Here is a 71,419-nt window from a genome sequence, read left to right as displayed (position 1 = left end):
AGACTTCCTCGTTCTGGGCACACTGCCACTTTCTTCTTCGGAAGCTGAGTGCACTCTTTCCCAGGAACACCACCACTGCAGTGCACACCAGGATCTCCCAGCGAAACCCAGAGACTCGTGGCACATGTGGCCAACGTTCGTCTATCACCAACCCAGCAGCCCACAGCTGCTCCAGGACAGCCCACAGCGGCTCCAGAACTGTGTGGGGAGGCATTTGGATGGCCCCCAGCTGGCTCCAAAGAGCCTTGTGGCTTGGTCTCCGATCACCAGTGTCTTCTGGGCCACTAGGAAGTGCTTGGAACCCCTACGAGGGTTCCGTCTCCAACGCAAACCAGTGCCTGGCAACAGGAGCTGAAGGGAGGAGGGGTGGGGGAGGTGCACCTGAGTCTCCAAGGCACATCAGTGCCTGCAACCGGAGCTGACAGCAGGTGGGGTAGGGGAGGGGAATCGCTCTATTGTACACCTGAAACAAAGACAACCCTATCGATCAATTTCTCGGAAGTACAATTTCAACATTAAAAAAAATATATTTAAAAAGCAAACTAGGTATCCAAAGGAGAAAACGAACAAATATCCAAACACTGAGAAAGTAACCTTCTAGATGATCAAAGATCAAAGATCAAATCTCAATGCCTTGAAGTGAAGGAAAATGAACATACAACTTATGAAAATGTGTGGGACACAGCACAATCAATGGACAGCACCATGTAGAGCAATCACTGCCTATGTTAGAAAGGAGGAGGAGCATCTGGGAGGCTCAGTCAGTTAGTCCAACTCTTGATTTTGACTCGGGTCATGATGAAACTCGAGGTTGTGAGACTGAACCTGCATTGTGCTGGTGCTGGGCATGGAGGCTGTTTAATAATCTCTCTCTCTCTCTCTCTCTCTCTCTCTGTACCCCTTCCCTGTCTCTCTCTCTCTCTCTCTCTCTGTCTCAAAACAATAAGCTCTCCACGTCAGAACCTAGAAAAAGATGAGAAAATAAAACTAAAGAAGAAAACCAAAGGAATCCTTCCACCCAGTTTCAAGATCTACAGCTATAGTAATCAAAAATGTGTGGTGTTGGTGAAGGGATAGACAAATGGAACAGTATAAAGATAGATAAGTGGAACAGGATCAAACCCAGAAAGAGACCAACCACCAACATGTCAATGGGATTCTGACAAAGGGGAAAAGCAATTCAATGGAGGAGTGACAGCGTTTTGAAGAAATGGTGCTAGAGCAAGTGGACTTCCAGAGACAAAGAAGAAGAAGGAGAAGAAGAAGAGGGAGGGGCAGAGAGGAGGAGGAGGTGGAGGTGGAGGACGAGGAGGACGAGGACCACAATCGAAGGCTCATCCTCTGTACAAAACTGAACTCGTGGCGCCTGGGTGACTCAGTCGCTGAGGCAGCCAGCTCTTAATTTCGGCTCTTGTCATGCTCTCAGGGTCCCGGGACAAAATCAGGCTCCAAGCTCACTGGGGAGTCTGCTTAAGGACGCTCTTTTCGCTTCTCCCTCCACCCCACGCCCCACTCATGCGCATGCTCACTCTCTCAAAAAGAAAAAAAAAATTTGTTAAATTAACTCAAAATTAATCATCGCCTTCAACGTAAAATGATAAATCTTCTAGGGAAAAAAATGTCCAGAATGGACAGCTAGGGAAAGAATCCTCCGACTGGACATCAAATCATGTTCCGTTCAAGAAGAGTTGATTCATTAGACATGATCCAACAATCAGAATTGGAAGTCTGTAATGTGTGAAACACCTTGTGAAGAAGACCCAAAAGGGAAGCTACAAACTGGGAGAAAATAGGTGCAAACCACATACCTGATAAAGGACTCCTGTCGGAAGGAGAGAACCTCAAAAGTTGACCCCCAAAGAAGCAAGCCATCCAGTCTGAAAAGAACAAAAACAAAAAAAATGGGCAAAAGACCGAAACACTTTACCAAAGAGTATACAGATGGAAATCCCATAAAAAGTTACCATCGGGGCAATTCAAATTCAAACTCCAATGAGCTCTCACTGCACACCTATCAGCATGATGCAAACCAAATGCACCCGAGAGGGAGAGAGAGACCCCACTCCCCAATGCAAGGCAGGATGTGGAACGACTGGATCGCTCCTGCATCGCTGTTGGGAATGGAAGATGATAGAGCTCCCTCTTGAAAACAGTTCACAGTTCCTTTTCTTTTTCAAGGCCTGGATTTAAATTCCAGGGAACAAGCAGTAGAATATGCTTTTCGGGTGCACAGTAGAGTGACCCAACCCTCCACACAGTTTCTCTGAAAACTAGACTTGCAACCACCCTAGGACCCCAGTCATTGCACTCTTGGCATTTCTCTGAGAGAAATCCAAACTTACGTTTGCTCAAAAACCTGTACAGGAACGGATCTGTGTCCTGATGGAAGCAGTGGGGCTGCCAAGGGGGTACAAGTGACTGCAGTGGTTGGATATTGACACTGGACAGCCTTGTAAGAGATGTTCTCATCTTGCTTCTTTGAAGGCCCCTTCCCATTCATGGTGGTCCTGGGGACAAGGAGAAAAGGAATGTCAACGATTTCAAGAAGTTGAAAGGATTTCAAGAAGTTGAAACCAAGCATTAGAACACCATCTCTTCTACATGAATTCATTCTCATATTCACCCCCAGGCTCCCAAAGCAGACAGGAGGGGTCTGGTCCAACAGGGGTTGCGGGCAGTGGCCCTTCCACAGGCCATCTCCCCTCCAGTCTAGAAGTCCAACGACCAGGTCCCAGGCTTTCAACTCATCTCATTCTCTAGGGGCCTTCTCTAGGGGCCCCAGGGAACATCTGGGCTCTTTCTCTGCCTTCTAGGAGGCTCTGTGGGGCTGGGTCGAGTGCTCTCAGCCGACTTGGACCACACTGCCAGGTGTCTCCCCCTGCATTTGCCACCCTTCGACACAGGAGGATCAAGTGGGAGGATGTCCTCTCAGAGAGATCCATGGCGATCAGACTAGATGTCCTCTCTCTTCCATTGTTTACCCTCATCTCTCAGGCGTTTCTACCATCTCTTGATTTCCCTGGAATTTCAACCCCAGGAGAGGGGGGGTGGGTCAGAAGCCCAACATTTGGCTTCCCACTCCTGTCTTTCTTGAAGGTTTTCCCCGAACCAATGGGCCTAAAACAACATTCATAACCTGATATGGTTTCTGTGGGCCAGCCATCCAGGTGCAACTAGCCAGGTCCCTGTGGCTCAGGATCTCTCACAAGGCTGCAGTCCAGAGGGCCTCTGGATCTTCAGTCATCTGCGGGCTTGTTGGGGGTAAGTCTGCTTTTGAGCTCACTCAGCTGGCTGTGAGCAGCCAGAGGCCCTCCATTGCTGGAAGCAAGAAATAGTCATTCCTTGCCCCATGGGCCTCTCCAGCATAAAGCTCCCAAGGAGCAGCTGGCTTCCCTGGGAACAGATGAGGGAGGGAGGGACGGAGGGCGGGCAAGCCCAAGAGGAGACCAGTCTCTTTGTAAACTCACCTCCGAAGGGACATCCTATCACTTTGGCCACATTCTGTCCTTTACAAGGGAGTCAGTAGTTCTGACTCGAAGCAAGAGGTAGACTATGGAACACAAAACGATGTGTACCCAAGATGGGAATCGTTGGAGACCCTTAAAGGCTGCCCTCCCTACTTGGCTGGGACTTGACCTCAGCTAGCCACCACTATAATCTCTGCATCCTTATATTATTATATATTATGTTAGATTATATTATATGCACTATTATCTTTGCATAGAATCATCACATCCTAGGACGTGAACGAGGGGAACATTTTACCAAGCCCTTCTGGGATCCTTCAGCAGCTTGCCTAGAAGTTCCTTGCCCAAGGGTGCCTGTCAGTTCAGTGTCTGGCTCCTGATTTCGGTTCAGGGCTGATCACGTGATCTGGGAAATCCAGACCAGCGTCTGGTTCAGCACTTGTGTCCGAAGCCTGACGAGGAATCTCTCTAACTCGGCCCCTCCCCCGCCTGCATGTGTGTGCGTTCCTTTGTGAGTGTGTGTGTGTATGTGTGCGCCGTCACCCTTTCTGTCTCTCCGAAGAAGAAGAAGAAGAAGAAGAAGAAGAAGAAGAAGAAGAAGAAGAAGAAGAAGAAGAAGAAGAAGAAGAAGAAGAAGAAGAACAGTAGTAGGCATTGTAGTAGAAGTTATTGGCACAGCAGGTGATCATTAGACAACCCTGGTTTGGAACAGGAGCTCTGAAATTCACTAGCTGTGTGATCTTGGGGCAAGTTGTTTCCCCTGTCTGAACCTCAGTCAGACATGACACACTGGGTTATTGGGACGATTAAGGGATCGATACAAGACACTTCAAACCGTCCCTTGCTTGGCATAGAATCCCTTAATCAAATCCATTCTCAGTAGCAGTAGTCTCAGCCATTGGATATTTTTATTTTTATTTGTGTTACGCTGAACACTGAAAAATATTCTCTCACACTCATACGGCTCCAGGGAATATGGAGCATCAGGCTAAAGGATGGGGTGGATCTCAAGTCAAAGGAGCCATGGGTATGGCTGAAGGGGTCAGCACAGGAGCTTCTGTGCTCTGGTTGTGAGTGTTGGTGGCTGCTGGGCAAGGGAATCAGACCTGCAGGGGACCCGAGAACTTGGAGTCTGGCCAGTGCACCCTTGCTCCCTTCTTGGGCTTCCTGGGTTTCAGGGGAGCCTTTGGCCCTTGAGGGTATTTGGAGGCTGTGCCCGGAACAGCAGGAGCAGGAGCAGGAGGCCCCCCGGAGACAGGCTGGACCTTGGGCCCAGAGTTGGCCAGCTTCTGCCTGAGGCAATGGTTTTGGGCCTGGAGCCTTTGGAACTCCCTCTCTGCCCACAGGACAGCCTTCTGGCTCTCCTCACTCCTCTTCTCCACCAGGAGGCGCTCCCGCTCATGCAAGGAGGCGATTTGCTGCCATTCTCGGTGCAGGTCGGCGGCCATGTTCCTATAGAGGCCCAAGTGCCAGTGGGCAGCATCCGCCTTCCTGCGCACCTTGGCAAGCTCGTTCTTCACTTGCAGGCAGCGTGCCTTCTCCTCCATCATCTTCCTCTCCAGGTGTCTGAGGTGCTCTTCGCACAGCTTCGGCTCTGCCTCAAGCTTCAGGCGCAACTTCGGAATCTCACCGTCCAGGAGGGTGTTCCGAAGGTGAACAGGTCCTTGCTCAGCTTGGTGGCTTGTTGGGTTTCTTGGGAGCTCTTCATTCCTCTGACGTGCCTTCTTCAGTGCCCTGGACGGCTTGAATTGGTTCACGGGGCTCCCGCCTGAGGGCACGTGGTCAGGGGAGGAGGAGCCAGTCTCCACCTGCCTCCTTGAGCCCCCACCTTCCAGATGATCTCCAAGCAGCTCTAGCACATGCATCCCCTTCAGGAGGATCTGGCTGAGGGTGTGCTGTTGGCTCTGGCCCTCAGCGCTGGCCTGCCGCCGCACTCCTCCTTCAGGAAGCTCTGGCCTGCCTGCCTGCCCTGCCTCGTCCTGCACTCTCTGTCCACAGCTGCCAATCTCCTGAACCAGCGGGTCTGCACTTGCCTGCAGATCACGGCTGTCCTTGAAGCCTTCTGGTGTTTTCCTCACCAGGGCTTCTCCATCTTCCCGGGCTGCTCCACAGATGGGATTTTCATGAGGCAGCTGGTGAGGGCTCTTCAACAGCCTTTCCCGAACTCCCTTCAGCAGTTGCGTGGTGTTTCCCACTGACCAATACCCGGCATCTTGATTCAGGGCAGCCAGAGCAAGAAGCTGGAACGGGAGAGGACTGGCCTTCGGCTCGGATGATGCGACAGCTCCACGGGCTTGTGCGTCCGGTTCGGTCTTCTCCATGCCTTTTCCAGAGACTTCCTCGTTCTGGGCACACTGCCACTTTCTTCTTCGGAAGCTGAGTGCACTCTTTCCCAGGAACACCACCACTGCAGTGCACACCAGGATCTCCCAGCGAAACCCAGAGACTCGTGGCACATGTGGCCAACGTTCGTCTATCACCAACCCAGCAGCCCACAGCTGCTCCAGGACAGCCCACAGCGGCTCCAGAACTGTGTGGGGAGGCATTTGGATGGCCCCCAGCTGGCTCCAAAGAGCCTTGTGGCTTGGTCTCCGATCACCAGTGTCTTCTGGGCCACTAGGAAGTGCTTGGAACCCCTACGAGGGTTCCGTCTCCAACGCAAACCAGTGCCTGGCAACAGGAGCTGAAGGGAGGAGGGGTGGGGGAGGTGCACCTGAGTCTCCAAGGCACATCAGTGCCTGCAACCGGAGCTGACAGCAGGTGGGGTAGGGGAGGGGAATCGCTCTATTGTACACCTGAAACAAAGACAACCCTATCGATCAATTTCTCGGAAGTACAATTTCAACATTAAAAAAAATATATTTAAAAAGCAAACTAGGTATCCAAAGGAGAAAACGAACAAATATCCAAACACTGAGAAAGTAACCTTCTAGATGATCAAAGATCAAAGATCAAATCTCAATGCCTTGAAGTGAAGGAAAATGAACATACAACTTATGAAAATGTGTGGGACACAGCACAATCAATGGACAGCACCATGTAGAGCAATCACTGCCTATGTTAGAAAGGAGGAGGAGCATCTGGGAGGCTCAGTCAGTTAGTCCAACTCTTGATTTTGACTCGGGTCATGATGAAACTCGAGGTTGTGAGACTGAACCTGCATTGTGCTGGTGCTGGGCATGGAGGCTGTTTAATAATCTCTCTCTCTCTCTCTCTCTCTCTCTCTGTACCCCTTCCCTGTCTCTCTCTCTCTCTCTCTCTCTGTCTCAAAACAATAAGCTCTCCACGTCAGAACCTAGAAAAAGATGAGAAAATAAAACTAAAGAAGAAAACCAAAGGAATCCTTCCACCCAGTTTCAAGATCTACAGCTATAGTAATCAAAAATGTGTGGTGTTGGTGAAGGGATAGACAAATGGAACAGTATAAAGATAGATAAGTGGAACAGGATCAAACCCAGAAAGAGACCAACCACCAACATGTCAATGGGATTCTGACAAAGGGGAAAAGCAATTCAATGGAGGAGTGACAGCGTTTTGAAGAAATGGTGCTAGAGCAAGTGGACTTCCAGAGACAAAGAAGAAGAAGGAGAAGAAGAAGAGGGAGGGGCAGAGAGGAGGAGGAGGTGGAGGTGGAGGACGAGGAGGACGAGGACCACAATCGAAGGCTCATCCTCTGTACAAAACTGAACTCGTGGCGCCTGGGTGACTCAGTCGCTGAGGCAGCCAGCTCTTAATTTCGGCTCTTGTCATGCTCTCAGGGTCCCGGGACAAAATCAGGCTCCAAGCTCACTGGGGAGTCTGCTTAAGGACGCTCTTTTCGCTTCTCCCTCCACCCCACGCCCCACTCATGCGCATGCTCACTCTCTCAAAAAGAAAAAAAAAATTTGTTAAATTAACTCAAAATTAATCACCGCCTTCAACGTAAAATGATAAATCTTCTAGGGAAAAAAATGTCCAGAATGGACAGCTAGGGAAAGAATCCTCCGACTGGACATCAAATCATGTTCCGTTCAAGAAGAGTTGATTCATTAGACATGATCCAACAATCAGAATTGGAAGTCTGTAATGTGTGAAACACCTTGTGAAGAAGACCCAAAAGGGAAGCTACAAACTGGGAGAAAATAGGTGCAAACCACATACCTGATAAAGGACTCCTGTCGGAAGGAGAGAACCTCAAAAGTTGACCCCCAAAGAAGCAAGCCATCCAGTCTGAAAAGAACAAAAACAAAAAAAATGGGCAAAAGACCGAAACACTTTACCAAAGAGTATACAGATGGAAATCCCATAAAAAGTTACCATCGGGGCAATTCAAATTCAAACTCCAATGAGCTCTCACTGCACACCTATCAGCATGATGCAAACCAAATGCACCCGAGAGGGAGAGAGAGACCCCACTCCCCAATGCAAGGCAGGATGTGGAACGACTGGATCGCTCCTGCATCGCTGTTGGGAATGGAAGATGATAGAGCTCCCTCTTGAAAACAGTTCACAGTTCCTTTTCTTTTTCAAGGCCTGGATTTAAATTCCAGGGAACAAGCAGTAGAATATGCTTTTCGGGTGCACAGTAGAGTGACCCAACCCTCCACACAGTTTCTCTGAAAACTAGACTTGCAACCACCCTAGGACCCCAGTCATTGCACTCTTGGCATTTCTCTGAGAGAAATCCAAACTTACGTTTGCTCAAAAACCTGTACAGGAACGGATCTGTGTCCTGATGGAAGCAGTGGGGCTGCCAAGGGGGTACAAGTGACTGCAGTGGTTGGATATTGACACTGGACAGCCTTGTAAGAGATGTTCTCATCTTGCTTCTTTGAAGGCCCCTTCCCATTCATGGTGGTCCTGGGGACAAGGAGAAAAGGAATGTCAACGATTTCAAGAAGTTGAAAGGATTTCAAGAAGTTGAAACCAAGCATTAGAACACCATCTCTTCTACATGAATTCATTCTCATATTCACCCCCAGGCTCCCAAAGCAGACAGGAGGGGTCTGGTCCAACAGGGGTTGCGGGCAGTGGCCCTTCCACAGGCCATCTCCCCTCCAGTCTAGAAGTCCAACGACCAGGTCCCAGGCTTTCAACTCATCTCATTCTCTAGGGGCCTTCTCTAGGGGCCCCAGGGAACATCTGGGCTCTTTCTCTGCCTTCTAGGAGGCTCTGTGGGGCTGGGTCGAGTGCTCTCAGCCGACTTGGACCACACTGCCAGGTGTCTCCCCCTGCATTTGCCACCCTTCGACACAGGAGGATCAAGTGGGAGGATGTCCTCTCAGAGAGATCCATGGCGATCAGACTAGATGTCCTCTCTCTTCCATTGTTTACCCTCATCTCTCAGGCGTTTCTACCATCTCTTGATTTCCCTGGAATTTCAACCCCAGGAGAGGGGGGGTGGGTCAGAAGCCCAACATTTGGCTTCCCACTCCTGTCTTTCTTGAAGGTTTTCCCCGAACCAATGGGCCTAAAACAACATTCATAACCTGATATGGTTTCTGTGGGCCAGCCATCCAGGTGCAACTAGCCAGGTCCCTGTGGCTCAGGATCTCTCACAAGGCTGCAGTCCAGAGGGCCTCTGGATCTTCAGTCATCTGCGGGCTTGTTGGGGGTAAGTCTGCTTTTGAGCTCACTCAGCTGGCTGTGAGCAGCCAGAGGCCCTCCATTGCTGGAAGCAAGAAATAGTCATTCCTTGCCCCATGGGCCTCTCCAGCATAAAGCTCCCAAGGAGCAGCTGGCTTCCCTGGGAACAGATGAGGGAGGGAGGGACGGAGGGCGGGCAAGCCCAAGAGGAGACCAGTCTCTTTGTAAACTCACCTCCGAAGGGACATCCTATCACTTTGGCCACATTCTGTCCTTTACAAGGGAGTCAGTAGTTCTGACTCGAAGCAAGAGGTAGACTATGGAACACAAAACGATGTGTACCCAAGATGGGAATCGTTGGAGACCCTTAAAGGCTGCCCTCCCTACTTGGCTGGGACTTGACCTCAGCTAGCCACCACTATAATCTCTGCATCCTTATATTATTATATATTATGTTAGATTATATTATATGCACTATTATCTTTGCATAGAATCATCACATCCTAGGACGTGAACGAGGGGAACATTTTACCAAGCCCTTCTGGGATCCTTCAGCAGCTTGCCTAGAAGTTCCTTGCCCAAGGGTGCCTGTCAGTTCAGTGTCTGGCTCCTGATTTCGGTTCAGGGCTGATCACGTGATCTGGGAAATCCAGACCAGCGTCTGGTTCAGCACTTGTGTCCGAAGCCTGACGAGGAATCTCTCTAACTCGGCCCCTCCCCCGCCTGCATGTGTGTGCGTTCCTTTGTGAGTGTGTGTGTGTATGTGTGCGCCGTCACCCTTTCTGTCTCTCCGAAGAAGAAGAAGAAGAAGAAGAAGAAGAAGAAGAAGAAGAAGAAGAAGAAGAAGAAGAAGAAGAAGAAGAAGAAGAAGAACAGTAGTAGGCATTGTAGTAGAAGTTATTGGCACAGCAGGTGATCATTAGACAACCCTGGTTTGGAACAGGAGCTCTGAAATTCACTAGCTGTGTGATCTTGGGGCAAGTTGTTTCCCCTGTCTGAACCTCAGTCAGACATGACACACTGGGTTATTGGGACGATTAAGGGATCGATACAAGACACTTCAAACCGTCCCTTGCTTGGCATAGAATCCCTTAATCAAATCCATTCTCAGTAGCAGTAGTCTCAGCCATTGGATATTTTTATTTTTATTTGTGTTACGCTGAACACTGAAAAATATTCTCTCACACTCATACGGCTCCAGGGAATATGGAGCATCAGGCTAAAGGATGGGGTGGATCTCAAGTCAAAGGAGCCATGGGTATGGCTGAAGGGGTCAGCACAGGAGCTTCTGTGCTCTGGTTGTGAGTGTTGGTGGCTGCTGGGCAAGGGAATCAGACCTGCAGGGGACCCGAGAACTTGGAGTCTGGCCAGTGCACCCTTGCTCCCTTCTTGGGCTTCCTGGGTTTCAGGGGAGCCTTTGGCCCTTGAGGGTATTTGGAGGCTGTGCCCGGAACAGCAGGAGCAGGAGCAGGAGGCCCCCCGGAGACAGGCTGGACCTTGGGCCCAGAGTTGGCCAGCTTCTGCCTGAGGCAATGGTTTTGGGCCTGGAGCCTTTGGAACTCCCTCTCTGCCCACAGGACAGCCTTCTGGCTCTCCTCACTCCTCTTCTCCACCAGGAGGCGCTCCCGCTCATGCAAGGAGGCGATTTGCTGCCATTCTCGGTGCAGGTCGGCGGCCATGTTCCTATAGAGGCCCAAGTGCCAGTGGGCAGCATCCGCCTTCCTGCGCACCTTGGCAAGCTCGTTCTTCACTTGCAGGCAGCGTGCCTTCTCCTCCATCATCTTCCTCTCCAGGTGTCTGAGGTGCTCTTCGCACAGCTTCGGCTCTGCCTCAAGCTTCAGGCGCAACTTCGGAATCTCACCGTCCAGGAGGGTGTTCCGAAGGTGAACAGGTCCTTGCTCAGCTTGGTGGCTTGTTGGGTTTCTTGGGAGCTCTTCATTCCTCTGACGTGCCTTCTTCAGTGCCCTGGACGGCTTGAATTGGTTCACGGGGCTCCCGCCTGAGGGCACGTGGTCAGGGGAGGAGGAGCCAGTCTCCACCTGCCTCCTTGAGCCCCCACCTTCCAGATGATCTCCAAGCAGCTCTAGCACATGCATCCCCTTCAGGAGGATCTGGCTGAGGGTGTGCTGTTGGCTCTGGCCCTCAGCGCTGGCCTGCCGCCGCACTCCTCCTTCAGGAAGCTCTGGCCTGCCTGCCTGCCCTGCCTCGTCCTGCACTCTCTGTCCACAGCTGCCAATCTCCTGAACCAGCGGGTCTGCACTTGCCTGCAGATCACGGCTGTCCTTGAAGCCTTCTGGTGTTTTCCTCACCAGGGCTTCTCCATCTTCCCGGGCTGCTCCACAGATGGGATTTTCATGAGGCAGCTGGTGAGGGCTCTTCAACAGCCTTTCCCGAACTCCCTTCAGCAGTTGCGTGGTGTTTCCCACTGACCAATACCCGGCATCTTGATTCAGGGCAGCCAGAGCAAGAAGCTGGAACGGGAGAGGACTGGCCTTCGGCTCGGATGATGCGACAGCTCCACGGGCTTGTGCGTCCGGTTCGGTCTTCTCCATGCCTTTTCCAGAGACTTCCTCGTTCTGGGCACACTGCCACTTTCTTCTTCGGAAGCTGAGTGCACTCTTTCCCAGGAACACCACCACTGCAGTGCACACCAGGATCTCCCAGCGAAACCCAGAGACTCGTGGCACATGTGGCCAACGTTCGTCTATCACCAACCCAGCAGCCCACAGCTGCTCCAGGACAGCCCACAGCGGCTCCAGAACTGTGTGGGGAGGCATTTGGATGGCCACCAGCTGGCTCCAAAGAGCCTTGTGGCTTGGTCTCCGATCACCAGTGTCTTCTGGGCCACTAGGAAGTGCTTGGAACCCCTACGAGGGTTCCGTCTCCAAAGCAAACCAGTGCCTGGCAACAGGAGCTGAAGGGAGGAGGGGTGGGGGAGGTGCACCTGAGTCTCCAAGGCACATCAGTGCCTGCAACCCGAGCTGACAGCAGGTGGGGTAGGGGAGGGGAATCGCTCTATTGTACACCTGAAACAAAGACAACCCTATCGATCAATTTCTCGGAAGTACAATTTCAACATTAAAAAAAATATATTTAAAAAGCAAACTAGGTATCCAAAGGAGAAAACGAACAAATATCCAAACACTGAGAAAGTAACCTTCTAGATGATCAAAGATCAAAGATCAAATCTCAATGCCTTGAAGTGAAGGAAAATGAACATACAACATATGAAAATGTGTGGGACACAGCACAATCAATGGACAGCACCATGTAGAGCAATCACTGCCTATGTTAGAAAGGAGGAGGAGCATCTGGGAGGCTCAGTCAGTTAGTCCAACTCTCGATTTTGACTCGGGTCATGATGAAACTCGAGGTTGTGAGACTGAACCTGCATTGTGCTGGTGCTGGGCATGGAGGCTGTTTAATAATCTCTCTCTCTCTCTCTCTCTCTCTCTCTGTACCCCTTCCCTGTCTCTCTCTCTCTCTCTCTCTCTGTCTCAAAACAATAAGCTCTCCACGTCAGAACCTAGAAAAAGATGAGAAAATAAAACTAAAGAAGAAAACCAAAGGAATCCTTCCACCCAGTTTCAAGATCTACAGCTATAGTAATCCAAAATGTGTGGTGTTGGTGAAGGGATAGACAAATGGAACAGTATAAAGATAGATAAGTGGAACAGGATCAAACCCAGAAAGAGACCAACCACCAACATGTCAATGGGATTCTGACAAAGGGGAAAAGCAATTCAATGGAGGAGTGACAGCGTTTTGAAGAAATGGTGCTAGAGCAAGTGGACTTCCAGAGACAAAGAAGAAGAAGGAGAAGAAGAAGAGGGAGGGGCAGAGAGGAGGAGGAGGTGGAGGTGGAGGACGAGGAGGACGAGGACCACAATCGAAGGCTCATCCTCTGTACAAAACTGAACTCGTGGCGCCTGGGTGACTCAGTCGCTGAGGCAGCCAGCTCTTAATTTCGGCTCTTGTCATGCTCTCAGGGTCCCGGGACAAAATCAGGCTCCAAGCTCACTGGGGAGTCTGCTTAAGGACGCTCTTTTCGCTTCTCCCTCCACCCCACGCCCCACTCATGCGCATGCTCACTCTCTCAAAAAGAAAAAAAAATTTGTTAAATTAACTCAAAATTAATCACCGCCTTCTATGTAAAATGATAAATCTTCTAGGGAAAAAAATGTCCAGAATGGACAGCTAGGGAAAGAATCCTCCGACTGGACATCAAATCATGTTCCGTTCAAGAAGAGTTGATTCATTAGACATGATCCAACAATCAGAATTGGAAGTCTGTAATGTGTGAAACACCTTGTGAAGAAGACCCAAAAGGGGAGCTACAAACTGGGAGAAAATAGGTGCAAACCACATACCTGATAAAGGACTCCTGTCGGAAGGAGAGAACCTCAAAAGTGGACCCCCAAAGAAGCAAGCCATCCAGTCTGAAAAGAACAAAAACAAAAAAAAAAATGGGCAAAAGACCGAAACACTTTACCAAAGAGTATACAGATGGAAATCCCATAAAAAGTTACCATCGGGGCAATTCAAATTCAAACTCCAATGAGCTCTCACTGCACACCTATCAGCATGATGCAAACCAAATGCACCCGAGAGGGAGAGAGAGACCCCACTCCCCAATGCAAGGCAGGATGTGGAACGACTGGATCGCTCCTGCGTCGCTGTTGGGAATGGAAGATGATAGAGCTCCCTCTTGAAAACAGTTCACAGTTCCTTTTCTTTTTCAAGGCCTGGATTTAAATTCCAGGGAACAAGCAGTAGAATATGCTTTTCGGGTGCACAGTAGAGTGACCCAACCCTCCACACAGTTTCTCTGAAAACTAGACTTGCAACCACCCTAGGACCCCAGTCATTGCACTCTTGGCATTTCTCTGAGAGAAATCCAAACTTACGTTTGCTCAAAAACCTGTACAGGAACGGATCTGTGTCCTGATGGAAGCAGTGGGGCTGCCAAGGGGGTACAAGTGACTGCAGTGGTTGGATATTGACACTGGACAGCCTTGTAAGAGATGTTCTCATCTTGCTTCTTTGAAGGCCCCTTCCCATTCATGGTGGTCCTGGGGACAAGGAGAAAAGGAATGTCAACGATTTCAAGAAGTTGAAAGGATTTCAAGAAGTTGAAACCAAGCATTAGAACACCATCTCTTCTACATGAATTCATTCTCATATTCACCCCCAGGCTCCCAAAGCAAACAGGAGGGGTCTGGTCCAACAGGGGTTGCGGGCAGTGGCCCTTCCACAGGCCATCTCCCCTCCAGTCTAGAAGTCCAACAACCAGGTCCCAGGCTTTCAACTCATCTCATTCTCTAGGGGCCTTCTCTAGGGGCCCCAGGGAACATCTGGGCTCTTTCTCTGCCTTCTAGGAGGCTCTGTGGGGCTGGGTCGAGTGCTCTCAGCCGACTTGGACCACACTGCCAGGTGTCTCCCCCTGCATTTGCCACCCTTCGACACAGGAGGATCAAGTGGGAGGATGTCCTCTCAGAGAGATCCATGGCGATCAGACTAGATGTCCTCTCTCTTCCATTGTTTACCCTCATCTCTCAGGCGTTTCTACCATCTCTTGATTTCCCTGGAATTTCAACCCCAGGAGAGGGGGGGTGGGTCAGAAGCCCAACATTTGGCTTCCCACTCCTGTCTTTCTTGAAGGTTTTCCCTGAACCAATGGGCCTAAAACAACATTCATAACCTGATATGGTTTCTGTGGGCCAGCCATCCAGGTGCAACTAGCCAGGTCCCTGTGGCTCAGGATCTCTCACAAGGCTGCAGTCCAGAGGGCCTCTGGATCTTCAGTCATCTGCGGGCTTGTTGGGGGTAAGTCTGCTTTTGAGCTCACTCAGCTGGCTGTGAGCAGCCAGAGGCCCTCCATTGCTGGAAGCAAGAAATAGTCATTCCTTGCCCCATGGGCCTCTCCAGCATAAAGCTCCCAAGGAGCAGCTGGCTTCCCTGGGAACAGATGAGGGAGGGAGGGACGGAGGGCGGGCAAGCCCAAGAGGAGACCAGTCTCTTTGTAAACTCACCTCCGAAGGGACATCCTATCACTTTGGCCACATTCTGTCCTTTACAAGGGAGTCAGTAGTTCTGACTCGAAGCAAGAGGTAGACTATGGAACACAAAACGATGTGTACCCAAGATGGGAATCGTTGGAGACCCTTAAAGGCTGCCCTCCCTACTTGGCTGGGACTTGACCTCAGCTAGCCACCACTATAATCTCTGCATCCTTATATTATTATATATTATGTTAGATTATATTATATGCACTATTATCTTTGCATAGAATCATCACATCCTAGGACGTGAACGAGGGGAACATTTTACCAAGCCCTTCTGGGATCCTTCAGCAGCTTGCCTAGAAGTTCCTTGCCCAAGGGTGCCTGTCAGTTCAGTGTCTGGCTCCTGATTTCGGTTCAGGGCTGATCACGTGATCTGGGAAATCCAGACCAGCGTCTGGTTCAGCACTTGTGTCCGAAGCCTGACGAGGAATCTCTCTAACTCGGCCCCTCCCCCGCCTGCATGTGTGTGCGTTCCTTTGTGAGTGTGTGTGTGTATGTGTGCGCCGTCACCCTTTCTGTCTCTCCGAAGAAGAAGAAGAAGAAGAAGAAGAAGAAGAAGAAGAAGAAGAAGAAGAACAGTAGTAGGCATTGTAGTAGAAGTTATTGGCACAGCAGGTGATCATTAGACAACCCTGGTTTGGAACAGGAGCTCTGAAATTCACTAGCTGTGTGATCTTGGGGCAAGTTGTTTCCCCTGTCTGAACCTCAGTCAGACATGACACACTGGGTTATTGGGACGATTAAGGGATCGATACAAGACACTTCAAACCGTCCCTTGCTTGGCATAGAATCCCTTAATCAAATCCATTCTCAGTAGAAGTAGTCTCAGCCATTGGATATTTTTATTTTTATTTGTGTTACGCTGAACACTGAAAAATATTCTCTCACACTCATACGGCTCCAGGGAATATGGAGCATCAGGCTAAAGGATGGGGTGGATCTCAAGTCAAAGGAGCCATGGGTATGGCTGAAGGGGTCAGCACAGGAGCTTCTGTGCTCTGGTTGTGAGTGTTGGTGGCTGCTGGGCAAGGGAATCAGACCTGCAGGGGACCCGAGAACTTGGAGTCTGGCCAGTGCACCCTTGCTCCCTTCTTGGGCTTCCTGGGTTTCAGGGGAGCCTTTGGCCCTTGAGGGTATTTGGAGGCTGTGCCCGGAACAGCAGGAGCAGGAGCAGGAGGCCCCCCGGAGACAGGCTGGACCTTGGGCCCAGAGTTGGCCAGCTTCTGCCTGAGGCAATGGTTTTGGGCCTGGAGCCTTTGGAACTCCCTCTCTGCCCACAGGACAGCCTTCTGGCTCTCCTCACTCCTCTTCTCCACCAGGAGGCGCTCCCGCTCATGCAAGGAGGCGATTTGCTGCCATTCTCGGTGCAGGTCGGCGGCCATGTTCCTATAGAGGCCCAAGTGCCAGTGGGCAGCATCCGCCTTCCTGCGCACCTTGGCAAGCTCGTTCTTCACTTGCAGGCAGCGTGCCTTCTCCTCCATCATCTTCCTCTCCAGGTGTCTGAGGTGCTCTTCGCACAGCTTCGGCTCTGCCTCAAGCTTCAGGCGCAACTTCGGAATCTCACCGTCCAGGAGGGTGTTCCGAAGGTGAACAGGTCCTTGCTCAGCTTGGTGGCTTGTTGGGTTTCTTGGGAGCTCTTCATTCCTCTGACGTGCCTTCTTCAGTGCCCTGGACGGCTTGAATTGGTTCACGGGGCTCCCGCCTGAGGGCACGTGGTCAGGGGAGGAGGAGCCAGTCTCCATCTGCCTCCTTGAGCCCCCACCTTCCAGATGATCTCCAAGCAGCTCTAGCACATGCATCCCCTTCAGGAGGATCTGGCTGAGGGTGTGCTGTTGGCTCTGGCCCTCAGCGCTGGCCTGCCGCCGCACTCCTCCTTCAGGAAGCTCTGGCCTGCCTGCCTGCCCTGCCTCGTCCTGCACTCTCTGTCCACAGCTGCCAATCTCCTGAACCAGCGGGTCTGCACTTGCCTGCAGATCACGGCTGTCCTTGAAGCCTTCTGGTGTTTTCCTCACCAGGGCTTCTCCATCTTCCCGGGCTGCTCCACAGATGGGATTTTCATGAGGCAGCTGGTGAGGGCTCTTCAACAGCCTTTCCCGAACTCCCTTCAGCAGTTGCGTGGTGTTTCCCACTGACCAATACCCGGCATCTTGATTCAGGGCAGCCAGAGCAAGAAGCTGGAACGGGAGAGGACTGGCCTTCGGCTCGGATGATGCGACAGCTCCACGGGCTTGTGCGTCCGGTTCGGTCTTCTCCATGCCTTTTCCAGAGACTTCCTCGTTCTGGGCACACTGCCACTTTCTTCTTCGGAAGCTGAGTGCACTCTTTCCCAGGAACACCACCACTGCAGTGCACACCAGGATCTCCCAGCGAAACCCAGAGACTCGTGGCACATGTGGCCAACGTTCGTCTATCACCAACCCAGCAGCCCACAGCTGCTCCAGGACAGCCCACAGCGGCTCCAGAACTGTGTGGGGAGGCATTTGGATGGCCACCAGCTGGCTCCAAAGAGCCTTGTGGCTTGGTCTCCGATCACCAGTGTCTTCTGGGCCACTAGGAAGTGCTTGGAACCCCTACGAGGGTTCCGTCTCCAAAGCAAACCAGTGCCTGGCAACAGGAGCTGAAGGGAGGAGGGGTGGGGGAGGTGCACCTGAGTCTCCAAGGCACATCAGTGCCTGCAACCGGAGCTGACAGCAGGTGGGGTAGGGGAGGGGAATCGCTCTATTGTACACCTGAAACAAAGACAACCCTATCGATCAATTTCTCGGAAGTACAATTTCAACATTAAAAAAAATATATTTAAAAAGCAAACTAGGTATCCAAAGGAGAAAACGAACAAATATCCAAACACTGAGAAAGTAACCTTCTAGATGATCAAAGATCAAAGATCAAATCTCAATGCCTTGAAGTGAAGGAAAATGAACATACAACATATGAAAATGTGTGGGACACAGCACAATCAATGGACAGCACCATGTAGAGCAATCACTGCCTATGTTAGAAAGGAGGAGGAGCATCTGGGAGGCTCAGTCAGTTAGTCCAACTCTCGATTTTGACTCGGGTCATGATGAAACTCGAGGTTGTGAGACTGAACCTGCATTGTGCTGGTGCTGGGCATGGAGGCTGTTAATAATCTCTCTCTCTCTCTCTCTCTCTCTCTCTGTACCCCTTCCCTGTCTCTCTCTCTCTCTCTCTCTCTGTCTCAAAACAATAAGCTCTCCACGTCAGAACCTAGAAAAAGATGAGAAAATAAAACTAAAGAAGAAAACCAAAGGAATCCTTCCACCCAGTTTCAAGATCTACAGCTATAGTAATCCAAAATGTGTGGTGTTGGTGAAGGGATAGACAAATGGAACAGTATAAAGATAGATAAGTGGAACAGGATCAAACCCAGAAAGAGACCAACCACCAACATGTCAATGGGATTCTGACAAAGGGGAAAAGCAATTCAATGGAGGAGTGACAGCGTTTTGAAGAAATGGTGCTAGAGCAAGTGGACTTCCAGAGACAAAGAAGAAGAAGGAGAAGAAGAAGAGGGAGGGGCAGAGAGGAGGAGGAGGTGGAGGTGGAGGACGAGGAGGACGAGGACCACAATCGAAGGCTCATCCTCTGTACAAAACTGAACTCGTGGCGCCTGGGTGACTCAGTCGCTGAGGCAGCCAGCTCTTAATTTCGGCTCTTGTCATGCTCTCAGGGTCCCGGGACAAAATCAGGCTCCAAGCTCACTGGGGAGTCTGCTTAAGGACGCTCTTTTCGCTTCTCCCTCCACCCCACGCCCCACTCATGCGCATGCTCACTCTCTCAAAAAGAAAAAAAAATTTGTTAAATTAACTCAAAATTAATCACCGCCTTCTATGTAAAATGATAAATCTTCTAGGGAAAAAAATGTCCAGAATGGACAGCTAGGGAAAGAATCCTCCGACTGGACATCAAATCATGTTCCGTTCAAGAAGAGTTGATTCATTAGACATGATCCAACAATCAGAATTGGAAGTCTGTAATGTGTGAAACACCTTGTGAAGAAGACCCAAAAGGGGAGCTACAAACTGGGAGAAAATAGGTGCAAACCACATACCTGATAAAGGACTCCTGTCGGAAGGAGAGAACCTCAAAAGTGGACCCCCAAAGAAGCAAGCCATCCAGTCTGAAAAGAACAAAAACAAAAAAAAAAAATGGGCAAAAGACCGAAACACTTTACCAAAGAGTATACAGATGGAAATCCCATAAAAAGTTACCATCGGGGCAATTCAAATTCAAACTCCAATGAGCTCTCACTGCACACCTATCAGCATGATGCAAACCAAATGCACCCGAGAGGGAGAGAGAGACCCCACTCCCCAATGCAAGGCAGGATGTGGAACGACTGGATCGCTCCTGCATCGCTGTTGGGAATGGAAGATGATAGAGCTCCCTCTTGAAAACAGTTCACAGTTCCTTTTCTTTTTCAAGGCCTGGATTTAAATTCCAGGGAACAAGCAGTAGAATATGCTTTTCGGGTGCACAGTAGAGTGACCCAACCCTCCACACAGTTTCTCTGAAAACTAGACTTGCAACCACCCTAGGACCCCAGTCATGGCACTCTTGGCATTTCTCTGAGACAAATCCAAACTTACGTTTGCTCAAAAACCTGTACAGGAACGGATCTGTGTCCTGATGGAAGCAGTGGGGCTGCCAAGGGGGTACAAGTGACTGCAGTGGTTGGATATTGACACTGGACAGCCTTGTAAGAGATGTTCTCATCTTGCTTCTTTGAAGGCCCCTTACCATTCATGGTGGTCCTGGGGACAAGGAGAAAAGGAATGTCAACGATTTCAAGAAGTTGAAAGGATTTCAAGAAGTTGAAACCAAGCATTAGAACACCATCTCTTCTACATGAATTCATTCTCATATTCACCCCCAGGCTCCCAAAGCAGACAGGAGGGGTCTGGTCCAACAGGGGTTGCGGGCAGTGGCCCTTCCACAGGCCATCTCCCCTCCAGTCTAGAAGTCCAACAACCAGGTCCCAGGCTTTCAACTCATCTCATTCTCTAGGGGCCTTCTCTAGGGGCCCCAGGGAACATCTGGGCTCTTTCTCTGCCTTCTAGGAGGCTCTGTGGGGCTGGGTCGAGTGCTCTCAGCCGACTTGGACCACACTGCCAGGTGTCTCCCCCTGCATTTGCCACCCTTCGACACAGGAGGATCAAGTGGGAGGATGTCCTCTCAGAGAGATCCATGGCGATCAGACTAGATGTCCTCTCTCTTCCATTGTTTACCCTCATCTCTCAGGCGTTTCTACCATCTCTTGATTTCCCTGGAATTTCAACCCCAGGAGAGGGGGGGTGGGTCAGAAGCCCAACATTTGGCTTCCCACTCCTGTCTTTCTTGAAGGTTTTCCCTGAACCAATGGGCCTAAAACAACATTCATAACCTGATATGGTTTCTGTGGGCCAGCCATCCAGGTGCAACTAGCCAGGTCCCTGTGGCTCAGGATCTCTCACAAGGCTGCAGTCCAGAGGGCCTCTGGATCTTCAGTCATCTGCGGGCTTGTTGGGGGTAAGTCTGCTTTTGAGCTCACTCAGCTGGCTGTGAGCAGCCAGAGGCCCTCCATTGCTGGAAGCAAGAAATAGTCATTCCTTGCCCCATGGGCCTCTCCAGCATAAAGCTCCCAAGGAGCAGCTGGCTTCCCTGGGAACAGATGAGGGAGGGAGGGACGGAGGGCGGGCAAGCCCAAGAGGAGACCAGTCTCTTTGTAAACTCACCTCCGAAGGGACATCCTATCACTTTGGCCACATTCTGTCCTTTACAAGGGAGTCAGTAGTTCTGACTCGAAGCAAGAGGTAGACTATGGAACACAAAACGATGTGTACCCAAGATGGGAATCGTTGGAGACCCTTAAAGGCTGCCCTCCCTACTTGGCTGGGACTTGACCTCAGCTAGCCACCACTATAATCTCTGCATCCTTATATTATTATATATTATGTTAGATTATATTATATGCACTATTATCTTTGCATAGAATCATCACATCCTAGGACGTGAACGAGGGGAACATTTTACCAAGCCCTTCTGGGATCCTTCAGCAGCTTGCCTAGAAGTTCCTTGCCCAAGGGTGCCTGTCAGTTCAGTGTCTGGCTCCTGATTTCGGTTCAGGGCTGATCACGTGATCTGGGAAATCCAGACCAGCGTCTGGTTCAGCACTTGTGTCCGAAGCCTGACGAGGAATCTCTCTAACTCGGCCCCTCCCCCGCCTGCATGTGTGTGCGTTCCTTTGTGAGTGTGTGTGTGTATGTGTGCGCCGTCACCCTTTCTGTCTCTCCGAAGAAGAAGAAGAAGAAGAAGAAGAAGAAGAAGAAGAAGAAGAAGAAGAAGAAGAACAGTAGTAGGCATTGTAGTAGAAGTTATTGGCACAGCAGGTGATCATTAGACAACCCTGGTTTGGAACAGGAGCTCTGAAATTCACTAGCTGTGTGATCTTGGGGCAAGTTGTTTCCCCTGTCTGAACCTCAGTCAGACATGACACACTGGGTTATTGGGACGATTAAGGGATCGATACAAGACACTTCAAACCGTCCCTTGCTTGGCATAGAATCCCTTAATCAAATCCATTCTCAGTAGCAGTAGTCTCAGCCATTGGATATTTTTATTTTTATTTGTGTTACGCTGAACACTGAAAAATATTCTCTCACACTCATACGGCTCCAGGGAATATGGAGCATCAGGCTAAAGGATGGGGTGGATCTCAAGTCAAAGGAGCCATGGGTATGGCTGAAGGGGTCAGCACAGGAGCTTCTGTGCTCTGGTTGTGAGTGTTGGTGGCTGCTGGGCAAGGGAATCAGACCTGCAGGGGACCCGAGAACTTGGAGTCTGGCCAGTGCACCCTTGCTCCCTTCTTGGGCTTCCTGGGTTTCAGGGGAGCCTTTGGCCCTTGAGGGTATTTGGAGGCTGTGCCCGGAACAGCAGGAGCAGGAGCAGGAGGCCCCCCGGAGACAGGCTGGACCTTGGGCCCAGAGTTGGCCAGCTTCTGCCTGAGGCAATGGTTTTGGGCCTGGAGCCTTTGGAACTCCCTCTCTGCCCACAGGACAGCCTTCTGGCTCTCCTCACTCCTCTTCTCCACCAGGAGGCGCTCCCGCTCATGCAAGGAGGCGATTTGCTGCCATTCTCGGTGCAGGTCGGCGGCCATGTTCCTATAGAGGCCCAAGTGCCAGTGGGCAGCATCCGCCTTCCTGCGCACCTTGGCAAGCTCGTTCTTCACTTGCAGGCAGCGTGCCTTCTCCTCCATCATCTTCCTCTCCAGGTGTCTGAGGTGCTCTTCGCACAGCTTCGGCTCTGCCTCAAGCTTCAGGCGCAACTTCGGAATCTCACCGTCCAGGAGGGTGTTCCGAAGGTGAACAGGTCCTTGCTCAGCTTGGTGGCTTGTTGGGTTTCTTGGGAGCTCTTCATTCCTCTGACGTGCCTTCTTCAGTGCCCTGGACGGCTTTAATTGGTTCACGGGGCTCCCGCCTGAGGGCACGTGGTCAGGGGAGGAGGAGCCAGTCTCCACCTGCCTCCTTGAGCCCCCACCTTCCAGATGATCTCCAAGCAGCTCTAGCACATGCATCCCCTTCAGGAGGATCTGGCTGAGGGTGTGCTGTTGGCTCTGGCCCTCAGCGCTGGCCTGCCGCCGCACTCCTCCTTCAGGAAGCTCTGGCCTGCCTGCCTGCCCTGCCTCGTCCTGCACTCTCTGTCCACAGCTGCCAATCTCCTGAACCAGCGGGTCTGCACTTGCCTGCAGATCACGGCTGTCCTTGAAGCCTTCTGGTGTTTTCCTCACCAGGGCTTCTCCATCTTCCCGGGCTGCTCCACAGATGGGATTTTCATGAGGCAGCTGGTGAGGGCTCTTCAACAGCCTTTCCCGAACTCCCTTCAGCAGTTGCGTGGTGTTTCCCACTGACCAATACCCGGCATCTTGATTCAGGGCAGCCAGAGCAAGAAGCTGGAACGGGAGAGGACTGGCCTTCGGCTCGGATGATGCGACAGCTCCACGGGCTTGTGCGTCCGGTTCGGTCTTCTCCATGCCTTTTCCAGAGACTTCCTCGTTCTGGGCACACTGCCACTTTCTTCTTCGGAAGCTGAGTGCACTCTTTCCCAGGAACACCACCACTGCAGTGCACACCAGGATCTCCCAGCGAAACCCAGAGACTCGTGGCACATGTGGCCAACGTTCGTCTATCACCAACCCAGCAGCCCACAGCTGCTCCAGGACAGCCCACAGCGGCTCCAGAACTGTGTGGGGAGGCATTTGGATGGCCCCCAGCTGGCTCCAAAGAGCCTTGTGGCTTGGTCTCCGATCACCAGTGTCTTCTGGGCCACTAGGAAGTGCTTGGAACCCCTACGAGGGTTCCGTCTCCAACGCAAACCAGTGCCTGGCAACAGGAGCTGAAGGGAGGAGGGGTGGGGGAGGTGCACCTGAGTCTCCAAGGCACATCAGTGCCTGCAACCGGAGCTGACAGCAGGTGGGGTAGGGGAGGGGAATCCCTCTATTGTACACCTGAAACAAAGACAACCCTATCGATCAATTTCTCGGAAGTACAATTTCAACATTAAAAAAAATATATTTAAAAAGCAAACTAGGTATCCAAAGGAGAAAACGAACAAATATCCAAACACTGAGAAAGTAACCTTCTAGATGATCAAAGATCAAAGATCAAATCTCAATGCCTTGAAGTGAAGGAAAATGAACATACAACATATGAAAATGTGTGGGACACAGCACAATCAATGGACAGCACCATGTAGAGCAATCACTGCCTATGTTAGAAAGGAGGAGGAGCATCTGGGAGGCTCAGTCAGTTAGTCCAACTCTTGATTTTGACTCGGGTCATGATGAAACTCGAGGTTGTGAGACTGAACCTGCATTGTGCTGGTGCTGGGCATGGAGGCTGTTTAATAATCTCTCTCTCTCTCTCTCTCTGTACCCCTTCCCTGTCTCTCTCTCTCTCTCTCTCTCTGTCTCAAAACAATAAGCTCTCCACGTCAGAACCTAGAAAAAGATGAGAAAATAAAACTAAAGAAGAAAACCAAAGGAATCCTTCCACCCAGTTTCAAGATCTACAGCTATAGTAATCAAAAATGTGTGGTGTTGGTGAAGGGATAGACAAATGGAACAGTATAAAGATAGATAAGTGGAACAGGATCAAACCCAGAAAGAGACCAACCACCAACATGTCAATGGGATTCTGACAAAGGGGAAAAGCAATTCAATGGAGGAGTGACAGCGTTTTGAAGAAATGGTGCTAGAGCAAGTGGACTTCCAGAGACAAAGAAGAAGAAGGAGAAGAAGAAGAGGGAGGGGCAGAGAGGAGGAGGAGGTGGAGGTGGAGGACGAGGAGGACGAGGACCACAATCGAAGGCTCATCCTCTGTACAAAACTGAACTCGTGGCGCCTGGGTGACTCAGTCGCTGAGGCAGCCAGCTCTTCATTTCGGCTCTTGTCATGCTCTCAGGGTCCCGGGACAAAATCAGGCTCCAAGCTCACTGGGGAGTCTGCTTAAGGACGCTCTTTTCGCTTCTCCCTCCACCCCACGCCCCACTCATGCGCATGCTCACTCTCTCAAAAAGAAAAAAAAAAATTTGTTAAATTAACTCAAAATTAATCACCGCCTTCAACGTAAAATGATAAATCTTCTAGGGAAAAAAATGTCCAGAATGGACAGCTAGGTAAAGAATCCTCCGACTGGACATCAAATCATGTTCCGTTCAAGAAGAGTTGATTCATTAGACATGATCCAACAATCAGAATTGGAAGTCTGTAATGTGTGAAACACCTTGTGAAGAAGACCCAAAAGGGAAGCTACAAACTGGGAGAAAATAGGTGCAAACCACATACCTGATAAAGGACTCCTGTCGGAAGGAGAGAACCTCAAAAGTTGACCCCCAAAGAAGCAAGCCATCCAGTCTGAAAAGAACAAAAACAAAAAAAATGGGCAAAAGACCGAAACACTTTACCAAAGAGTATACAGATGGAAATCCCATAAAAAGTTACCATCGGGGCAATTCAAATTCAAACTCCAATGAGCTCTCACTGCACACCTATCAGCATGATGCAAACCAAATGCACCCGAGAGGGAGAGAGAGACCCCACTCCCCAATGCAAGGCAGGATGTGGAACGACTGGATCGCTCCTGCATCGCTGTTGGGAATGGAAGATGATAGAGCTCCCTCTTGAAAACAGTTCACAGTTCCTTTTCTTTTTCAAGGCCTGGATTTAAATTCCAGGGAACAAGCAGTAGAATATGCTTTTCGGGTGCACAGTAGAGTGACCCAACCCTCCACACAGTTTCTCTGAAAACTAGACTTGCAACCACCCTAGGACCCCAGTCATGGCACTCTTGGCATTTCTCTGCGAGAAATCCAAACTTACGTTTGCTCAAAAACCTGTACAGGAACGGATCTGTGTCCTGATGGAAGCAGTGGGGCTGCCAAGGGGGTAGAAGTGACTGCAGTGGTTGGATATTGACACTGGACAGCCTTGTAAGAGATGTTCTCATCTTGCTTCTTTGAAGGCCCCTTCCCATTCATGGTGGTCCTGGGGACAAGGAGAAAAGGAATGTCAACGATTTCAAGAAGTTGAAAGGATTTCAAGAAGTTGAAACCAAGCATTAGAACACCATCTCTTCTACATGAATTCATTCTCATATTCACCCCCAGGCTCCCAAAGCAGACAGGAGGGGTCTGGTCCAACAGGGGTTGCGGGCAGTGGCCCTTCCACAGGCCATCTCCCCTCCAGTCTAGAAGTCCAACGACCAGGTCCCAGGCTTTCAACTCATCTCATTCTCTAGGGGCCTTCTCTAGGGGCCCCAGGGAACATCTGGGCTCTTTCTCTGCCTTCTAGGAGGCTCTGTGGGGCTGGGTCGAGTGCTCTCAGCCGACTTGGACCACACTGCCAGGTGTCTCCCCCTGCATTTGCCACCCTTCGACACAGGAGGATCAAGTGGGAGGATGTCCTCTCAGAGAGATCCATGGCGATCAGACTAGATGTCCTCTCTCTTCCATTGTTTACCCTCATCTCTCAGGCGTTTCTACCATCTCTTGATTTCCCTGGAATTTCAACCCCAGGAGAGGGGGGGTGGGTCAGAAGCCCAACATTTGGCTTCCCACTCCTGTCTTTCTTGAAGGTTTTCCCCGAACCAATGGGCCTAAAACAACATTCATAACCTGATATGGTTTCTGTGGGCCAGCCATCCAGGTGCAACTAGCCAGGTCCCTGTGGCTCAGGATCTCTCACAAGGCTGCAGTCCAGAGGGCCTCTGGATCTTCAGTCATCTGCGGGCTTGTTGGGGGTAAGTCTGCTTTTGAGCTCACTCAGCTGGCTGTGAGCAGCCAGAGGCCCTCCATTGCTGGAAGCAAGAAATAGTCATTCCTTGCCCCATGGGCCTCTCCAGCATAAAGCTCCCAAGGAGCAGCTGGCTTCCCTGGGAACAGATGAGGGAGGGAGGGACGGAGGGCGGGCAAGCCCAAGAGGAGACCAGTGCTTTGTAAACTCACCTCCGAAGGGACATCCTATCACTTTGGCCACATTCTGTCCTTTACAAGGGAGTCAGTAGTTCTGACTCGAAGCAAGAGGTAGACTATGGAACACAAAACGATGTGTACCCAAGATGGGAATCGTTGGAGACCCTTAAAGGCTGCCCTCCCTACTTGGCTGGGACTTGACCTCAGCTAGCCACCACTATAATCTCCGCATCCTTATATTATTATATATTATGTTAGATTATATTATATGCACTATTATCTTTGCATAGAATCATCACATCCTAGGACGTGAACGAGGGGAACATTTTACCAAGCCCTTCTGGGATCCTTCAGCAGCTTGCCTAGAAGTTCCTTGCCCAAGGGTGCCTGTCAGTTCAGTGTCTGGCTCCTGATTTCGGTTCAGGGCTGATCACGTGATCTGGGAAATCCAGACCAGCGTCTGGTTCAGCACTTGTGTCCGAAGCCTGACGAGGAATCTCTCTAACTCGGCCCCTCCCCCGCCTGCATGTGTGTGCGTTCCTTTGTGAGTGTGTGTGTGTATGTGTGCGCCGTCACCCTTTCTGTCTCTCCGAAGAAGAAGAAGAAGAAGAAGAAGAAGAAGAAGAAGAAGAAGAAGAAGAAGAAGAAGAAGAACAGTAGTAGGCATTGTAGTAGAAGTTATTGGCACAGCAGGTGATCATTAGACAACCCTGGTTTGGAACAGGAGCTCTGAAATTCACTAGCTGTGTGATCTTGGGGCAAGTTGTTTCCCCTGTCTGAACCTCAGTCAGACATGACACACTGGGTTATTGGGACGATTAAGGGATCGATACAAGACACTTCAAACCGTCCCTTGCTTGGCATAGAATCCCTTAATCAAATCCATTCTCAGTAGCAGTAGTCTCAGCCATTGGATATTTTTATTTTTATTTGTGTTACGCTGAACACTGAAAAATATTCTCTCACACTCATACGGCTCCAGGGAATATGGAGCATCAGGCTAAAGGATGGGGTGGATCTCAAGTCAAAGGAGCCATGGGTATGGCTGAAGGGGTCAGCACAGGAGCTTCTGTGCTCTGGTTGTGAGTGTTGGTGGCTGCTGGGCAAGGGAATCAGACCTGCAGGGGACCCGAGAACTTGGAGTCTGGCCAGTGCACCCTTGCTCCCTTCTTGGGCTTCCTGGGTTTCAGGGGAGCCTTTGGCCCTTGAGGGTATTTGGAGGCTGTGCCCGGAACAGCAGGAGCAGGAGCAGGAGGCCCCCCGGAGACAGGCTGGACCTTGGGCCCAGAGTTGGCCAGCTTCTGCCTGAGGCAATGGTTTTGGGCCTGGAGCCTTTGGAACTCCCTCTCTGCCCACAGGACAGCCTTCTGGCTCTCCTCACTCCTCTTCTCCACCAGGAGGCGCTCCCGCTCATGCAAGGAGGCGATTTGCTGCCATTCTCGGTGCAGGTCGGCGGCCATGTTCCTATAGAGGCCCAAGTGCCAGTGGGCAGCATCCGCCTTCCTGCGCACCTTGGCAAGCTCGTTCTTCACTTGCAGGCAGCGTGCCTTCTCCTCCATCATCTTCCTCTCCAGGTGTCTGAGGTGCTCTTCGCACAGCTTCGGCTCTGCCTCAAGCTTCAGGCGCAACTTCGGAATCTCACCGTCCAGGAGGGTGTTCCGAAGGTGAACAGGTCCTTGCTCAGCTTGGTGGCTTGTTGGGTTTCTTGGGAGCTCTTCATTCCTCTGACGTGCCTTCTTCAGTGCCCTGGACGGCTTTAATTGGTTCACGGGGCTCCCGCCTGAGGGCACGTGGTCAGGGGAGGAGGAGCCAGTCTCCACCTGCCTCCTTGAGCCCCCACCTTCCAGATGATCTCCAAGCAGCTCTAGCACATGCATCCCCTTCAGGAGGATCTGGCTGAGGGTGTGCTGTTGGCTCTGGCCCTCAGCGCTGGCCTGCCGCCGCACTCCTCCTTCAGGAAGCTCTGGCCTGCCTGCCTGCCCTGCCTCGTCCTGCACTCTCTGTCCACAGCTGCCAATCTCCTGAACCAGCGGGTCTGCACTTGCCTGCAGATCACGGCTGTCCTTGAAGCCTTCTGGTGTTTTCCTCACCAGGGCTTCTCCATCTTCCCGGGCTGCTCCACAGATGGGATTTTCATGAGGCAGCTGGTGAGGGCTCTTCAACAGCCTTTCCCGAACTCCCTTCAGCAGTTGCGTGGTGTTTCCCACTGACCAATACCCGGCATCTTGATTCAGGGCAGCCAGAGCAAGAAGCTGGAACGGGAGAGGACTGGCCTTCGGCTCGGATGATGCGACAGCTCCACGGGCTTGTGCGTCCGGTTCGGTCTTCTCCATGCCTTTTCCAGAGACTTCCTCGTTCTGGGCACACTGCCACTTTCTTCTTCGGAAGCTGAGTGCACTCTTTCCCAGGAACACCACCACTGCAGTGCACACCAGGATCTCCCAGCGAAACCCAGAGACTCGTGGCACATGTGGCCAACGTTCGTCTATCACCAACCCAGCAGCCCACAGCTGCTCCAGGACAGCCCACAGCGGCTCCAGAACTGTGTGGGGAGGCATTTGGATGGCCCCCAGCTGGCTCCAAAGAGCCTTGTGGCTTGGTCTCCGATCACCAGTGTCTTCTGGGCCACTAGGAAGTGCTTGGAACCCCTACGAGGGTTCCGTCTCCAACGCAAACCAGTGCCTGGCAACAGGAGCTGAAGGGAGGAGGGGTGGGGGAGGTGCACCTGAGTCTCCAAGGCACATCAGTGCCTGCAACCGGAGCTGACAGCAGGTGGGGTAGGGGAGGGGAATCCCTCTATTGTACACCTGAAACAAAGACAACCCTATCGATCAATTTCTCGGAAGTACAATTTCAACATTAAAAAAAATATATTTAAAAAGCAAACTAGGTATCCAAAGGAGAAAACGAACAAATATCCAAACACTGAGAAAGTAACCTTCTAGATGATCAAAGATCAAAGATCAAATCTCAATGCCTTGAAGTGAAGGAAAATGAACATACAACATATGAAAATGTGTGGGACACAGCACAATCAATGGACAGCACCATGTAGAGCAATCACTGCCTATGTTAGAAAGGAGGAGGAGCATCTGGGAGGCTCAGTCAGTTAGTCCAACTCTTGATTTTGACTCGGGTCATGATGAAACTCGAGGTTGTGAGACTGAACCTGCATTGTGCTGGTGCTGGGCATGGAGGCTGTTTAATAATCTCTCTCTCTCTCTCTCTCTGTACCCCTTCCCTGTCTCTCTCTCTCTCTCTCTCTCTGTCTCAAAACAATAAGCTCTCCACGTCAGAACCTAGAAAAAGATGAGAAAATAAAACTAAAGAAGAAAACCAAAGGAATCCTTCCACCCAGTTTCAAGATCTACAGCTATAGTAATCAAAAATGTGTGGTGTTGGTGAAGGGATAGACAAATGGAACAGTATAAAGATAGATAAGTGGAACAGGATCAAACCCAGAAAGAGACCAACCACCAACATGTCAATGGGATTCTGACAAAGGGGAAAAGCAATTCAATGGAGGAGTGACAGCGTTTTGAAGAAATGGTGCTAGAGCAAGTGGACTTCCAGAGACAAAGAAGAAGAAGGAGAAGAAGAAGAGGGAGGGGCAGAGAGGAGGAGGAGGTGGAGGTGGAGGACGAGGAGGACGAGGACCACAATCGAAGGCTCATCCTCTGTACAAAACTGAACTCGTGGCGCCTGGGTGACTCAGTCGCTGAGGCAGCCAGCTCTTCATTTCGGCTCTTGTCATGCTCTCAGGGTCCCGGGACAAAATCAGGCTCCAAGCTCACTGGGGAGTCTGCTTAAGGACGCTCTTTTCGCTTCTCCCTCCACCCCACGCCCCACTCATGCGCATGCTCACTCTCTCAAAAAGAAAAAAAAAAATTTGTTAAATTAACTCAAAATTAATCACCGCCTTCAACGTAAAATGATAAATCTTCTAGGGAAAAAAATGTCCAGAATGGACAGCTAGGTAAAGAATCCTCCGACTGGACATCAAATCATGTTCCGTTCAAGAAGAGTTGATTCATTAGACATGATCCAACAATCAGAATTGGAAGTCTGTAATGTGTGAAACACCTTGTGAAGAAGACCCAAAAGGGAAGCTACAAACTGGGAGAAAATAGGTGCAAACCACATACCTGATAAAGGACTCCTGTCGGAAGGAGAGAACCTCAAAAGTTGACCCCCAAAGAAGCAAGCCATCCAGTCTGAAAAGAACAAAAACAAAAAAAATGGGCAAAAGACCGAAACACTTTACCAAAGAGTATACAGATGGAAATCCCATAAAAAGTTACCATCGGGGCAATTCAAATTCAAACTCCAATGAGCTCTCACTGCACACCTATCAGCATGATGCAAACCAAATGCACCCGAGAGGGAGAGAGAGACCCCACTCCCCAATGCAAGGCAGGATGTGGAACGACTGGATCGCTCCTGCATCGCTGTTGGGAATGGAAGATGATAGAGCTCCCTCTTGAAAACAGTTCACAGTTCCTTTTCTTTTTCAAGGCCTGGATTTAAATTCCAGGGAACAAGCAGTAGAATATGCTTTTCGGGTGCACAGTAGAGTGACCCAACCCTCCACACAGTTTCTCTGAAAACTAGACTTGCAACCACCCTAGGACCCCAGTCATGGCACTCTTGGCATTTCTCTGCGAGAAATCCAAACTTACGTTTGCTCAAAAACCTGTACAGGAACGGATCTGTGTCCTGATGGAAGCAGTGGGGCTGCCAAGGGGGTAGAAGTGACTGCAGTGGTTGGATATTGACACTGGACAGCCTTGTAAGAGATGTTCTCATCTTGCTTCTTTGAAGGCCCCTTCCCATTCATGGTGGTCCTGGGGACAAGGAGAAAAGGAATGTCAACGATTTCAAGAAGTTGAAAGGATTTCAAGAAGTTGAAACCAAGCATTAGAACACCATCTCTTCTACATGAATTCATTCTCATATTCACCCCCAGGCTCCCAAAGCAGACAGGAGGGGTCTGGTCCAACAGGGGTTGCGGGCAGTGGCCCTTCCACAGGCCATCTCCCCTCCAGTCTAGAAGTCCAACGACCAGGTCCCAGGCTTTCAACTCATCTCATTCTCTAGGGGCCTTCTCTAGGGGCCCCAGGGAACATCTGGGCTCTTTCTCTGCCTTCTAGGAGGCTCTGTGGGGCTGGGTCGAGTGCTCTCAGCCGACTTGGACCACACTGCCAGGTGTCTCCCCCTGCATTTGCCACCCTTCGACACAGGAGGATCAAGTGGGAGGATGTCCTCTCAGAGAGATCCATGGCGATCAGACTAGATGTCCTCTCTCTTCCATTGTTTACCCTCATCTCTCAGGCGTTTCTACCATCTCTTGATTTCCCTGGAATTTCAACCCCAGGAGAGGGGGGGTGGGTCAGAAGCCCAACATTTGGCTTCCCACTCCTGTCTTTCTTGAAGGTTTTCCCCGAACCAATGGGCCTAAAACAACATTCATAACCTGATATGGTTTCTGTGGGCCAGCCATCCAGGTGCAACTAGCCAGGTCCCTGTGGCTCAGGATCTCTCACAAGGCTGCAGTCCAGAGGGCCTCTGGATCTTCAGTCATCTGCGGGCTTGTTGGGGGTAAGTCTGCTTTTGAGCTCACTCAGCTGGCTGTGAGCAGCCAGAGGCCCTCCATTGCTGGAAGCAAGAAATAGTCATTCCTTGCCCCATGGGCCTCTCCAGCATAAAGCTCCCAAGGAGCAGCTGGCTTCCCTGGGAACAGATGAGGGAGGGAGGGACGGAGGGCGGGCAAGCCCAAGAGGAGACCAGTGCTTTGTAAACTCACCTCCGAAGGGACATCCTATCACTTTGGCCACATTCTGTCCTTTACAAGGGAGTCAGTAGTTCTGACTCGAAGCAAGAGGTAGACTATGGAACACAAAACGATGTGTACCCAAGATGGGAATCGTTGGAGACCCTTAAAGGCTGCCCTCCCTACTTGGCTGGGACTTGACCTCAGCTAGCCACCACTATAATCTCCGCATCCTTATATTATTATATATTATGTTAGATTATATTATATGCACTATTATCTTTGCATAGAATCATCACATCCTAGGACGTGAACGAGGGGAACATTTTACCAAGCCCTTCTGGGATCCTTCAGCAGCTTGCCTAGAAGTTCCTTGCCCAAGGGTGCCTGTCAGTTCAGTGTCTGGCTCCTGATTTCGGTTCAGGGCTGATCACGTGATCTGGGAAATCCAGACCAGCGTCTGGTTCAGCACTTGTGTCCGAAGCCTGACGAGGAATCTCTCTAACTCGGCCCCTCCCCCGCCTGCATGTGTGTGCGTTCCTTTGTGAGTGTGTGTGTGTATGTGTGCGCCGTCACCCTTTCTGTCTCTCCGAAGAAGAAGAAGAAGAAGAAGAAGAAGAAGAAGAAGAAGAAGAAGAAGAAGAAGAAGAAGAACAGTAGTAGGCATTGTAGTAGAAGTTATTGGCACAGCAGGTGATCATTAGACAACCCTGGTTTGGAACAGGAGCTCTGAAATTCACTAGCTGTGTGATCTTGGGGCAAGTTGTTTCCCCTGTCTGAACCTCAGTCAGACATGACACACTGGGTTATTGGGACGATTAAGGGATCGATACAAGACACTTCAAACCGTCCCTTGCTTGGCATAGAATCCCTTAATCAAATCCATTCTCAGTAGCAGTAGTCTCAGCCATTGGATATTTTTATTTTTATTTGTGTTACGCTGAACACTGAAAAATATTCTCTCACACTCATACGGCTCCAGGGAATATGGAGCATCAGGCTAAAGGATGGGGTGGATCTCAAGTCAAAGGAGCCATGGGTATGGCTGAAGGGGTCAGCACAGGAGCTTCTGTGCTCTGGTTGTGAGTGTTGGTGGCTGCTGGGCAAGGGAATCAGACCTGCAGGGGACCCGAGAACTTGGAGTCTGGCCAGTGCACCCTTGCTCCCTTCTTGGGCTTCCTGGGTTTCAGGGGAGCCTTTGGCCCTTGAGGGTATTTGGAGGCTGTGCCCGGAACAGCAGGAGCAGGAGCAGGAGGCCCCCCGGAGACAGGCTGGACCTTGGGCCCAGAGTTGGCCAGCTTCTGCCTGAGGCAATGGTTTTGGGCCTGGAGCCTTTGGAACTCCCTCTCTGCCCACAGGACAGCCTTCTGGCTCTCCTCACTCCTCTTCTCCACCAGGAGGCGCTCCCGCTCATGCAAGGAGGCGATTTGCTGCCATTCTCGGTGCAGGTCGGCGGCCATGTTCCTATAGAGGACCAAGTGCCAGTGGGCAGCATCCGCCTTCCTGCGCACCTTGGCAAGCTCGTTCTTCACTTGCAGGCAGCGTGCCTTCTCCTCCATCATCTTCCTCTCCAGGTGTCTGAGGTGCTCTTCGCACAGCTTCGGCTCTGCCTCAAGCTTCAGGCGCAACTTCGGAATCTCACCGTCCAGGAGGGTGTTCCGAAGGTGAACAGGTCCTTGCTCAGCTTGGTGGCTTGTTGGGTTTCTTGGGAGCTCTTCATTCCTCTGACGTGCCTTCTTCAGTGCCCTGGACGGCTTTAATTGGTTCACGGGGCTCCCGCCTGAGGGCACGTGGTCAGGGGAGGAGGAGCCAGTCTCCACCTGCCTCCTTGAGCCCCCACCTTCCAGATGATCTCCAAGCAGCTCTAGCACATGCATCCCCTTCAGGAGGATCTGGCTGAGGGTGTGCTGTTGGCTCTGGCCCTCAGCGCTGGCCTGCCGCCGCACTCCTCCTTCAGGAAGCTCTGGCCTGCCTGCCTGCCCTGCCTCGTCCTGCACTCTCTGTCCACAGCTGCCAATCTCCTGAACCAGCGGGTCTGCACTTGCCTGCAGATCACGGCTGTCCTTGAAGCCTTCTGGTGTTTTCCTCACCAGGGCTTCTCCATCTTCCCGGGCTGCTCCACAGATGGGATTTTCATGAGGCAGCTGGTGAGGGCTCTTCAACAGCCTTTCCCGAACTCCCTTCAGCAGTTGCGTGGTGTTTCCCACTGACCAATACCCGGCATCTTGATTCAGGGCAGCCAGAGCAAGAAGCTGGAACGGGAGAGGACTGGCCTTCGGCTCGGATGATGCGACAGCTCCACGGGCTTGTGCGTCCGGTTCGGTCTTCTCCATGCCTTTTCCAGAGACTTCCTCGTTCTGGGCACACTGCCACTTTCTTCTTCGGAAGCTGAGTGCACTCTTTCCCAGGAACACCACCACTGCAGTGCACACCAGGATCTCCCAGCGAAACCCAGAGACTCGTGGCACATGTGGCCAACGTTCGTCTATCACCAACCCAGCAGCCCACAGCTGCTCCAGGACAGCCCACAGCGGCTCCAGAACTGTGTGGGGAGGCATTTGGATGGCCCCCAGCTGGCTCCAAAGAGCCTTGTGGCTTGGTCTCCGATCACCAGTGTCTTCTGGGCCACTAGGAAGTGCTTGGAACCCCTACGAGGGTTCCGTCTCCAACGCAAACCAGTGCCTGGCAACAGGAGCTGAAGGGAGGAGGGGTGGGGGAGGTGCACCTGAGTCTCCAAGGCACATCAGTGCCTGCAACCGGAGCTGACAGCAGGTGGGGTAGGGGAGGGGAATCCCTCTATTGTACACCTGAAACAAAGACAACCCTATCGATCAATTTCTCGGAAGTACAATTTCAACATTAAAAAAAATATATTTAAAAAGCAAACTAGGTATCCAAAGGAGAAAACGAACAAATATCCAAACACTGAGAAAGTAACCTTCTAGATGATCAAAGATCAAAGATCAAATCTCAATGCCTTGAAGTGAAGGAAAATGAACATACAACATATGAAAATGTGTGGGACACAGCACAATCAATGGACAGCACCATGTAGAGCAATCACTGCCTATGTTAGAAAGGAGGAGGAGCATCTGGGAGGCTCAGTCAGTTAGTCCAACTCTTGATTTTGACTCGGGTCATGATGAAACTCGAGGTTGTGAGACTGAACCTGCATTGTGCTGGTGCTGGGCATGGAGGCTGTTTAATAATCTCTCTCTCTCTCTCTCTCTGTACCCCTTCCCTGTCTCTCTCTCTCTCTCTCTCTCTGTCTCAAAACAATAAGCTCTCCACGTCAGAACCTAGAAAAAGATGAGAAAATAAAACTAAAGAAGAAAACCAAAGGAATCCTTCCACCCAGTTTCAAGATCTACAGCTATAGTAATCAAAAATGTGTGGTGTTGGTGAAGGGATAGACAAATGGAACAGTATAAAGATAGATAAGTGGAACAGGATCAAACCCAGAAAGAGACCAACCACCAACATGTCAATGGGATTCTGACAAAGGGGAAAAGCAATTCAATGGAGGAGTGACAGCGTTTTGAAGAAATGGTGCTAGAGCAAGTGGACTTCCAGAGACAAAGAAGAAGAAGGAGAAGAAGAAGAGGGAGGGGCAGAGAGGAGGAGGAGGTGGAGGTGGAGGACGAGGAGGACGAGGACCACAATCGAAGGCTCATCCTCTGTACAAAACTGAACTCGTGGCGCCTGGGTGACTCAGTCGCTGAGGCAGCCAGCTCTTCATTTCGGCTCTTGTCATGCTCTCAGGGTCCCGGGACAAAATCAGGCTCCAAGCTCACTGGGGAGTCTGCTTAAGGACGCTCTTTTCGCTTCTCCCTCCACCCCACGCCCCACTCATGCGCATGCTCACTCTCTCAAAAAGAAAAAAAAAAATTTGTTAAATTAACTCAAAATTAATCACCGCCTTCAACGTAAAATGATAAATCTTCTAGGGAAAAAAATGTCCAGAATGGACAGCTAGGTAAAGAATCCTCCGACTGGACATCAAATCATGTTCCGTTCAAGAAGAGTTGATTCATTAGACATGATCCAACAATCAGAATTGGAAGTCTGTAATGTGTGAAACACCTTGTGAAGAAGACCCAAAAGGGAAGCTACAAACTGGGAGAAAATAGGTGCAAACCACATACCTGATAAAGGACTCCTGTCGGAAGGAGAGAACCTCAAAAGTTGACCCCCAAAGAAGCAAGCCATCCAGTCTGAAAAGAACAAAAACAAAAAAAATGGGCAAAAGACCGAAACACTTTACCAAAGAGTATACAGATGGAAATCCCATAAAAAGTTACCATCGGGGCAATTCAAATTCAAACTCCAATGAGCTCTCACTGCACACCTATCAGCATGATGCAAACCAAATGCACCCGAGAGGGAGAGAGAGACCCCACTCCCCAATGCAAGGCAGGATGTGGAACGACTGGATCGCTCCTGCATCGCTGTTGGGAATGGAAGATGATAGAGCTCCCTCTTGAAAACAGTTCACAGTTCCTTTTCTTTTTCAAGGCCTGGATTTAAATTCCAGGGAACAAGCAGTAGAATATGCTTTTCGGGTGCACAGTAGAGTGACCCAACCCTCCACACAGTTTCTCTGAAAACTAGACTTGCAACCACCCTAGGACCCCAGTCATGGCACTCTTGGCATTTCTCTGCGAGAAATCCAAACTTACGTTTGCTCAAAAACCTGTACAGGAACGGATCTGTGTCCTGATGGAAGCAGTGGGGCTGCCAAGGGGGTAGAAGTGACTGCAGTGGTTGGATATTGACACTGGACAGCCTTGTAAGAGATGTTCTCATCTTGCTTCTTTGAAGGCCCCTTCCCATTCATGGTGGTCCTGGGGACAAGGAGAAAAGGAATGTCAACGATTTCAAGAAGTTGAAAGGATTTCAAGAAGTTGAAACCAAGCATTAGAACACCATCTCTTCTACATGAATTCATTCTCATATTCACCCCCAGGCTCCCAAAGCAGACAGGAGGGGTCTGGTCCAACAGGGGTTGCGGGCAGTGGCCCTTCCACAGGCCATCTCCCCTCCAGTCTAGAAGTCCAACGACCAGGTCCCAGGCTTTCAACTCATCTCATTCTCTAGGGGCCTTCTCTAGGGGCCCCAGGGAACATCTGGGCTCTTTCTCTGCCTTCTAGGAGGCTCTGTGGGGCTGGGTCGAGTGCTCTCAGCCGACTTGGACCACACTGCCAGGTGTCTCCCCCTGCATTTGCCACCCTTCGACACAGGAGGATCAAGTGGGAGGATGTCCTCTCAGAGAGATCCATGGCGATCAGACTAGATGTCCTCTCTCTTCCATTGTTTACCCTCATCTCTCAGGCGTTTCGACCATCTCTTGATTTCCCTGGAATTTCAACCCCAGGAGAGGGGGGGTGGGTCAGAAGCCCAACATTTGGCTTCCCACTCCTGTCTTTCTTGAAGGTTTTCCCTGAACCAATGGGCCTAAAACAACATTCATAACCTGATATGGTTTCTGTGGGCCAGCCATCCAGGTGCAACTAGCCAGGTCCCTGTGGCTCAGGATCTCTCACAAGGCTGCAGTCCAGAGGGCCTCTGGATCTTCAGTCATCTGCGGGCTTGTTGGGGGTAAGTCTGCTTTTGAGCTCACTCAGCTGGCTGTGAGCAGCCAGAGGCCCTCCATTGCTGGAAGCAAGAAATAGTCATTCCTTGCCCCATGGGCCTCTCCAGCATAAAGCTCCCAAGGAGCAGCTGGCTTCCCTGGGAACAGATGAGGGAGGGAGGGACGGAGGGCGGGCAAGCCCAAGAGGAGACCAGTGCTTTGTAAACTCACCTCCGAAGGGACATCCTATCACTTTGGCCACATTCTGTCCTTTACAAGGGAGTCAGTAGTTCTGACTCGAAGCAAGAGGTAGACTATGGAACACAAAACGATGTGTACCCAAGATGGGAATCGTTGGAGACCCTTAAAGGCTGCCCTCCCTACTTGGCTGGGACTTGACCTCAGCTAGCCACCACTATAATCTCCGCATCCTTATATTATTATATATTATGTTAGATTATATTATATGCACTATTATCTTTGCATAGAATCATCACATCCTAGGACGTGAACGAGGGGAACATTTTACCAAGCCCTTCTGGGATCCTTCAGCAGCTTGCCTAGAAGTTCCTTGCCCAAGGGTGCCTGTCAGTTCAGTGTCTGGCTCCTGATTTCGGTTCAGGGCTGATCACGTGATCTGGGAAATCCAGACCAGCGTCTGGTTCAGCACTTGTGTCCGAAGCCTGACGAGGAATCTCTCTAACTCGGCCCCTCCCCCGCCTGCATGTGTGTGCGTTCCTTTGTGAGTGTGTGTGTGTATGTGTGCGCCGTCACCCTTTCTGTCTCTCCGAAGAAGAAGAAGAAGAAGAAGAAGAAGAAGAAGAAGAAGAAGAAGAAGAAGAAGAAGAAGAACAGTAGTAGGCATTGTAGTAGAAGTTATTGGCACAGCAGGTGATCATTAGACAACCCTGGTTTGGAACAGGAGCTCTGAAATTCACTAGCTGTGTGATCTTGGGGCAAGTTGTTTCCCCTGTCTGAACCTCAGTCAGACATGACACACTGGGTTATTGGGACGATTAAGGGATCGATACAAGACACTTCAAACCGTCCCTTGCTTGGCATAGAATCCCTTAATCAAATCCATTCTCAGTAGCAGTAGTCTCAGCCATTGGATATTTTTATTTTTATTTGTGTTACGCTGAACACTGAAAAATATTCTCTCACACTCATACGGCTCCAGGGAATATGGAGCATCAGGCTAAAGGATGGGGTGGATCTCAAGTCAAAGGAGCCATGGGTATGGCTGAAGGGGTCAGCACAGGAGCTTCTGTGCTCTGGTTGTGAGTGTTGGTGGCTGCTGGGCAAGGGAATCAGACCTGCAGGGGACCCGAGAACTTGGAGTCTGGCCAGTGCACCCTTGCTCCCTTCTTGGGCTTCCTGGGTTTCAGGGGAGCCTTTGGCCCTTGAGGGTATTTGGAGGCTGTGCCCGGAACAGCAGGAGCAGGAGCAGGAGGCCCCCCGGAGACAGGCTGGACCTTGGGCCCAGAGTTGGCCAGCTTCTGCCTGAGGCAATGGTTTTGGGCCTGGAGCCTTTGGAACTCCCTCTCTGCCCACAGGACAGCCTTCTGGCTCTCCTCACTCCTCTTCTCCACCAGGAGGCGCTCCCGCTCATGCAAGGAGGCGATTTGCTGCCATTCTCGGTGCAGGTCGGCGGCCATGTTCCTATAGAGGACCAAGTGCCAGTGGGCAGCATCCGCCTTCCTGCGCACCTTGGCAAGCTCGTTCTTCACTTGCAGGCAGCGTGCCTTCTCCTCCATCATCTTCCTCTCCAGGTGTCTGAGGTGCTCTTCGCACAGCTTCGGCTCTGCCTCAAGCTTCAGGCGCAACTTCGGAATCTCACCGTCCAGGAGGGTGTTCCGAAGGTGAACAGGTCCTTGCTCAGCTTGGTGGCTTGTTGGGTTTCTTGGGAGCTCTTCATTCCTCTGACGTGCCTTCTTCAGTGCCCTGGACGGCTTTAATTGGTTCACGGGGCTCCCGCCTGAGGGCACGTGGTCAGGGGAGGAGGAGCCAGTCTCCACCTGCCTCCTTGAGCCCCCACCTTCCAGATGATCTCCAAGCAGCTCTAGCACATGCATCCCCTTCAGGAGGATCTGGCTGAGGGTGTGCTGTTGGCTCTGGCCCTCAGCGCTGGCCTGCCGCCGCACTCCTCCTTCAGGAAGCTCTGGCCTGCCTGCCTGCCCTGCCTCGTCCTGCACTCTCTGTCCACAGCTGCCAATCTCCTGAACCAGCGGGTCTGCACTTGCCTGCAGATCACGGCTGTCCTTGAAGCCTTCTGGTGTTTTCCTCACCAGGGCTTCTCCATCTTCCCGGGCTGCTCCACAGATGGGATTTTCATGAGGCAGCTGGTGAGGGCTCTTCAACAGCCTTTCCCGAACTCCCTTCAGCAGTTGCGTGGTGTTTCCCACTGACCAATACCCGGCATCTTGATTCAGGGCAGCCAGAGCAAGAAGCTGGAACGGGAGAGGACTGGCCTTCGGCTCGGATGATGCGACAGCTCCACGGGCTTGTGCGTCCGGTTCGGTCTTCTCCATGCCTTTTCCAGAGACTTCCTCGTTCTGGGCACACTGCCACTTTCTTCTTCGGAAGCTGAGTGCACTCTTTCCCAGGAACACCACCACTGCAGTGCACACCAGGATCTCCCAGCGAAACCCAGAGACTCGTGGCACATGTGGCCAACGTTCGTCTATCACCAACCCAGCAGCCCACAGCTGCTCCAGGACAGCCCACAGCGGCTCCAGAACTGTGTGGGGAGGCATTTGGATGGCCCCCAGCTGGCTCCAAAGAGCCTTGTGGCTTGGTCTCCGATCACCAGTGTCTTCTGGGCCACTAGGAAGTGCTTGGAACCCCTACGAGGGTTCCGTCTCCAACGCAAACCAGTGCCTGGCAACAGGAGCTGAAGGGAGGAGGGGTGGGGGAGGTGCACCTGAGTCTCCAAGGCACATCAGTGCCTGCAACCGGAGCTGACAGCAGGTGGGGTAGGGGAGGGGAATCGCTCTATTGTACACCTGAAACAAAGACAACCCTATCGATCAATTTCTCGGAAGTACAATTTCAACATTAAAAAAAATATATTTAAAAAGCAAACTAGGTATCCAAAGGAGAAAACGAACAAATATCCAAACACTGAGAAAGTAACCTTCTAGATGATCAAAGATCAAAGATCAAATCTCAATGCCTTGAAGTGAAGGAAAATGAACATACAACATATGAAAATGTGTGGGACACAGCACAATCAATGGACAGCACCATGTAGAGCACTCACTGCCTATGTTAGAAAGGAGGAGGAGCATCTGGGAGGCTCAGTCAGTTAGTCCAACTCTTGATTTTGACTCGGGTCATGATTAAACTCGAGGTTGTGAGACTGAACCTGCATTGTGCTGGTGCTGGGCATGGAGGCTGTTTAATAATCTCTCTCTCTCTCTCTCTGTACCCCTTCCCTGTCTCTCTCTCTCTCTCTCTCTCTGTCTCAAAACAATAAGCTCTCCACGTCAGAACCTAGAAAAAGATGAGAAAATAAAACTAAAGAAGAAAACCAAAGGAATCCTTCCACCCAGTTTCAAGATCTACAGCTATAGTAATCCAAAATGTGTGGTGTTGGTGAAGGGATAGACAAATGGAACAGTATAAAGATAGATAAGTGGAACAGGATCAAACCCAGAAAGAGACCAACCACCAACATGTCAATGGGATTCTGACAAAGGGGAAAAGCAATTCAATGGAGGAGTGACAGCGTTTTGAAGAAATGGTGCTAGAGCAAGTGGACTTCCAGAGACAAAGAAGAAGAAGGAGAAGAAGAAGAGGGAGGGGCAGAGAGGAGGAGGAGGTGGAGGTGGAGGACGAGGAGGACGAGGACCACAATCGAAGGCTCATCCTCTGTACAAAACTGAACTCGTGGCGCCTGGGTGACTCAGTCGCTGAGGCAGCCAGCTCTTCATTTCGGCTCTTGTCATGCTCTCAGGGTCCCGGGACAAAATCAGGCTCCAAGCTCACTGGGGAGTCTGCTTAAGGACGCTCTTTTCGCTTCTCCCTCCACCCCACGCCCCACTCATGCGCATGCTCACTCTCTCAAAAAGAAAAAAAAATTTGCTAAATTAACTCAAAATTAATCACCGCCTTCTATGTAAAATGATAAATCTTCTAGGGAAAAAAATGTCCAGAATGGACAGCTAGGGAAAGAATCCTCCGACTGGACATCAAATCATGTTCCGTTCAAGAAGAGTTGATTCATTAGACATGATCCAACAATCAGAATTGGAAGTCTGTAATGTGTGAAACACCTTGTGAAGAAGACCCAAAAGGGAAGCTACAAACTGGGAGAAAATAGGTGCAAACCACATACCTGATAAAGGACTCCTGTCGGAAGGAGAGAACCTCAAAAGTGGACCCCCAAAGAAGCAAGCCATCCAGTCTGAAAAGAACAAAAACAAAAAAAATGGGCAAAAGACCGAAACACTTTACCAAAGAGTATACAGATGGAAATCCCATAAAAAGTTACCATCGGGGCAATTCAAATTCAAACTCCAATGAGCTCTCACTGCACACCTATCAGCATGATGCAAACCAAATGCACCCGAGAGGGAGAGAGAGACCCCACTCCCCAATGCAAGGCAGGATGTGGAACGACTGGATCGCTCCTGCATCGCTGTTGGGAATGGAAGATGATAGAGCTCCCTCTTGAAAACAGTTCACAGTTCCTTTTCTTTTTCAAGGCCTGGATTTAAATTCCAGGGAACAAGCAGTAGAATATGCTTTTCGGGTGCACAGGATAGTGACCCAACCCTCCACAGAGTTTCTCTGAAAACTAGACTTGCAACCACCCTAGGACCCCAGTCATTGCACTCTTGGCATTTCTCTGCGAGAAATCCAAACTTACGTTTGCTCAAAAACCTGTACAGGAACGGATCTGTGTCCTGATGGAAGCAGTGGGGCTGCCAAGGGGGTACAAGTGACTGCAGTGGTTGGATATTGACACTGGACAGCCTTGTAAGAGATGTTCTCATCTTGCTTCTTTGAAGGCCCCTTCCCATTTATGGTGGTCCTGGGGACAAGGAGAAAAGGAATGTCAACGATTTCAAGAAGTTGAAAGGATTTCAAGAAGTTGAAACCAAGCATTAGAACACCATCTCTTCTACATGAATTCATTCTCATATTCACCCCCAGTCTCCCAAAGCAGACAGGAGGGGTCTGGTCCAACAGGGGTTGCGGGCAGTGGCCCTTCCACAGGCCATCTCCCCTCCAGTCTAGAAGTCCAACGACCAGGTCCCAGGCTTTCAACTCATCTCATTCTCTAGGGGCCTTCTCTAGGGGCCCCAGGGAACTTCTGGGCTCTTTCTCTGCCTTCTAGGAGGCTCTGTGGGGCTGGGTCGAGTGCTCTCAGCCGACTTGGACCACACTGCCAGGTGTCTCCCCCTGCATTTGCCACCCTTCGACACAGGAGGATCAAGTGGGAGGATGTCCTCTCAGAGAGATCCATGGCGATCAGACTAGATGTCCTCTCTCTTCCATTGTTTACCCTCATCTCTCAGGCGTTTCGACCATCTCTTGATTTCCCTGGAATTTCAACCCCAGGAGAGGGGGGGTGGGTCAGAAGCCCAACATTTGGCTTCCCACTCCTGTCTTTCTTGAAGGTTTTCCCTGAACCAATGGGCCTAAAACAACATTCATAACCTGATATGGTTTCTGTGGGCCAGCCATCCAGGTGCAACTAGCCAGGTCCCTGTGGCTCAGGATCTCTCACAAGGCTGCAGTCCAGAGGGCCTCTGGATCTTCAGTCATCTGCGGGCTTGTTGGGGGTAAGTCTGCTTTTGAGCTCACTCAGCTGGCTGTGAGCAGCCAGAGGCCCTCCATTGCTGGAAGCAAGAAATAGTCATTCCTTGCCCCATGGGCCTCTCCAGCATAAAGCTCACAAGGAGCAGCTGGCTTCCCTGGGAACAGATGAGGGAGGGAGGGACGAAGGGCGGGCAAGCCCAAGAGGAGACCAGTCTCTTTGTAAACTCACCTCCGAAGGGACATCCTATCACTTTGGCCACATTCTGTCCTTTACAAGGGAGTCAGTAGTTCTGACTCGAATCAAGAGGTAGAGTATGGAACACAAAACGATGTGTACCCAAGATGGGAATCGTTGGAGACCCTTAAAGGCTGCCCTCCCTCCTTGGCTGGGACTTGACCACAGCTAGCCACCACTATAATCTCTGCATCCTTATATTATTATATATTATGTTAGATTATATTATATGCACTATTATCTTTGCATAGAATCATCACATCCTAGGACGTGAACGAGGGGAACATTTTACCAAGCCCTTCTGGGATCCTTCAGCAGCTTGCCTAGAAGTTCCTTGCCCAAGGGTGCCTGTCAGTTCAGTGTCTGGCTCCTGATTTCGGTTCAGGGCTGATCACGTGATCTGGGAAATCCAGACCAGCGTCTGGTTCAGCACTTGAGTCCCAAGCCTGTCGAGGAATCTCTCTAACTCGGCCCCTCCCCCGCCTGCATGTGGGTGCGTTCCTTTGTGTGTGTGTGTGTGTGTATGTGTGCGCCGTCACCCTTTCTGTCTCTCCGAAGAAGAAGAAGAAGAAGAAGAAGAAGAAGAAGAAGAAGAAGAAGAAGAAGAAGAACAGTAGTAGGCATTGTAGTAGAAGTTATTGGCACAGCAGGTGATCATTAGACAACCCTGGTTTGGAACAGGAGCTCTGAAATTCACTAGCTGTGTGATCTTGGGGCAAGTTGTTTCCCCTGTCTGAACCTCAGTCAAACATGACACACTGGGTTATTGGGACGATTAAGGGATCGATACAAGACACTTCAAACCGTCCCTTGCTTGGCATAGAATCCCTTAATCAAATCCATTCTCAGGAGCAGTAGTCTCAGCCATTGGATATTTTTATTTTTATTTGTGTTACACTGAAAAATATTCTCTCACACTCATACGGCTCCAGGGAATATGGAGCATCAGGCTAAAGGATGGGGTGGATCTCAAGTCAAAGGAGCCATGGGTATGGCTGAAGGGGTCAGCACAGGAGCTTCTGTGCTCTGGTTGTGAGTGTTGGTGGCTGCTGGGCAAGGGAATCAGAATTGCAGGGGACCCGAGAACTTGGAGTCTGGCCAGTGCACCCTTGCTCCCTTCTTGGGCTTCCTGGGTTTCAGGGGAGCCTTTGGCCCTTGAGGGTATTTGGAGGCTGTGCCCAGAACAGCAGGAGCAGGAGCAGGAGGCCCCCCGGAGACAGGCTGGACCTTGGGCCCAGAGTTGGCCAGCTTCTGCCTGAGGCAATGGTTTTGGGCCTGGAGCCTTTGGAACTCCCTCTCTGCCCACAGGACAGCCTTCTGGCTCTCCTCACTCCTCTTCTCCACCAGGAGGCGCTCCCGCTCATGCAAGGAGGCGATTTGCTGCCATTCTCGGTGCAGGTCGGCGGCCATGTTCCTATAGAGGCCCAAGTGCCAGTGGGCAGCATCCGCCTTCCTGCGCACCTTGGCAAGCTCGTTCTTCACTTGCAGGCAGCGTGCCTTCTCCTCCATCATCTTCCTCTCCAGGTGTCTGAGGTGCTCTTCGCACAGCTTCGGCTCTGGCTCAAGCTTCAGGCGCAACTTCGGAATCTCACCGTCCAGGAGGGTGTTCCGAAGGTGAACAGGTCCTTGCTCAGCTTGGTGGCTTGTTGGGTTTCTTGGGAGCTCTTCATTCCTCTGACGTGCCTTCTTCAGTGCCCTGGACGGCTTTAATTGGTTCACGGGGCTCCCGCCTGAGGGCACGTGGTCAGGGGAGGAGGAGCCAGTCTCCACCTGCCTCCTTGAGCCCCCACCTTCCAGATGATCTCCAAGCAGCTCTAGCACATGCATCCCCTTCAGGAGGATCTGGCTGAGGGTGTGCTGTTGGCTCTGGCCCTCAGTGCTGGCCTGCCGCCGCACTCCTCCTTCAGGAAGCTCTGGCCTGCCTGCCTGCCCTGCCTCGTCCTGCACTCTCTGTCCACAGCTGCCAATCTCCTGAACCAGCGGGTCTGCACTTGCCTGCAGATCACGGCTGTCCTTGAAGCCTTCTGGTGTTTTCCTCACCAGGGCTTCTCCATCTTCCCGGGCTGCTCCACAGATGGGATTTTCATGAGGCAGCTGGTGAGGGCTCTTCAACAGCCTTTCCCGAACTCCCTTCAGCAGTTGCGTGGTGTTTCCCACTGACCAATACCCGGCATCTTGATTCAGGGCAGCCAGAGCAAGAAGCTGGAACGGGAGAGGACTGGCCTTCGGCTCGGATGATGCGACAGCTCCACGGGCTTGTGCGTCCGGTTCGGTCTTCTCCATGCCTTTTCCAGAGACTTCCTCGTTCTGGGCACACTGCCCCTTTCTTCTTCGGAAGCTGAGTGCACTCTTTCCCAGGAACACCACCACTGCAGTGCACACCAGGATCTCCCAGCGAAACCCAGAGACTCGTGGCACATGTGGCCAACGTTCGTCTATCACCAACCCAGCAGCCCACAGCTGCTCCAGGACAGCCCACAGCGGCTCCACAACTGTGTGGGGAGGCATTTGGATGGCCACCAGCTGGCTCCAAAGAGCCTTGTGGCTTGGTCTCCGATCACCAGTGTCTTCTGGGCCACGAGGAAGTGCTTGGAACCCCTACGAGGGTTCCGTCTCCAACGCAAACCAGTGCCTGGCAACAGGAGCTGAAGGGAGGAGGGGTGGGGGAGGTGCACCTGAGTCTCCAAGGCACATCAGTGCCTGCAACCGGAGCTGACAGCAGGTGGGGTAGGGGAGGGGAATCGCCATATTGTACACCTGAAACAATGACAACCCTATCGATCAATTTCTCGGAAGTACAATTTCAATATTAAAAAAAAAATATTTAAAAAGCAAACTAGGTATCCAAAGGAGAAAACGAACAAATATCCAAACACTGAGAAAGTAACCTTCTAGATGATCAAAGATCAAAGATCAAATCTCAATGCATTGAAGTGAAGGAAAATGAACATACAACATATGAAAATGTGTGGGACACAGCACAATCAATGGACAGCACCATGTAGAGCAATCACTGCCTATGTTAGAAAGGAGGAGGAGCATCTGGGAGGCTCAGTCAGTTAGTCCAACTCTTGATTTTGACTCGGGTCATGATTAAACTCGAGGTTGTGAGACTGAACCTGCATTGTGCTGGTGCTGGGCATGGAGGCTGTTTAATAATCTCTCTCTCTCTCTCTCTCTCTCTCTGTACCCCTTCCCTGTCTCTCTCTCACTCTCTCTCTCTCTCTCTCTGTCTCAAAACAATAAGCTCTCCACGTCAGAACCTAGAAAAAGACGAGAAAATAAAACTAAAGAAGAAAACCAAATGAATCCTTCCACCCAGATTCAAGATCTACAGCTATAGTAATCAAAAATGTGTGGTGTTGGTGAAGGGATAGACAAATGGAACAGTATAAAGATAGATAAGTGGAACAGGATCAAACCCAGAAAGAGACCAACCACCAACATGTCAATGGGATTCTGACAAAGGGGAAAAGCAATTCAATGGAGGAGTGACAGCGTTTTGAAGAAATGGTGCTAGAGCAAGTGGACTTCCAGAGACAAAGAAGAAGAAGGAGAAGAAGAAGAGGGAGGGGCAGAGAGGAGGAGGAGGTGGAGGTGGAGGACGAGGAGGACGAGGACCACAATCAAAGGCTCATCCTCTGTACAAAACTGAACTCGTGGCGCCTGGGTGACTCAGTCGCTGAGGCAGCCAGCTCTTCATTTCGGCTCTTGTCATGCTCTCAGGGTCCCGGGACAAAATCAGGCTCCAAGCTCACTGGGGAGTCTGCTTAAGGACGCTCTTTTCGCTTCTCCCTCCACCCCACGCCCCACTCATGCGCATGCTCACTCTCTCAAAAAGAAAAAAAAATTTGTTAAATTAACTCAAAATTAATCACCGCCTTCTATGTAAAATGATAAATCTTCTAGGGAAAAAAATGTCCAGAATGGACAGCTAGGGAAAGAATCCTCCGACTGGACATCAAATCATGTTCCGTTCAAGAAGAGTTGATTCATTAGACATGATCCAACAATCAGAATTGGAAGTCTGTAATGTGTGAAACACCTTGTGAAGAAGACCCAAAAGGGAAGCTACAAACTGGGAGAAAATAGGTGCAAACCACATACCTGATAAAGGACTCCTGTCGGAAGGAGAGAACCTCAAAAGTTGACCCCCAAAGAAGCAAGCCATCCAGTCTGAAAAGAACAAAAACAAAAAAAAAAATGGGCAAAAGACCGAAACACTTTACCAAAGAGTATACAGATGGAAATCCCATAAAAAGTTACCATCGGGGCAATTCAAATTCAAACTCCAATGAGCTCTCACTGCACACCTATCAGCATGATGCAAACCAAATGCACCCGAGAGGGAGAGAGAGACCCCACTCCCCAATGCAAGGCAGGATGTGGAACGACTGGATCGCTCCTGCATCGCTGTTGGGAATGGAAGATGATAGAGCTCCCTCTTGAAAACAGTTCACAGTTCCTTTTCTTTTTCAAGGCCTGGATTTAAATTCCAGGGAACAAGCAGTAGAATATGCTTTTCGGGTGCACAGTAGAGTGACCCAACCCTCCACACAGTTTCTCTGAAAACTAGACTTGCAACCACCCTAGGACCCCAGTCATTGCACTCTTGGCATTTCTCTGAGAGAAATCCAAACTTACGTTTGCTCAAAAACCTGTACAGGAACGGATCTGTGTCCTGATGGAAGCAGTGGGGCTGCCAAGGGGGTACAAGTGACTGCAGTGGTTGGATATTGACACTGGACAGCCTTGTAAGAGATGTTCTCATCTTGCTTCTTTGAAGGCCCCTTCCCATTCATGGTGGTCCTGGGGACAAGGAGAAAAGGAATGTCAACGATTTCAAGAAGTTGAAAGGATTTCAAGAAGTTGAAACCAAGCATTAGAACACCATCTCTTCTACATGAATTCATTCTCATATTCACCCCCAGGCTCCCAAAGCAGACAGGAGGGGTCTGGTCCAACAGGGGTTGCGGGCAGTGGCCCTTCCACAGGCCATCTCCCCTCCAGTCTAGAAGTCCAACGACCAGGTCCCAGGCTTTCAACTCATCTCATTCTCTAGGGGCCTTCTCTAGGGGCCCCAGGGAACATCTGGGCTCTTTCTCTGCCTTCTAGGAGGCTCTGTGGGGCTGGGTCGAGTGCTCTCAGCCGACTTGGACCACACTGCCAGGTGTCTCCCCCTGCATTTGCCACCCTTCGACACAGGAGGATCAAGTGGGAGGATGTCCTCTCAGAGAGATCCATGGCGATCAGACTAGATGTCCTCTCTCTTCCATTGTTTACCCTCATCTCTCAGGCGTTTCTACCATCTCTTGATTTCCCTGGAATTTCAACCCCAGGAGAGGGGGGGTGGGTCAGAAGCCCAACATTTGGCTTCCCACTCCTGTCTTTCTTGAAGGTTTTCCCCGAACCAATGGGCCTAAAACAACATTCATAACCTGATATGGTTTCTGTGGGCCAGCCATCCAGGTGCAACTAGCCAGCTCCCTGTGGCTCAGGATCTCTCACAAGGCTGCAGTCCAGAGGGCCTCTGGATCTTCAGTCATCTGCGGGCTTGTTGGGGGTAAGTCTGCTTTTGAGCTCACTCAGCTGGCTGTGAGCAGCCAGAGGCCCTCCATTGCTGGAAGCAAGAAATAGTCATTCCTTGCCCCATGGGCCTCTCCAGCATAAAGCTCCCAAGGAGCAGCTGGCTTCCCTGGGAACAGATGAGGGAGGGAGGGACGGGGGGCGGGCAAGCCCAAGAGGAGACCAGTCTCTTTGTAAACTCACCTCCGAAGGGACATCCTATCACTTTGGCCACATTCTGTCCTTTACAAGGGAGTCAGTAGTTCTGACTCGAATCAAGAGGTGGAGTATGGAACACAAAACGATGTGTACCCAAGATGGGAATCGTTGGAGACCCTTAAAGGCTGCCCTCCCTACTTGGCTGGGACTTGACCTCAGCTAGCCACCACTATAATCTCTGCATCCTTCTATTATTATATATTATGTTAGATTATATTATATGCACTATTATCTTTGCATAGAATCATCACATCCTAGGACGTGAACGAGGGGAACATTTTACCAAGCCCTTCTGGGATCCTTCAGCAGCTTGCCTAGAAGTTCCTTGCCCAAGGGTGCCTGTCAGTTCAGTGTCTGGCTCCTGATTTCGGTTCAGGGCTGATCACGTGATCTGGGAAATCCAGACCAGCGTCTGGTTCAGCACTTGTGTCCGAAGCCTGACGAGGAATCTCTCTAACTCGGCCCCTCCCCCGCCTGCATGTGTGTGCGTTCCTTTGTGAGTGTGTGTGTGTATGTGTGCGCCGTCACCCTTTCTGTCTCTCCGAAGAAGAAGAAGAAGAAGAAGAAGAAGAAGAAGAAGAAGAAGAAGAAGAAGAAGAAGAAGAAGAACAGTAGTAGGCATTGTAGTAGAAGTTATTGGCACAGCAGGTGATCATTAGACAACCCTGGTTTGGAACAGGAGCTCTGAAATTCACTAGCTGTGTGATCTTGGGGCAAGTTGTTTCCCCTGTCTGAACCTCAGTCAGACATGACACACTGGGTTATTGGGACAATTAAGGGATCGATACAAGACACTTCAAACCGTCCCTTGCTTGGCATAGAATCCCTTAATCAAATCCATTCTCAGTAGCAGTAGTCTCAGCCATTGGATATTTTTATTTTTATTTGTGTTACGCTGCACACTGAAAAATATTCTCTCACACTCATAAGGCTCCAGGGAATATGGAGCATCAGGCTAAAGGATGGGGTGGATCTCAAGTCAAAGGAGCCATGGGTATGGCTGAAGGGGTCAGCACAGGAGCTTCTGTGCTCTGGTTGTGAGTGTTGGTGGCTGCTGGGCAAGGGAATCAGACCTGCAGGGGACCCGAGAACTTGGAGTCTGGCCAGTGCACCCTTGCTCCCTTCTTGGGCTTCCTGGGTTTCAGGGGAGCCTTTGGCCCTTGAGGGTATTTGGAGGCTGTGCCCGGAACAGCAGGAGCAGGAGCAGGAGGCCCCCCGGAGACAGGCTGGACCTTGGGCCCAGAGTTGGCCAGCTTCTGCCTGAGGCAATGGTTTTGGGCCTGGAGCCTTTGGAACTCCCTCTCTGCCCACAGGACAGCCTTCTGGCTCTCCTCACTCCACTTCTCCACCAGGAGGCGCTCCCACTCATGCAAGGAGGAGATTTTCTGCCATTCTCGGTGCAGGTCGGCGGCCATGTTCCTATAGAGGCCCAAGTGCCAGTGGGCAGCATCCGCCTTCCTGCGCACCTTGGCAAGCTCGTTCTTCACTTGCAGGCAGCGTGCCTTCTCCTCCATCATCTTCCTCTCCAGGTGTCTGAGGTGCTCTTCGCACAGCTTCGGCTCTGGCTCAAGCTTCAGGCGCAACTTCGGAATCTCACCGTCCAGGAGGGTGTTCCGAAGGTGAACAGGTCCTTGCTCAGCTTGGTGGCTTGTTGGGTTTCTTGGGAGCTCTTCATTCCTCTGACGTGCCTTCTTCAGTGCCCTGGACGGCTTTAATTGGTTCACGGGGCTCCCGCCTGAGGGCACGTGGTCAGGGGAGGAGGAGCCAGTCTCCACCTGCCTCCTTGAGCCCCCACCTTCCAGATGATCTCCAAGCAGCTCTAGCACATGCATCCCCTTCAGGAGGATCTGGCTGAGGGTGTGCTGTTGGCTCTGGCCCTCAGCGCTGGCCTGCCGCCGCACTCCTCCTTCAGGAAGCTCTGGCCTGCCTGCCTGCCCTGCCTCGTCCTGCACTCTCTGTCCACAGCTGCCAATCTCCTGAACCAGCGGGTCTGCACTTGCCTGCAGATCACGGCTGTCCTTGAAGCCTTCTGGTGTTTTCCTCACCAGGGCTTCTCCATCTTCCTGGGCTGCTCCACAGATGGGATTTTCATGAGGCAGCTGCTGAGGGCTCTTCAACAGCCTTTCCCGAACTCCCTTCCGCAGTTGCGTGGTGTTTCCCACTGACCAATACCCGGCATCTTGATTCAGGGCAGCCAGAGCAAGAAGCTGGAACGGGAGAGGACTGGCCTTCGGCTCGGATGATGCGACAGCTCCACGGGCTTGTGCGTCCGGTTCGGTCTTCTCCATGCCTTTTCCAGAGACTTCCTCGTTCTGGGCACACTGCCCCTTTCTTCTTCGGAAGCTGAGTGCACTCTTTCCCAGGAACACCACCACTGCAGTGCACACCAGGATCTCCCAGCGAAACCCAGAGACTCGTGGCACATGTGGCCAACGTTCGTCTATCACCAACCCAGCAGCCCACAGCTGCTCCAGGACAGCCCACAGCGGCTCCACAACTGTGTGGGGAGGCATTTGGATGGCCACCAGCTGGCTCCAAAGAGCCTTGTGGCTTGGTCTCCGATCACCAGTGTCTTCTGGGTCACGAGGAAGTGCTTGGAACCCCTACGAGGGTTCCGTCTCCAACGCAAACCAGTGCCTGGCAACAGGAGCTGAAGGGAGGAGGGGTGGGGGAGGTGCACCTGAGTCTCCAGGCACATCAGTGCCTGCAACCGGAGCTGACAGCAGGTGGGGTAGGGGAGGGGAATCGCCATATTGTACACCTGAAACAATGACAACCCTATCGATCAATTTCTCGGAAGTACAATTTCAACATTAAAAAAAAATATATTTAAAAAGCAAACTAGGTATCCAAAGGAGAAAACGAACAAATATCCAAACACTGAGAAAGTAACCTTCTAGATGATCAAAGATCAAAGATCAAATCTCAAATCATTGAAGTGAAGGAAAATGAACATACAACATATCAAAATGTGTGGGACACAGCACAATCAATGGACAGCACCATGTAGAGCAATCACTGCCTATGTTAGAAAGGAGGAGGAGCATCTGGGAGGCTCAGTCAGTTAGTCCAACTCTTGATTTTGATTCGGGTCATGATGAAACTCGAGGTTGTGAGACTGAACCTGCATTGTGCTGGTGCTGGGCATGGAGGCTGTTTAATAATCTCTCTCTCTCTCTCTCTCTCTCTCTGTACCCCTTCCCTGTCTCTCTCTCTCTCTCTCTGTCTCAAAACAATAAGCTCTCCACGTCAGAACCTAGAAAAAGATGAGAAAATAAAACTAAAGAAGAAAACCAAAGGAATCCTTCCACCCAGTTTCAAGATCTACAGCTATAGTAATCCAAAATGTGTGGTGTTGGTGAAGGGATAGACAAATGGAACAGTATAAAGATAGATAAGTGGAACAGGATCAAACCCAGAAAGAGACCAACCACCAACATGTCAATGGGATTCTGACAAAGGGGAAAAGCAATTCAATGGAGGAGTGACAGCGTTTTGAAGAAATGGTGCTAGAGCAAGTGGACTTCCAGAGACAAAGAAGAAGAAGGAGAAGAAGAAGAGGGAGGGGCAGAGAGGAGGAGGAGGTGGAGGTGGAGGACGAGGAGGACGAGGACCACAATCGAAGGCTCATCCTCTGTACAAAACTGAACTCGTGGTGCCTGGGTGACTCAGTCGCTGAGGCAGCCAGCTCTTCATTTCGGCTCTTGTCATGCTCTCAGGGTCCCGGGACAAAATCAGGCTCCAAGCTCACTGGGGAGTCTGCTTAAGGACGCTCTTTTCGCTTCTCCCTCCACCCCACGCCCCACTCATGCGCATGCTCACTCTCTCAAAAAGAAAAAAAAAATTTGCTAAATTAACTCAAAATTAATCACCGCCTTCTATGTAAAATGATAAATCTTCTAGGGAAAAAAATGTCCAGAATGGACAGCTAGGGAAAGAATCCTCCGACTGGACATCAAATCATGTTCCGTTCAAGAAGAGTTGATTCATTAGACATGATCCAACAATCAGAATTGGAAGTCTGTAATGTGTGAAACACCTTGTGAAGAAGACCCAAAAGGGAAGCTACAAACTGGGAGAAAATAGGTGCAAACCACATACCTGATAAAGGACTCCTGTCGGAAGGAGAGAACCTCAAAAGTGGACCCCCAAAGAAGCAAGCCATCCAGTCTGAAAAGAACAAAAACAAAAAAAATGGGCAAAAGACCGAAACACTTTACCAAAGAGTATACAGATGGAAATCCCATAAAAAGTTACCATCGGGGCAATTCAAATTCAAACTCCAATGAGCTCTCACTGCACACCTATCAGCATGATGCAAACCAAATGCACCCGAGAGGGAGAGAGAGACCCCACTCCCCAATGCAAGGCAGGATGTGGAACGACTGGATCGCTCCTGCATCGCTGTTGGGAATGGAAGATGATAGAGCTCCCTCTTGAAAACAGTTCACAGTTCCTTTTCTTTTTCAAGGCCTGGATTTAAATTCCAGGGAACAAGCAGTAGAATATGCTTTTCGGGTGCACAGGATAGTGACCCAACCCTCCACAGAGTTTCTCTGAAAACTAGACTTGCAACCACCCTAGGACCCCAGTCATTGCACTCTTGGCATTTCTCTGCGAGAAATCCAAACTTACGTTTGCTCAAAAACCTGTACAGGAACGGATCTGTGTCCTGATGGAAGCAGTGGGGCTGCCAAGGGGGTACAAGTGACTGCAGTGGTTGGATATTGACACTGGACAGCCTTGTAAGAGATGTTCTCATCTTGCTTCTTTGAAGGCCCCTTCCCATTCATGGTGGTCCTGGGGACAAGGAGAAAAGGAATGTCAACGATTTCAAGAAGTTGAAAGGATTTCAAGAAGTTGAAACCAAGCATTAGAACACCATCTCTTCTACATGAATTCATTCTCATATTCACCCCCAGTCTCCCAAAGCAGACAGGAGGGGTCTGGTCCAACAGGGGTTGCGGGCAGTGGCCCTTCCACAGGCCATCTCCCCTCCAGTCTAGAAGTCCAACGACCAGGTCCCAGGCTTTCAACTCATCTCATTCTCTAGGAGCCTTCTCTAGGGGCCCCAGGGAACTTCTGGGCTCTTTCTCTGCCTTCTAGGAGGCTCTGTGGGGCTGGGTCGAGTGCTCTCAGCCGACTTGGACCACACTGCCAGGTGTCTCCCCCTGCATTTGCCACCCTTCGACACAGGAGGATCAAGTGGGAGGATGTCCTCTCAGAGAGATCCATGGCGATCAGACTAGATGTCCTCTCTCTTCCATTGTTTACCCTCATCTCTCAGGCGTTTCGACCATCTCTTGATTTCCCTGGAATTTCAACCCCAGGAGAGGGGGGGTGGGTCAGAAGCCCAACATTTGGCTTCCCACTCCTGTCTTTCTTGAAGGTTTTCCCTGAACCAATGGGCCTAAAACAACATTCATAACCTGATATGGTTTCTGTGGGCCAGCCATCCAGGTGCAACTAGCCAGGTCCCTGTGGCTCAGGATCTCTCACAAGGCTGCAGTCCAGAGGGCCTCTGGATCTTCAGTCATCTGCGGGCTTGTTGGGGGTAAGTCTGCTTTTGAGCTCACTCAGCTGGCTGTGAGCAGCCAGAGGCCCTCCATGGCTGGAAGCAAGAAATAGTCATTCCTTGCCCCATGGGCCTCTCCAGCATAAAGCTCCCAAGGAGCAGCTGGCTTCCCTGGGAACAGATGAGGGAGGGAGGGACGAAGGGCGGGCAAGCCCAAGAGGAGACCAGTCTCTTTGTAAACTCACCTCCGAAGGGACATCCTATCACTTTGGCCACATTCTGTCCTTTACAAGGGAGTCAGTAGTTCTGACTCGAATCAAGAGGTAGAGTATGGAACACAAAACGATGTGTACCCAAGATGGGAATCGTTGGAGACCCTTAAAGGCTGCCCTCCCTCCTTGGCTGGGACTTGACCACAGCTAGCCACCACTATAATCTCTGCATCCTTATATTATTATATATTATGTTAGATTATATTATATGCACTATTATCTTTGCATAGAATCATCACATCCTAGGACGTGAACGAGGGGAACATTTTACCAAGCCCTTCTGGGATCCTTCAGCAGCTTGCCTAGAAGTTCCTTGCCCAAGGGTGCCTGTCAGTTCAGTGTCTGGCTCCTGATTTCGGTTCAGGGCTGATCACGTGATCTGGGAAATCCAGACCAGCGTCTGGTTCAGCACTTGAGTCCCAAGCCTGTCGAGGAATCTCTCTAACTCGGCCCCTCCCCCGCCTGCATGTGGGTGCGTTCCTTTGTGTGAGTGTGTGTGTGTATGTGTGCGCCGTCACCCTTTCTGTCTCTCCGAAGAAGAAGAAGAAGAAGAAGAAGAAGAAGAAGAAGAAGAAGAAGAAGAAGAAGAAGAACAGTAGTAGGCATTGTAGTAGAAGTTATTGGCACAGCAGGTGATCATTAGACAACCCTGGTTTGGAACAGGAGCTCTGAAATTCACTAGCTGTGTGATCTTGGGGCAAGTTGTTTCCCCTGTCTGAACCTCAGTCAAACATGACACACTGGGTTATTGGGACGATTAAGGGATCGATACAAGACACTTCAAACCGTCCCTTGCTTGGCATAGAATCCCTTAATCAAATCCATTCTCAGGAGCAGTAGTCTCAGCCATTGGATATTTTTATTTTTATTTGTGTTACACTGAAAAATATTCTCTCACACTCATACGGCTCCAGGGAATATGGAGCATCAGGCTAAAGGATGGGGTGGATCTCAAGTCAAAGGAGCCATGGGTATGGCTGAAGGGGTCAGCACAGGAGCTTCTGTGCTCTGGTTGTGAGTGTTGGTGGCTGCTGGGCAAGGGAATCAGAATTGCAGGGGACCCGAGAACTTGGAGTCTGGCCAGTGCACCCTTGCTCCCTTCTTGGGCTTCCTGGGTTTCAGGGGAGCCTTTGGCCCTTGAGGGTATTTGGAGGCTGTGCCCAGAACAGCAGGAGCAGGAGCAGGAGGCCCCCCGGAGACAGGCTGGACCTTGGGCCCAGAGTTGGCCAGCTTCTGCCTGAGGCAATGGTTTTGGGCCTGGAGCCTTTGGAACTCCCTCTCTGCCCACAGGACAGCCTTCTGGCTCTCCTCACTCCTCTTCTCCACCAGGAGGCGCTCCCGCTCATGCAAGGAGGCGATTTGCTGCCATTCTCGGTGCAGGTCGGCGGCCATGTTCCTATAGAGGCCCAAGTGCCAGTGGGCAGCATCCGCCTTCCTGCGCACCTTGGCAAGCTCGTTCTTCACTTGCAGGCAGCGTGCCTTCTCCTCCATCATCTTCCTCTCCAGGTGTCTGAGGTGCTCTTCGCACAGCTTCGGCTCTGGCTCAAGCTTCAGGCGCAACTTCGGAATCTCACCGTCCAGGAGGGTGTTCCGAAGGTGAACAGGTCCTTGCTCAGCTTGGTGGCTTGTTGGGTTTCTTGGGAGCTCTTCATTCCTCTGACGTGCCTTCTTCAGTGCCCTGGACGGCTTTAATTGGTTCACGGGGCTCCCGCCTGAGGGCACGTGGTCAGGGGAGGAGGAGCCAGTCTCCACCTGCCTCCTTGAGCCCCCACCTTCCAGATGATCTCCAAGCAGCTCTAGCACATGCATCCCCTTCAGGAGGATCTGGCTGAGGGTGTGCTGTTGGCTCTGGCCCTCAGTGCTGGCCTGCCGCCGCACTCCTCCTTCAGGAAGCTCTGGCCTGCCTGCCTGCCCTGCCTCGTCCTGCACTCTCTGTCCACAGCTGCCAATCTCCTGAACCAGCGGGTCTGCACTTGCCTGCAGATCACGGCTGTCCTTGAAGCCTTCTGGTGTTTTCCTCACCAGGGCTTCTCCATCTTCCCGGGCTGCTCCACAGATGGGATTTTCATGAGGCAGCTGGTGAGGGCTCTTCAACAGCCTTTCCCGAACTCCCTTCAGCAGTTGCGTGGTGTTTCCCACTGACCAATACCCGGCATCTTGATTCAGGGCAGCCAGAGCAAGAAGCTGGAACGGGAGAGGACTGGCCTTCGGCTCGGATGATGCGACAGCTCCACGGGCTTGTGCGTCCGGTTCGGTCTTCTCCATGCCTTTTCCAGAGACTTCCTCGTTCTGGGCACACTGCCCCTTTCTTCTTCGGAAGCTGAGTGCACTCTTTCCCAGGAACACCACCACTGCAGTGCACACCAGGATCTCCCAGCGAAACCCAGAGACTCGTGGCACATGTGGCCAACGTTCGTCTATCACCAACCCAGCAGCCCACAGCTGCTCCAGGACAGCCCACAGCGGCTCCACAACTGTGTGGGGAGGCATTTGGATGGCCACCAGCTGGCTCCAAAGAGCCTTGTGGCTTGGTCTCCGATCACCAGTGTCTTCTGGGCCACGAGGAAGTGCTTGGAACCCCTACGAGGGTTCCGTCTCCAACGCAAACCAGTGCCTGGCAACAGGAGCTGAAGGGAGGAGGGGTGGGGGAGGTGCACCTGAGTCTCCAAGGCACATCAGTGCCTGCAACCGGAGCTGACAGCAGGTGGGGTAGGGGAGGGGAATCGCCATATTGTACACCTGAAACAATGACAACCCTATCGATCAATTTCTCGGAAGTACAATTTCAATATTAAAAAAAAAATATTTAAAAAGCAAACTAGGTATCCAAAGGAGAAAACGAACAAATATCCAAACACTGAGAAAGTAACCTTCTAGATGATCAAAGATCAAAGATCAAATCTCAATGCATTGAAGTGAAGGAAAATGAACATACAACATATGAAAATGTGTGGGACACAGCACAATCAATGGACAGCACCATGTAGAGCAATCACTGCCTATGTTAGAAAGGAGGAGGAGCATCTGGGAGGCTCAGTCAGTTAGTCCAACTCTTGATTTTGACTCGGGTCATGATTAAACTCGAGGTTGTGAGACTGAACCTGCATTGTGCTGGTGCTGGGCATGGAGGCTGTTTAATAATCTCTCTCTCTCTCTCTCTCTCTCTCTGTACCCCTTCCCTGTCTCTCTCTCACTCTCTCTCTCTCTCTCTCTGTCTCAAAACAATAAGCTCTCCACGTCAGAACCTAGAAAAAGACGAGAAAATAAAACTAAAGAAGAAAACCAAATGAATCCTTCCACCCAGATTCAAGATCTACAGCTATAGTAATCAAAAATGTGTGGTGTTGGTGAAGGGATAGACAAATGGAACAGTATAAAGATAGATAAGTGGAACAGGATCAAACCCAGAAAGAGACCAACCACCAACATGTCAATGGGATTCTGACAAAGGGGAAAAGCAATTCAATGGAGGAGTGACAGCGTTTTGAAGAAATGGTGCTAGAGCAAGTGGACTTCCAGAGACAAAGAAGAAGAAGGAGAAGAAGAAGAGGGAGGGGCAGAGAGGAGGAGGAGGTGGAGGTGGAGGACGAGGAGGACGAGGACCACAATCGAAGGCTCATCCTCTGTACAAAACTGAACTCGTGGCGCCTGGGTGACTCAGTCGCTGAGGCAGCCAGCTCTTCATTTCGGCTCTTGTCATGCTCTCAGGGTCCCGGGACAAAATCAGGCTCCAAGCTCACTGGGGAGTCTGCTTAAGGACGCTCTTTTCGCTTCTCCCTCCACCCCACGCCCCACTCATGCGCATGCTCACTCTCTCAAAAAGAAAAAAAAATTTGTTAAATTAACTCAAAATTAATCACCGCCTTCTATGTAAAATGATAAATCTTCTAGGGAAAAAAATGTCCAGAATGGACAGCTAGGGAAAGAATCCTCCGACTGGACATCAAATCATGTTCCGTTCAAGAAGAGTTGATTCATTAGACATGATCCAACAATCAGAATTGGAAGTCTGTAATGTGTGAAACACCTTGTGAAGAAGACCCAAAAGGGAAGCTACAAACTGGGAGAAAATAGGTGCAAACCACATACCTGATAAAGGACTCCTGTCGGAAGGAGAGAACCTCAAAAGTTGACCCCCAAAGAAGCAAGCCATCCAGTCTGAAAAGAACAAAAACAAAAAAAATGGGCAAAAGACCGAAACACTTTACCAAAGAGTATACAGATGGAAATCCCATAAAAAGTTACCATCGGGGCAATTCAAATTCAAACTCCAATGAGCTCTCACTGCACACCTATCAGCATGATGCAAACCAAATGCACCCGAGAGGGAGAGAGAGACCCCACTCCCCAATGCAAGGCAGGATGTGGAACGACTGGATCGCTCCTGCATCGCTGTTGGGAATGGAAGATGATAGAGCTCCCTCTTGAAAACAGTTCACAGTTCCTTTTCTTTTTCAAGGCCTGGATTTAAATTCCAGGGAACAAGCAGTAGAATATGCTTTTCGGGTGCACAGTAGAGTGACCCAACCCTCCACACAGTTTCTCTGAAAACTAGACTTGCAACCACCCTAGGACCCCAGTCATTGCACTCTTGGCATTTCTCTGAGAGAAATCCAAACTTACGTTTGCTCAAAAACCTGTACAGGAACGGATCTGTGTCCTGATGGAAGCAGTGGGGCTGCCAAGGGGGTACAAGTGACTGCAGTGGTTGGATATTGACACTGGACAGCCTTGTAAGAGATGTTCTCATCTTGCTTCTTTGAAGGCCCCTTCCCATTCATGGTGGTCCTGGGGACAAGGAGAAAAGGAATGTCAACGATTTCAAGAAGTTGAAAGGATTTCAAGAAGTTGAAACCAAGCATTAGAACACCATCTCTTCTACATGAATTCATTCTCATATTCACCCCCAGGCTCCCAAAGCAGACAGGAGGGGTCTGGTCCAACAGGGGTTGCGGGCAGTGGCCCTTCCACAGGCCATCTCCCCTCCAGTCTAGAAGTCCAACGACCAGGTCCCAGGCTTTCAACTCATCTCATTCTCTAGGAGCCTTCTCTAGGGGCCCCAGGGAACATCTGGGCTCTTTCTCTGCCTTCTAGGAGGCTCTGTGGGGCTGGGTCGAGTGCTCTCAGCCGACTTGGACCACACTGCCAGGTGTCTCCCCCTGCATTTGCCACCCTTCGACACAGGAGGATCAAGTGGGAGGATGTCCTCTCAGAGAGATCCATGGCGATCAGACTAGATGTCCTCTCTCTTCCATTGTTTACCCTCATCTCTCAGGCGTTTCTACCATCTCTTGATTTCCCTGGAATTTCAACCCCAGGAGAGGGGGGGTGGGTCAGAAGCCCAACATTTGGCTTCCCACTCCTGTCTTTCTTGAAGGTTTTCCCCGAACCAATGGGCCTAAAACAACATTCATAACCTGATATGGTTTCTGTGGGCCAGCCATCCAGGTGCAACTAGCCAGCTCCCTGTGGCTCAGGATCTCTCACAAGGCTGCAGTCCAGAGGGCCTCTGGATCTTCAGTCATCTGCGGGCTTGTTGGGGGTAAGTCTGCTTTTGAGCTCACTCAGCTGGCTGTGAGCAGCCAGAGGCCCTCCATTGCTGGAAGCAAGAAATAGTCATTCCTTGCCCCATGGGCCTCTCCAGCATAAAGCTCCCAAGGAGCAGCTGGCTTCCCTGGGAACAGATGAGGGAGGGAGGGACGGGGGGCGGGCAAGCCCAAGAGGAGACCAGTCTCTTTGTAAACTCACCTCCGAAGGGACATCCTATCACTTTGGCCACATTCTGTCCTTTACAAGGGAGTCAGTAGTTCTGACTCGAATCAAGAGGTGGAGTATGGAACACAAAACGATGTGTACCCAAGATGGGAATCGTTGGAGACCCTTAAAGGCTGCCCTCCCTACTTGGCTGGGACTTGACCTCAGCTAGCCACCACTATAATCTCTGCATCCTTCTATTATTATATATTATGTTAGATTAAATTATATGCACTATTATCTTTGCATAGAATCATCACATCCTAGGACGTGAACGAGGGGAACATTTTACCAAGCCCTTCTGGGATCCTTCAGCAGCTTGCCTAGAAGTTCCTTGCCCAAGGGTGCCTGTCAGTTCAGTGTCTGGCTCCTGATTTCGGTTCAGGGCTGATCACGTGATCTGGGAAATCCAGACCAGCGTCTGGTTCAGCACTTGTGTCCGAAGCCTGACAAGGAATCTCTCTAACTCGGCCCCTCCCCCGCCTGCATGTGTGTGCGTTCCTTTGTGAGTGTGTGTGTGTATGTGTGCGCCGTCACCCTTTCTGTCTCTCCGAAGAAGAAGAAGAAGAAGAAGAAGAAGAAGAAGAAGAAGAAGAAGAAGAAGAAGAAGAAGAAGAACAGTAGTAGGCATTGTAGTAGAAGTTATTGGCACAGCAGGTGATCATTAGACAACCCTGGTTTGGAACAGGAGCTCTGAAATTCACTAGCTGTGTGATCTTGGGGCAAGTTGTTTCCCCTGTCTGAACCTCAGTCAGACATGACACACTGGGTTATTGGGACAATTAAGGGATCGATACAAGACACTTCAAACCGTCCCTTGCTTGGCATAGAATCCCTTAATCAAATCCATTCTCAGTAGCAGTAGTCTCAGCCATTGGATATTTTTATTTTTATTTGTGTTACGCTGAACACTGAAAAATATTCTCTCACACTCATACGGCTCCAGGGAATATGGAGCATCAGGCTAAAGGATGGGGTGGATCTCAAGTCAAAGGAGCCATGGGTATGGCTGAAGGGGTCAGCACAGGAGCTTCTGTGCTCTGGTTGTGAGTGTTGGTGGCTGCTGGGCAAGGGAATCAGACCTGCAGGGGACCCGAGAACTTGGAGTCTGGCCAGTGCACCCTTGCTCCCTTCTTGGGCTTCCTGGGTTTCAGGGGAGCCTTTGGCCCTTGAGGGTATTTGGAGGCTGTGCCCGGAACAGCAGGAGCAGGAGCAGGAGGCCCCCCGGAGACAGGCTGGACCTTGGGCCCAGAGTTGGCCAGCTTCTGCCTGAGGCAATGGTTTTGGGCCTGGAGCCTTTGGAACTCCCTCTCTGCCCACAGGACAGCCTTCTGGCTCTCCTCACTCCACTTCTCCACCAGGAGGCGCTCCCACTCATGCAAGGAGGAGATTTTCTGCCATTCTCGGTGCAGGTCGGCGGCCATGTTCCTATAGAGGCCCAAGTGCCAGTGGGCAGCATCCGCCTTCCTGCGCACCTTGGCAAGCTCGTTCTTCACTTGCAGGCAGCGTGCCTTCTCCTCCATCATCTTCCTCTCCAGGTGTCTGAGGTGCTCTTCGCACAGCTTCGGCTCTGGCTCAAGCTTCAGGCGCAACTTCGGAATCTCACCGTCCAGGAGGGTGTTCCGAAGGTGAACAGGTCCTTGCTCAGCTTGGTGGCTTGTTGGGTTTCTTGGGAGCTCTTCATTCCTCTGACGTGCCTTCTTCAGTGCCCTGGACGGCTTTAATTGGTTCACGGGGCTCCCGCCTGAGGGCACGTGGTCAGGGGAGGAGGAGCCAGTCTCCACCTGCCTCCTTGAGCCCCCACCTTCCAGATGATCTCCAAGCAGCTCTAGCACATGCATCCCCTTCAGGAGGATCTGGCTGAGGGTGTGCTGTTGGCTCTGGCCCTCAGCGCTGGCCTGCCGCCGCACTCCTCCTTCAGGAAGCTCTGGCCTGCCTGCCTGCCCTGCCTCGTCCTGCACTCTCTGTCCACAGCTGCCAATCTCCTGAACCAGCGGGTCTGCACTTGCCTGCAGATCACGGCTGTCCTTGAAGCCTTCTGGTGTTTTCCTCACCAGGGCTTCTCCATCTTCCTGGGCTGCTCCACAGATGGGATTTTCATGAGGCAGCTGCTGAGGGCTCTTCAACAGCCTTTCCCGAACTCCCTTCCGCAGTTGCGTGGTGTTTCCCACTGACCAATACCCGGCATCTTGATTCAGGGCAGCCAGAGCAAGAAGCTGGAACGGGAGAGGACTGGCCTTCGGCTCGGATGATGCGACAGCTCCACGGGCTTGTGCGTCCGGTTCGGTCTTCTCCATGCCTTTTCCAGAGACTTCCTCGTTCTGGGCACACTGCCCCTTTCTTCTTCGGAAGCTGAGTGCACTCTTTCCCAGGAACACCACCACTGCAGTGCACACCAGGATCTCCCAGCGAAACCCAGAGACTCGTGGCACATGTGGCCAACGTTCGTCTATCACCAACCCAGCAGCCCACAGCTGCTCCAGGACAGCCCACAGCGGCTCCACAACTGTGTGGGGAGGCATTTGGATGGCCACCAGCTGGCTCCAAAGAGCCTTGTGGCTTGGTCTCCGATCACCAGTGTCTTCTGGGTCACGAGGAAGTGCTTGGAACCCCTACGAGGGTTCCGTCTCCAACGCAAACCAGTGCCTGGCAACAGGAGCTGAAGGGAGGAGGGGTGGGGGAGGTGCACCTGAGTCTCCAGGCACATCAGTGCCTGCAACCGGAGCTGACAGCAGGTGGGGTAGGGGAGGGGAATCGCCATATTGTACACCTGAAACAATGACAACCCTATCGATCAATTTCTCGGAAGTACAATTTCAACATTAAAAAAAAATATATTTAAAAAGCAAACTAGGTATCCAAAGGAGAAAACGAACAAATATCCAAACACTGAGAAAGTAACCTTCTAGATGATCAAAGATCAAAGATCAAATCTCAAATCATTGAAGTGAAGGAAAATGAACATACAACATATCAAAATGTGTGGGACACAGCACAATCAATGGACAGCACCATGTAGAGCAATCACTGCCTATGTTAGAAAGGAGGAGGAGCATCTGGGAGGCTCAGTCAGTTAGTCCAACTCTTGATTTTGATTCGGGTCATGATGAAACTCGAGGTTGTGAGACTGAACCTGCATTGTGCTGGTGCTGGGCATGGAGGCTGTTTAATAATCTCTCTCTCTCTCTCTCTCTCTCTCTGTACCCCTTCCCTGTCTCTCTCTCTCTCTCTCTGTCTCAAAACAATAAGCTCTCCACGTCAGAACCTAGAAAAAGATGAGAAAATAAAACTAAAGAAGAAAACCAAAGGAATCCTTCCACCCAGTTTCAAGATCTACAGCTATAGTAATCCAAAATGTGTGGTGTTGGTGAAGGGATAGACAAATGGAACAGTATAAAGATAGATAAGTGGAACAGGATCAAACCCAGAAAGAGACCAACCACCAACATGTCAATGGGATTCTGACAAAGGGGAAAAGCAATTCAATGGAGGAGTGACAGCGTTTTGAAGAAATGGTGCTAGAGCAAGTGGACTTCCAGAGACAAAGAAGAAGAAGGAGAAGAAGAAGAGGGAGGGGCAGAGAGGAGGAGGAGGTGGAGGTGGAGGACGAGGAGGACGAGGACCACAATCGAAGGCTCATCCTCTGTACAAAACTGAACTCGTGGCGCCTGGGTGACTCAGTCGCTGAGGCAGCCAGCTCTTCATTTCGGCTCTTGTCATGCTCTCAGGGTCCCGGGACAAAATCAGGCTCCAAGCTCACTGGGGAGTCTGCTTAAGGACGCTCTTTTCGCTTCTCCCTCCACCCCACGCCCCACTCATGCGCATGCTCACTCTCTCAAAAAGAAAAAAAAATTTGCTAAATTAACTCAAAATTAATCACCGCCTTCTATGTAAAATGATAAATCTTCTAGGGAAAAAAATGTCCAGAATGGACAGCTAGGGAAAGAATCCTCCGACTGGACATCAAATCATGTTCCGTTCAAGAAGAGTTGATTCATTAGACATGATCCAACAATCAGAATTGGAAGTCTGTAATGTGTGAAACACCTTGTGAAGAAGACCCAAAAGGGAAGCTACAAACTGGGAGAAAATAGGTGCAAACCACATACCTGATAAAGGACTCCTGTCGGAAGGAGAGAACCTCAAAAGTGGACCCCCAAAGAAGCAAGCCATCCAGTCTGAAAAGAACAAAAACAAAAAAAATGGGCAAAAGACCGAAACACTTTACCAAAGAGTATACAGATGGAAATCCCATAAAAAGTTACCATCGGGGCAATTCAAATTCAAACTCCAATGAGCTCTCACTGCACACCTATCAGCATGATGCAAACCAAATGCACCCGAGAGGGAGAGAGAGACCCCACTCCCCAATGCAAGGCAGGATGTGGAACGACTGGATCGCTCCTGCATCGCTGTTGGGAATGGAAGATGATAGAGCTCCCTCTTGAAAACAGTTCACAGTTCCTTTTCTTTTTCAAGGCCTGGATTTAAATTCCAGGGAACAAGCAGTAGAATATGCTTTTCGGGTGCACAGGATAGTGACCCAACCCTCCACAGAGTTTCTCTGAAAACTAGACTTGCAACCACCCTAGGACCCCAGTCATTGCACTCTTGGCATTTCTCTGCGAGAAATCCAAACTTACGTTTGCTCAAAAACCTGTACAGGAACGGATCTGTGTCCTGATGGAAGCAGTGGGGCTGCCAAGGGGGTAGAAGTGACTGCAGTGGTTGGATATTGACACTGGACAGCCTTGTAAGAGATGTTCTCATCTTGCTTCTTTGAAGGCCCCTTCCCATTCATGGTGGTCCTGGGGACAAGGAGAAAAGGAATGTCAACGATTTCAAGAAGTTGAAAGGATTTCAAGAAGTTGAAACCAAGCATTAGAACACCATCTCTTCTACATGAATTCATTCTCATATTCACCCCCAGTCTCCCAAAGCAGACAGGAGGGGTCTGGTCCAACAGGGGTTGCGGGCAGTGGCCCTTCCACAGGCCATCTCCCCTCCAGTCTAGAAGTCCAACGACCAGGTCCCAGGCTTTCAACTCATCTCATTCTCTAGGGGCCTTCTCTAGGGGCCCCAGGGAACTTCTGGGCTCTTTCTCTGCCTTCTAGGAGGCTCTGTGGGGCTGGGTCGAGTGCTCTCAGCCGACTTGGACCACACTGCCAGGTGTCTCCCCCTGCATTTGCCACCCTTCGACACAGGAGGATCAAGTGGGAGGATGTCCTCTCAGAGAGATCCATGGCGATCAGACTAGATGTCCTCTCTCTTCCATTGTTTACCCTCATCTCTCAGGCGTTTCGACCATCTCTTGATTTCCCTGGAATTTCAACCCCAGGAGAGGGGGGGTGGGTCAGAAGCCCAACATTTGGCTTCCCACTCCTGTCTTTCTTGAAGGTTTTCCCTGAACCAATGGGCCTAAAACAACATTCATAACCTGATATGGTTTCTGTGGGCCAGCCATCCAGGTGCAACTAGCCAGGTCCCTGTGGCTCAGGATCTCTCACAAGGCTGCAGTCCAGAGGGCCTCTGGATCTTCAGTCATCTGCGGGCTTGTTGGGGGTAAGTCTGCTTTTGAGCTCACTCAGCTGGCTGTGAGCAGCCAGAGGCCCTCCATGGCTGGAAGCAAGAAATAGTCATTCCTTGCCCCATGGGCCTCTCCAGCATAAAGCTCCCAAGGAGCAGCTGGCTTCCCTGGGAACAGATGAGGGAGGGAGGGACGAAGGGCGGGCAAGCCCAAGAGGAGACCAGTCTCTTTGTAAACTCACCTCCGAAGGGACATCCTATCACTTTGGCCACATTCTGTCCTTTACAAGGGAGTCAGTAGTTCTGACTCGAATCAAGAGGTAGAGTATGGAACACAAAACGATGTGTACCCAAGATGGGAATCGTTGGAGACCCTTAAAGGCTGCCCTCCCTCCTTGGCTGGGACTTGACCACAGCTAGCCACCACTATAATCTCTGCATCCTTATATTATTATATATTATGTTAGATTATATTATATGCACTATTATCTTTGCATAGAATCATCACATCCTAGGACGTGAACGAGGGGAACATTTTACCAAGCCCTTCTGGGATCCTTCAGCAGCTTGCCTAGAAGTTCCTTGCCCAAGGGTGCCTGTCAGTTCAGTGTCTGGCTCCTGATTTCGGTTCAGGGCTGATCACGTGATCTGGGAAATCCAGACCAGCGTCTGGTTCAGCACTTGAGTCCCAAGCCTGTCGAGGAATCTCTCTAACTCGGCCCCTCCCCCGCCTGCATGTGGGTGCGTTCCTTTGTGTGTGTGTGTGTGTGTATGTGTGCGCCGTCACCCTTTCTGTCTCTCCGAAGAAGAAGAAGAAGAAGAAGAAGAAGAAGAAGAAGAAGAAGAAGAAGAAGAAGAAGAAGAAGAAGAACAGTAGTAGGCATTGTAGTAGAAGTTATTGGCACAGCAGGTGATCATTAGACAACCCTGGTTTGGAACAGGAGCTCTGAAATTCACTAGCTGTGTGATCTTGGGGCAAGTTGTTTCCCCTGTCTGAACCTCAGTCAAACATGACACACTGGGTTATTGGGACGATTAAGGGATCGATACAAGACACTTCAAACCGTCCCTTGCTTGGCATAGAATCCCTTAATCAAATCCATTCTCAGGAGCAGTAGTCTCAGCCATTGGATATTTTTATTTTTATTTGTGTTACACTGAAAAATATTCTCTCACACTCATACGGCTCCAGGGAATATGGAGCATCAGGCTAAAGGATGGGGTGGATCTCAAGTCAAAGGAGCCATGGGTATGGCTGAAGGGGTCAGCACAGGAGCTTCTGTGCTCTGGTTGTGAGTGTTGGTGGCTGCTGGGCAAGGGAATCAGAATTGCAGGGGACCCGAGAACTTGGAGTCTGGCCAGTGCACCCTTGCTCCCTTCTTGGGCTTCCTGGGTTTCAGGGGAGCCTTTGGCCCTTGAGGGTATTTGGAGGCTGTGCCCAGAACAGCAGGAGCAGGAGCAGGAGGCCCCCCGGAGACAGGCTGGACCTTGGGCCCAGAGTTGGCCAGCTTCTGCCTGAGGCAATGGTTTTGGGCCTGGAGCCTTTGGAACTCCCTCTCTGCCCACAGGACAGCCTTCTGGCTCTCCTCACTCCTCTTCTCCACCAGGAGGCGCTCCCGCTCATGCAAGGAGGCGATTTGCTGCCATTCTCGGTGCAGGTCGGCGGCCATGTTCCTATAGAGGCCCAAGTGCCAGTGGGCAGCATCCGCCTTCCTGCGCACCTTGGCAAGCTCGTTCTTCACTTGCAGGCAGCGTGCCTTCTCCTCCATCATCTTCCTCTCCAGGTGTCTGAGGTGCTCTTCGCACAGCTTCGGCTCTGGCTCAAGCTTCAGGCGCAACTTCGGAATCTCACCGTCCAGGAGGGTGTTCCGAAGGTGAACAGGTCCTTGCTCAGCTTGGTGGCTTGTTGGGTTTCTTGGGAGCTCTTCATTCCTCTGACGTGCCTTCTTCAGTGCCCTGGACGGCTTTAATTGGTTCACGGGGCTCCCGCCTGAGGGCACGTGGTCAGGGGAGGAGGAGCCAGTCTCCACCTGCCTCCTTGAGCCCCCACCTTCCAGATGATCTCCAAGCAGCTCTAGCACATGCATCCCCTTCAGGAGGATCTGGCTGAGGGTGTGCTGTTGGCTCTGGCCCTCAGTGCTGGCCTGCCGCCGCACTCCTCCTTCAGGAAGCTCTGGCCTGCCTGCCTGCCCTGCCTCGTCCTGCACTCTCTGTCCACAGCTGCCAATCTCCTGAACCAGCGGGTCTGCACTTGCCTGCAGATCACGGCTGTCCTTGAAGCCTTCTGGTGTTTTCCTCACCAGGGCTTCTCCATCTTCCCGGGCTGCTCCACAGATGGGATTTTCATGAGGCAGCTGGTGAGGGCTCTTCAACAGCCTTTCCCGAACTCCCTTCAGCAGTTGCGTGGTGTTTCCCACTGACCAATACCCGGCATCTTGATTCAGGGCAGCCAGAGCAAGAAGCTGGAACGGGAGAGGACTGGCCTTCGGCTCGGATGATGCGACAGCTCCACGGGCTTGTGCGTCCGGTTCGGTCTTCTCCATGCCTTTTCCAGAGACTTCCTCGTTCTGGGCACACTGCCCCTTTCTTCTTCGGAAGCTGAGTGCACTCTTTCCCAGGAACACCACCACTGCAGTGCACACCAGGATCTCCCAGCGAAACCCAGAGACTCGTGGCACATGTGGCCAACGTTCGTCTATCACCAACCCAGCAGCCCACAGCTGCTCCAGGACAGCCCACAGCGGCTCCACAACTGTGTGGGGAGGCATTTGGATGGCCACCAGCTGGCTCCAAAGAGCCTTGTGGCTTGGTCTCCGATCACCAGTGTCTTCTGGGCCACGAGGAAGTGCTTGGAACCCCTACGAGGGTTCCGTCTCCAACGCAAACCAGTGCCTGGCAACAGGAGCTGAAGGGAGGAGGGGTGGGGGAGGTGCACCTGAGTCTCCAAGGCACATCAGTGCCTGCAACCGGAGCTGACAGCAGGTGGGGTAGGGGAGGGGAATCGCCATATTGTACACCTGAAACAATGACAACCCTATCGATCAATTTCTCGGAAGTACAATTTCAATATTAAAAAAAAAATATTTAAAAAGCAAACTAGGTATCCAAAGGAGAAAACGAACAAATATCCAAACACTGAGAAAGTAACCTTCTAGATGATCAAAGATCAAAGATCAAATCTCAATGCATTGAAGTGAAGGAAAATGAACATACAACATATGAAAATGTGTGGGACACAGCACAATCAATGGACAGCACCATGTAGAGCAATCACTGCCTATGTTAGAAAGGAGGAGGAGCATCTGGGAGGCTCAGTCAGTTAGTCCAACTCTTGATTTTGACTCGGGTCATGATTAAACTCGAGGTTGTGAGACTGAACCTGCATTGTGCTGGTGCTGGGCATGGAGGCTGTTTAATAATCTCTCTCTCTCTCTCTCTCTCTCTCTGTACCCCTTCCCTGTCTCTCTCTCACTCTCTCTCTCTCTCTCTCTGTCTCAAAACAATAAGCTCTCCACGTCAGAACCTAGAAAAAGACGAGAAAATAAAACTAAAGAAGAAAACCAAATGAATCCTTCCACCCAGATTCAAGATCTACAGCTATAGTAATCAAAAATGTGTGGTGTTGGTGAAGGGATAGACAAATGGAACAGTATAAAGATAGATAAGTGGAACAGGATCAAACCCAGAAAGAGACCAACCACCAACATGTCAATGGGATTCTGACAAAGGGGAAAAGCAATTCAATGGAGGAGTGACAGCGTTTTGAAGAAATGGTGCTAGAGCAAGTGGACTTCCAGAGACAAAGAAGAAGAAGGAGAAGAAGAAGAGGGAGGGGCAGAGAGGAGGAGGAGGTGGAGGTGGAGGACGAGGAGGACGAGGACCACAATCGAAGGCTCATCCTCTGTACAAAACTGAACTCGTGGCGCCTGGGTGACTCAGTCGCTGAGGCAGCCAGCTCTTCATTTCGGCTCTTGTCATGCTCTCAGGGTCCCGGGACAAAATCAGGCTCCAAGCTCACTGGGGAGTCTGCTTAAGGACGCTCTTTTCGCTTCTCCCTCCACCCCACGCCCCACTCATGCGCATGCTCACTCTCTCAAAAAGAAAAAAAAATTTGTTAAATTAACTCAAAATTAATCACCGCCTTCTATGTAAAATGATAAATCTTCTAGGGAAAAAAATGTCCAGAATGGACAGCTAGGTAAAGAATCCTCCGACTGGACATCAAATCATGTTCCGTTCAAGAAGAGTTGATTCATTAGACATGATCCAACAATCAGAATTGGAAGTCTGTAATGTGTGAAACACCTTGTGAAGAAGACCCAAAAGGGAAGCTACAAACTGGGAGAAAACAGGTGCAAACCACATACCTGATAAAGGACTCCTGTCGGAAGGAGAGAACCTCAAAAGTGGACCCCCAAAGAAGCAAGCCATCCAGTCTGAAAAGAACAAAAACAAAAAAAATGGGCAAAAGACCGAAACACTTTACCAAAGAGTATACAGATGGAAATCCCATAAAAAGTTACCATCGGGGCAATTCAAATTCAAACTCCAATGAGCTCTCACTGCACACCTATCAGCATGATGCAAACCAAATGCACCCGAGAGGGAGAGAGAGACCCCACTCCCCAATGCAAGGCAGGATGTGGAACGACTGGATCG

This window comes from Meles meles, chromosome 1 (assembly GCF_922984935.1).
Source record: "Meles meles chromosome 1, mMelMel3.1 paternal haplotype, whole genome shotgun sequence".
NCBI classification, from domain to species: domain Eukaryota; kingdom Metazoa; phylum Chordata; class Mammalia; order Carnivora; family Mustelidae; genus Meles; species Meles meles.
Note: the sequence above shows the minus strand (reverse complement) of the source record.